The sequence below is a fragment of the Limanda limanda genome, chromosome 13 (assembly GCF_963576545.1).
Source record: "Limanda limanda chromosome 13, fLimLim1.1, whole genome shotgun sequence".
NCBI classification, from domain to species: domain Eukaryota; kingdom Metazoa; phylum Chordata; class Actinopteri; order Pleuronectiformes; family Pleuronectidae; genus Limanda; species Limanda limanda.
The window spans coordinates 17,988,849-18,053,302 of NC_083648.1; the positions used below are offsets into that span (position 1 = coordinate 17,988,849).

At 41.2% G+C, this 64,454-nt stretch overlaps 6 protein-coding genes and 4 non-coding genes across 15 annotated transcripts; 6 read left to right on the forward strand and 4 right to left on the reverse strand.

Annotated features, from left to right (window-relative positions):
- Positions 1–456: 456 nt before the first annotated feature.
- Positions 457–8,302, reverse strand: ccdc39 (coiled-coil domain containing 39). Its single transcript, XM_061083641.1, has 20 exons — positions 8,216–8,302; positions 7,539–7,658; positions 7,271–7,417; positions 7,024–7,182; positions 6,740–6,832; positions 6,476–6,604; positions 6,128–6,319; positions 5,901–6,004; positions 5,676–5,808; positions 5,247–5,441; positions 4,976–5,140; positions 4,748–4,885; positions 3,747–3,955; positions 3,420–3,543; positions 2,938–3,097; positions 2,748–2,854; positions 1,517–1,657; positions 1,033–1,212; positions 789–877; positions 457–634 (listed from the first exon to the last, which is right to left on the reverse strand). Exons 1-20 carry the CDS (start codon positions 8,300–8,302, stop codon positions 457–459), a joined length of 2,850 nt encoding a protein of 949 aa, XP_060939624.1.
- A 1,053-nt stretch (positions 8,303–9,355) lies between these two features.
- Positions 9,356–13,640, reverse strand: dcun1d1 (DCN1, defective in cullin neddylation 1, domain containing 1 (S. cerevisiae)). Its single transcript, XM_061084166.1, has 7 exons — positions 13,605–13,640; positions 12,751–12,964; positions 11,943–12,111; positions 10,549–10,679; positions 10,379–10,461; positions 10,202–10,298; positions 9,356–9,939 (listed from the first exon to the last, which is right to left on the reverse strand). The coding sequence occupies exons 1-7, from the start codon at positions 13,605–13,607 to the stop codon at positions 9,863–9,865; spliced, it is 774 nt and encodes a 257-aa protein (XP_060940149.1). The 5' UTR covers positions 13,608–13,640; the 3' UTR covers positions 9,356–9,862.
- A 120-nt stretch (positions 13,641–13,760) lies between these two features.
- On the forward strand, positions 13,761–14,919 carry setd9 (SET domain containing 9). The gene is made up of 2 exons (XM_061083642.1): positions 13,761–13,789; positions 13,899–14,919. The coding sequence occupies exons 1-2, from the start codon at positions 13,761–13,763 to the stop codon at positions 14,830–14,832; spliced, it is 963 nt and encodes a 320-aa protein (XP_060939625.1). The 3' UTR covers positions 14,833–14,919.
- A 2,519-nt stretch (positions 14,920–17,438) lies between these two features.
- Positions 17,439–22,117, forward strand: eif4a2 (eukaryotic translation initiation factor 4A2). The gene is made up of 11 exons (XM_061084032.1): positions 17,439–17,508; positions 18,365–18,416; positions 18,498–18,630; positions 18,921–19,060; positions 19,436–19,604; positions 19,682–19,791; positions 20,111–20,254; positions 20,591–20,728; positions 20,821–20,910; positions 21,181–21,260; positions 21,341–22,117. The coding sequence occupies exons 1-11, from the start codon at positions 17,480–17,482 to the stop codon at positions 21,483–21,485; spliced, it is 1,230 nt and encodes a 409-aa protein (XP_060940015.1). The 5' UTR covers positions 17,439–17,479; the 3' UTR covers positions 21,486–22,117.
- LOC133018802 (small nucleolar RNA SNORD2) lies at positions 18,692–18,762 on the forward strand. Its single transcript, XR_009682858.1, has one exon. It is a non-coding gene; the product is annotated as a small nucleolar RNA SNORD2 (small nucleolar RNA).
- On the forward strand, positions 19,268–19,336 carry LOC133018803 (small nucleolar RNA SNORD2). Its single transcript, XR_009682859.1, has one exon. It is a non-coding gene; the product is annotated as a small nucleolar RNA SNORD2 (small nucleolar RNA).
- LOC133018801 (small nucleolar RNA SNORA81) lies at positions 19,834–20,016 on the forward strand. Its single transcript, XR_009682857.1, has one exon. It is a non-coding gene; the product is annotated as a small nucleolar RNA SNORA81 (small nucleolar RNA).
- Positions 20,321–20,500, forward strand: LOC133018800 (small nucleolar RNA SNORA81). The gene has a single exon (XR_009682856.1). It is a non-coding gene; the product is annotated as a small nucleolar RNA SNORA81 (small nucleolar RNA).
- A 1,960-nt stretch (positions 22,118–24,077) lies between the features above and the next one.
- On the reverse strand, positions 24,078–31,591 carry b3gnt5b (UDP-GlcNAc:betaGal beta-1,3-N-acetylglucosaminyltransferase 5b). 2 transcript variants are annotated; one of them, XM_061084629.1, is made up of 3 exons: positions 31,521–31,591; positions 31,335–31,424; positions 24,078–27,237 (listed from the first exon to the last, which is right to left on the reverse strand). In XM_061084629.1, exon 3 carries the CDS (start codon positions 27,020–27,022, stop codon positions 25,859–25,861), a length of 1,164 nt encoding a protein of 387 aa, XP_060940612.1. In that variant the 5' UTR covers positions 27,023–27,237; positions 31,335–31,424; positions 31,521–31,591; the 3' UTR covers positions 24,078–25,858. The 2 variants fall into 2 exon arrangements, with proteins under 2 accessions (XP_060940612.1, XP_060940614.1); XM_061084631.1 differs by lacking the exon at positions 31,521–31,591 and having other exon boundaries at positions 31,335–31,434.
- Positions 31,592–38,109: 6,518 nt separating this feature from the next.
- On the reverse strand, positions 38,110–56,609 carry tbl1xr1b (TBL1X/Y related 1b). Of its 5 annotated transcripts, none has more exons than XM_061085002.1 (17): positions 56,405–56,609; positions 54,314–54,390; positions 54,105–54,228; positions 51,194–51,297; positions 50,722–50,867; positions 50,294–50,513; positions 49,047–49,179; positions 47,482–47,623; positions 47,010–47,073; positions 46,822–46,919; positions 44,793–44,853; positions 44,275–44,396; positions 43,724–43,798; positions 43,459–43,586; positions 41,990–42,155; positions 41,785–41,886; positions 38,110–40,729 (listed from the first exon to the last, which is right to left on the reverse strand). In XM_061085002.1, exons 4-17 carry the CDS (start codon positions 51,249–51,251, stop codon positions 40,703–40,705), a joined length of 1,542 nt encoding a protein of 513 aa, XP_060940985.1. In that variant the 5' UTR covers positions 51,252–51,297; positions 54,105–54,228; positions 54,314–54,390; positions 56,405–56,609; the 3' UTR covers positions 38,110–40,702. The 5 variants fall into 5 exon arrangements, with proteins under 5 accessions (XP_060940985.1, XP_060940983.1, XP_060940984.1 ...); XM_061085000.1 differs by lacking the exon at positions 56,405–56,609 and adding an exon at positions 56,007–56,171; XM_061085001.1 differs by lacking the exon at positions 56,405–56,609 and adding an exon at positions 56,003–56,171.
- Between the last annotated feature and the right edge of the window lie 7,845 nt (positions 56,610–64,454).

Genomic DNA, 64,454 nt, shown 5'->3' on the forward strand with positions numbered 1-64,454 from the left:
TGTGTGTGTGTGTGTGTGTGTGTGTGTGTATGTGCGTGTGTGTGTGTTTGTGTGTTTGTGGGTGTGTGTGTCTCCAGGCAGAGAGGCAAAGGGCAACGGGGAAGCCAGGAGAGTTTCAGTACAGACACACATTTAGTTTTTGTGGTTCAACCGGGACGGAGAAGATCACTACCCAGACATTTTTTTTCCTATTCTAGCAAATATTTCCAGGAACCGGTTTCTCTTTACAATGATCTCCTCTTCGGTTCTCTTCAAAGCTGCCTTTATTTGCATTTCCCTACTTCTGGCTCACAGGTGTGTCGAACTTATCTTCTCCGTTTCCCCGCCTTCTTTTCCTGATGAGGTGTAAAGGGCCCTTCTGTCTATTTAATTTCCTCCTTACTGCTTCAACTAAAAAAGGCCAAACATTTCACAGTCTGTGTCCATTGAGTGATGTGACACAGATATTCTATGCATCTAGGAGTTCTTCAACTTCCTGCTGCTGCTGGTGCTGCTACTTGCAGAGCTGGAGCGTCTGGAGGGGGTGGGAGGAGGGGAGGTCACAGTCATGTCTAAGCCCAGTTCCACAGTCTTCAACACGGGAGAATGAAGTGCAGAGGCCCTGGGGCTGCTGCTGGCTGAAGATGCAGGAGACCTTCAATACAGAGAGAGAACAGCAACGTGAAGGTACAGAGGAGGAGTAGAACTGGGAAATCTTCAATTCTTCGTATGACAAAAAAGAAAACAAGATCTTTAATAGTATTAAATACATTTATTAAGTGTTATGTCTGTTGAGGAGAGAGTCTGACCTGAGGGAGGCAGAGCTGCGGGCGGAGTTTGTCTTGGAGCTGCGATGGCTGGTGGGCGTGGAGGAAGGAGCTGGAAAAGACAGATTGGCCTGAAAGAAAAAGCAGAAACAAAAAAGAAAAGGAACTCGGATTTTGTCACTAAAATCTCTACACAATTCAAGTTGAACCCCATTCCTGACACTAAAGCAAAGCGCTTAATAAATCATCTTAATATAAAAATAATGCACCGCTCTTTGTTTTATACCTGCAGGAAGTATTTCTCCAGCACTGGTCTGAGATCAGGCTTGTCCTCCACGGCCTCATTTAGCATCTTACCGATGCTCTTGTTGAATTCTTCTAGTTCCCTCAGTTTAATGTCTTTTTCCTCTAAAGTCTCAGACTTGGTGTTATTTGCTGCACGGATCTCTTTGGTCAGCTTGGAACACTGGCAAAGCACAAGAAAAGTACAAAATGTATTAATGATTAAAAGGTTACACACACACAGCATTCCTCCTTTATTTACTTATCATTACCAGAGTATAATCTACCCTGTTTATACTAGGCTGAGCCAAACTAGAGAAAAACAAAAACAATTTGTTTCAGATTAAAAATGTTCAAGTGCGTTAGTCTGACTTATTAACTGAAAATAAAAATAAGATAGTAGGGATAAGGGGTTAAGATATTTCAATTTTAATAATATAAAACATATAAAGTTAGGTTAGCCAAACAATTACAGGTGGACATCAAACCTGTTTGGTTGCCCTGTCAATCTTCTCTTGCTGGGAGGTGATTTCTTTGATCAGTTTGCTGATGAGTGATTGTTTGTACTCCATCTTATCTTTCTCAACCTGCTCTTCTTGCAGCAGACTCTCAAAGGTATTGTTCATGTCCTGGAAACAGAGAGCGGTAAACAAAAACACACACTTCACCACACAATAGCAGCCATCGAGAAAATCATTGAAAAAGTGCAAAGGACTAGAATAGTTTTTAAGAAACAATGAAGCATGAAGCCATATCAAATATATAGGAACATTAACAATATATCATGGACATGCGCTAAAGCAAAACAACTGAAAACTCCCTGTAATCAACCACTTTATGCAACAAGAAGAAAACCATTGTGATTCTCCAGAGGAAACAATACTTGGACTTTTGCTGGAAATTAAAAAGAGCTTTAACGGCATTGGAGACCTAACTAACCCCTGGGTACAGCTTGTGATGCTATAAGGACCTAATGTGTATATAGTAGGGCTGTGTATTGGACATATTGCCAAATATTTTTAATCCACGTTTTGTAAAGCTGTCATGGAATAAAAAAAGAACCCACCACAGCATGCATGAAATATGTAGGTATTTAAAAGTGGAAGAGTCAATTGGCTGACGATAGATTACAGCCCTGCTGTGTAGCACAGAAACACAAAATAAACTGTGGGATACAAATCTTTTAATGTTAACTATTGATAAAAAAAATCTATAAGATATTTGTTCGAATTGAAACAGCATTAAACTAGATGTGATAAACTTTTTTTTCCTAAAGACTGAGGAAGGACTTAACATGTATTTAAAAATGGATTTACAAATAGCTCTTGCTCCCTTATCTAATACAAAAAAGTATGAATTCTAGGTCATGGATACACACACGTCAATTAAGATTTGTGTTTACTTATTACTACAACTACAAGGATCTGTAGTGGAAAAGTAACTAAGTGTGGTTGAAACCTATTTTGTAGTTGAAAAATAAGTTTTTGCAGATTTCCATAACAGAACATAGATGCTAATTATTGACAACAAATGTTATGTAAAATTGTTGATAATGTGAGCCAATTTTCTGAGAATGTATTGCACATGTAATTCCTGTAGATATTTTCTGTGAGACTTGTGATGTTATGACTCAGGTTGAGTTATTTATTCAGGGGTCATGGACTAAATGTTACATCTTTCTAGGTCATCTGATCAACACCGGCTACAAACGGGACTAACCTGTAAGTCCTGTTGCAGCTCCTGGACGTGTCTCTTCTTGAACTTGAATGTATCCTCAGCTGCACTTAACTCTTCCTCTAACTTCAGTTTTTCCTGGTATTCTGGACCTTGAACAAAAAATCTGAATTACTTTGTGTGTTGTTTTTGATTTGTTGCTCTGAAGTTGTTCTTTCAACCCTGTCACACGTACTTGATTCATTGACTTTGTTGAGAGATTTGCGAAACATTGAGTTACTGTTGTTGAACAGCTGGATTGTGTTCTCCAGAGCGCTGTTCTCCAGCTCCATCTTGTGTATTTTAGCATCTAGAGCGTCTCCCGTTTGCTTGAGCTCCTCTTTCTCTTGTGCAGCCTGGTGAAAACCACAAAACCACAGTCGATCAGAGAGCTGGTGGGCACTGAGGGACAATCTGATCCCGGTTAGCTTCGGCAGACCCTGCATGTGACACGATGGTGTGTGTGTGTCTGTGTGTGTGTGTGTGTGTGTGTGTGTGTGTGTGTGTGTGTGTGTGTGTGTGTGTGTGTGTGTGTGTGTGTGTGTGTGTGTGTGTGTGTGTGTGTGTGTGTGTGTGTGTGTGTGTGTGTGTGTGTGTGTGTGTGTGTGTGTGTGTGTGTGTGTGTGTGTGTGTGTGTGTGTGTGTGTGTGTGTGTGTCTGTGTGTGTAGACCTCAGACCTTTGTGATATAGTAGGCCTGTGACTTCTCCTCTTCCCCCTCAGGAACTGCCATCGAAAGGGTCACAACCTCAAAACGGCTCTTTATCATGACGATCTTGGACAGTTTGTCATTCAGCTCGGCACTGAAACAGAATCAGTCACAAAATTTAGCGATTTTCTTTGTGAAACAGTTAACGAAAGGAGAAGTGACTTAAAAACCAGGTGAAACATTTGTACACGAGGCTCCAGAGATCCAACACCACAAATTCACCTGGGTGGGGGAGTGATCTCAGACTATTGGACTTAGTTAGTATATGAGATTTGAGATAATTGCTGTTGTTCCCACCTCAGCCTCTGTCTCTCCTGCTCACTGATCTTGAGCTTCTGGCCGAGCATCTCCCTGTAGACCTTGATCTCAGCCTCCCTCTCCTTTAAGGCTGTCTGCAGACCCAGCTTCCTCCTCTCCAACGACAGCACAGTGTCCGTCTTGTCGTACAGCAGATCTCTAATGCGCTTGACCTCCACCTTCAAGATGTTAAGCTCCACCAGGTCGTCCTGCAGAGGAACATGAGGTCAAAAACAAAGTATCATCAGCATACATTCTTTGGGTTATATTATATAAAACCTGTTGTGTTTTGGCATAAAATGTATCAAACACTGTCAGTTGTTTAATCGTTTAAACATTATTTCTAACAAATATTGTTCATATTGTCACAGTAAGCAACTTGCGAATGTATGACCACAGACCAATTACTGCTAAGTTTTTTTAAACTAGAATTAGAATTGAAGCTGCAAAAAATGATTATTGTCATTATCAAATTGTCTGTTTTTTTTTATTAATGAAAATAAAAAAAGTATGTGTACCCCTGGTAATGAAACGAATAGTAGATTAATGGAGTAATCAACTCACAATCATAACAACAATCAGTTTGAATGTCGTGTTTTTAAACTAAAGAATTGAATGTCACTTTTGGCATTGAGAGGTCTTACTAACATTTTATACAATTTGATAACGTTTAAAATTACCAACCAGTTGATTTATCAAAAAATTAATCAATGAAAAAGATAATCATAGGATGTTGAAATACCTAATTTTGTCTGGCCAACAGTCTACATATGAAAAGCTATTCAATATACAATGATACTGTCACTTTTAAAAATCTAAATAATCTTTAATTGAATTCCTGTCAATCAAATAGAACTAAGCGAAAATGGGGAATGTCTGCCAAAGTGACAGAACCTCCGATCAAAGTATTTAAATCTGATTTCCTGCACACAGTTTGAATACAGGACGTCCTGAGGTGGTAACTAAATGTCAACAATTCAGGTGAATTCATGACCTGTTACCTGTTTCCTGAGCCGGAGTGTCTTCAGCTCCTTCTCACTGGTAACACGGAGCAGCATTAGCTCCTCTACCTTCTCGGTCACATCTCTCTTTTGAGCTTCTGACTTTCTCATTTCTTTCTTCAATAAGCGAATATCTTCCTGTCAGAGGGAGAGAGAGGCAGAGAGGGATATGTGAGATATACTGATTTCATTTAGTAGAACAGAGAGAGAACGAGCAGTGAGACTGACCTCAGACTCCTTGAGAATGCTGGGTAGCATGGTGGCTGACATCTTCTTCCCTTCCAGGGCTTTGGTCAGCTCAGCGATATTCATGTCCAGCGCTTGTTTTTCATCGAGCTGGACGTCTCCTTGCAGCCGTGCCAGTTTTCTATCCAGGTTGATGACCTTGGAGTCCTATGATGCAGGAAAGCGAGAGGGAAATAAGAAGCTATTTGTTGATGTTGCACAGTCTCGCACAAGACTGGATAAAACAGGTTTAAGTTTTTTTGTGTAAACTTACCTGCTCATTAATGATCATCTGCTGTCTTAATAAGTCTTTCTCCTGTTTTCTCAGCTGGCTGTCCAGGCCGGTGATGGTGGATTTGCTCCTGGAAACATAGGCGACAGAATCCTTCCCCTTGGTCTTTAGAGCCTGCAAATGCTCTTTACGACGGAACAGCTCATGTCTGCAGTCACGCAGCTGCACATCCAGCTCCTACAGCGAAGCACAGGTGCAGTTTGAAATTCACTTAAACTCAACACTAACATACAATAGTTGTTATTTTGATTGTGTCCCAAAGCTACCAGCAAAAATAATAATCAAACAGAGTCTTAAGATGGGAAAGTCCTGAAATGAAAAACTGAAAAAGATGCTCTAGCGTAAATAACCACTCTCTCCAGCCTGACCCCACAGCAGTTTATCAGTTTGAGTTTGTATTAGGCTGCTCACCTTGATTTCCTCGTCCTCATCCCTGAGAAACTGGTCCATCTGAGCAGCTCTCTCCTCCTCACTCAGGGCAGTCTGAGTCACTTCTTTAAGCTTCTGCTCCAGCGCAGTGTTATACGCCCTGGCCTCCTTGAGTCTACAACACACACATACACAGACAGAGCTTGCTTATGAAGTTCTACAGTGAATATATATATCGACAGAGACATGTTGTTATATATCACTCACTTCTCGTCATTATCCTGGAAGTCTTTCTTCATTCTGGATATGTTGCTTGTCACAGACTTCACACTGGAGGTGGCTTTGTCTCGTGCGCCCTTGCAACTATCCAGCTGCAATTAGCAAGCATTAGAATGAGTCTCAACAATACAAAGTTAAAAAACAGATTTGATTAGCTGTAACATTCCTTGAGCATGTATTCCTTATCATTGGCTGAATTTCTTTGAGTAGCTGACCTCATCCTTCAGCGCTCTGCAGTTATTCTCCTGCTGCTTCAGATCCAGCCGCAGCTTCACAGCCTGCCGCTGGGCTCCAGACATCTTCCTCTCAGTTTCCTTGTTGTTGTTCCTCTGATCATCCAGCAAGTGCTTCCTCTCTTTACTGGTGGCATTCCTTTCCCTGATAGTCTGGTTAGCTTCGGCAAGTTGCTGATTGAATGGAGTAACAAAACCGGAGTTCAAACACAGGGTGTTAGTCAAGTGCTGTTCAGTGAGCGTTCACATTCTGATGGCTTCTACTGTTCAGAGGTTAATATCTATTGGTTTGTCTTTTATCAGCAAAAGTGCAACGGTTAAAGACCTTACCAGTGCACACTGCTGCATCTCAGCATCACGTTGATTCATCTGCTTGACAGTCATTTCCCACTGGTGGATCAGCTGCTGTGTCTCCAGGTGAGTCTGCTGCAAATTATCTGTCATCTTATCCAAAGCAAGCTGTAAGAAGAGCAGATGATTTTCTTTATAGGAATAATCTAAATGATTCACAGAAACACCCCACCCACCCCATCCCCTGAATCCATGCCACTGACTCTTACAGGATATCATTGTCTGAGGTATTTTGTCTTGTACCTGTGCAGATATTGTCTCAGTCAACTCCTTGTCAACTGTCTTTCGCTTTTCACCGGCTTCCAGTGTCTTCTTCTCTATAGCCAGAGTGAGTGACTGCAACAGGGGAAGCATCACAGCTGTTAGCTCAAGAGGAGTAAGACTTGTAAAGGGCAGTTTAGCTACAACAGCCCATCAGCAACAACATTAAAACAGGTTACTGGTGTTAATGTTGCGGCTGATTGGTGCAACTTCTCCTGAAACCAGAATGAACAGCTTGTAGATACTTCTAGGTCTTTTTACTTCACCTTTATCTTATGCTCATCTTGCTTGGCGTACTTCATGATGGCCATTGCGTCCTCATCTTGACGTGCTGACTCCTCCAAAAAGTTCTCCATGGTCTGCTGGTCCCAGTCCATCTGGTTCCTAAACTCCTCCAGCTTCTGGTTGGTCTTGAAGATGTGATTCTGAGGATATGGACAAAGGTCAGTACATTGGGAGGACAGGATGGAACCATCAGCTAAAGGTATTTCTTATATTCTGAATGGTACAGACCTCCAGCATGTTTCTCCTCTCTGCTAAAGATCGACGCTCATTCTCCATCTTTGTCGTATCCTGCTCCAGGCGTCCTGTCTCCCTCTCTGCGAGGGCTTTGAGGTGCTTCTCCAACGCTTCTTCTCTTTCCTTGGCCTTACATAAAGCCTGGGTGCATACAAAACAAGAGAACAAAGCATTATACAGTGGCCCGGTTACTTTAACCCAATCATGAGATACACACCTGACACGTAATACATGTATATGTATTGTATTCTGATAAACTTACCACAGTGTTCTCCAGCTCTTGTTGACCATTTTTGAGGAACTCGGTCATTAACTGCTTTTGATCCTTGTTGCTCTCGAGCTTGTTTTCCAGTTGCACCAGCTTTGCTTCTTTTTTACGAATCTGTTGTCATGAGAAAACGTCATAAGATTACAAGCAAATATACGTATTATAAATATCACTCTTTTTTTATTGTTTTCTTACTTTACGTTTTTTTTGCCCTTTTCTTTCCAATTGTTTCTTAGAATCTTTTGTCTTCTTATTTTGGATTACATTTTAACATGTTTTTATTTTCATTTATATTGTATGTTAAGCACTTTGAGCTGCATTTCTTGAATTTACTATATATATATACAGTGTATATAAAGTTTATTATTAGTAGAAGATAGAATGGATGGATGGATAGATAACTTTATTGATCCACGTAGGGAAATTAACTAATAGTAATGGTAGTAGTAATAGCAGTAATAGTAGTAATAGTAATGGTATTAGTAGCAGTAATAGTAGTAATAGTAGTATCGTCTGGTTTCATGAAATGCATTGAGTGATTTTTGAGATAGTTAGAGAGTATAGTTTGGAGACTCTGTATTTAAATGTCTACTGTTCACCAGTTGTTTGATCAGTGTTGTCATGATGCTCAGTGAGCTACATGCTAACCTGATGCTAGCCCTGTCACTCACCTCCGCTGTCACCGCCTGGTTCTCAGCGTTAACTTCGGGGAAAGCGAAGCGCTCGTCCCAGCTCTCGTCCGATAACACGGAGTTCATGATGCTCCACGTCTTCTGCTACAACAGAGCCAATAAGAGAACCGATAACAGGCGGATGATTCACAGTGAGATCTGCCGCTGCTGCTGCTGTCTGATATCTGTCTGATGTTTGTTGTCTGTCTCCCGTAGCAACGGCACGAGCCCCTCAACTGTGTGGCCACCATAGACTGTATATGGTTACCACTGGGAGGCAACGCGGCACCAGCGCCTCACACTGTCCGTCCGTGGTACTGCAGTCATCATTTCTACACCTCGGTTTATACACCGGTCTGACATCAAAACATTTAAACAGGAGTTTCTGCATAGAAAGTAATACAGAGGTCACATCTCAATTTATACACACTGTGTCTGTCTGAAGGCAAATTATCATCTAGGATAATATTTATGTGAATTGATCCATTTAATACAACCAAAGACACCTTTGCTTTAAGTTGATAGCACTCAAAACAGGATTATAATAATGTATTTCAAAATGATCAACAAAATTAGTAAAAATAAAACAAGTTTTATTACCATTATTATGATTGTTAGGGATATGAACTTATCAAGTAGTATTTGTTAGGATGATGCTATTGATTAATTAAGTTGATTTGTGAAAGGGAAATCAAAAAAGGAATGGCTAACTGTATTTAGGTTGTGTTATATTATGAAAGGGGGTAATATACCATTTGTCCTCTTTATGCACCTTTTTCGTTCATGAATGTTTTGTTCAAATGTTTTGGATAACACTGAAATAAATCAATGTGGATTTGAGAAAATGCTCTTTAAAAAAAGCTATTATTATTATTGCATGTTATTATTATCACTGTATGTTATTACTATCCAGTCCCATAAATTACTTTTTTTGTTTCTTGAAAGAAAACTGTTCCAATCAACTTTAAATTACCTGCTGCTCATAAACCTTGACGGTCCTCTAAACAATGAGCTAAACAGCATCTGTATTTCACCGACATGAATCATTCTTCAGATTTATCATAGAACTTCTGTGGGCCCTAAACAACCTACAGCTATCCTTATCCAGGCTACTGAGAATGACCGGCCGCTTTAAAGATACCAAATTGAAACATTTATTTTATATTTATACATTTGTGTTTAAACAAACAGCATTATGCTTAAAAAATTACAATCAATGTTTTATACTGACTTGTCACACAAATGTATTATAAAACAAAAGCAAAATCATGAATGCACACAAGAGTGTTAAAATTCAATATTTAAAGACTGATATCCCCTCACGAACCCTCGTATTAACGTTGCAATTCAAAAGTGTGTCTATCTACCTGCTTTTCAGGGGAGTCCAACCACGTGGGCGAAGGTGGTGACTCCTCTGTAGTTGGCTCGAGCACACACAAAAAAGCCCAATACTTGGAACAACAAAGAGATATGCCTTTTTATATATGTACATACACACACACATATATAAAGTCTCTGCTGTGTAAAATATTTCAGTCCTGAGGGTTGAAAAGGCAACATAGTTCTCAGCTCAGTGTGGTCCCCTGGTGCTCCGTTCACTGCGCTCGCTGTTTTTGTGGAAACCTCACATGGACGTTCCTTCGGCGATTAAACGGCCGTACTTTTGGTCCCAATATGCGGCCGTGCAAACTCCACAAAGTCATCGATAAGGACAGGCCACGCTCCTAGTGAACAAATAAACACACAAACAAATTTAACCAACTGAATCATGAGACAATATTAAGAGCAACCATGAGAATGTATTCATTCGTAGACTGCATTCGTAGCTAGGATATTTTACTTTAATTTCTTGATAGTGAGAGGAAGAGAAGACGCATCATCTGTCTTTCTATGCAGTCTATGGTGTACACTATCCCTAAAGGTTGTGAGAGAACGACTGTGGCTCAAAGATGTTTTCACACATCAGATTGCGAGCACTGTACAAACCTTCCTCGTCATAATTCGACATGTCATCTGTGATCATTGTGCTGAAGTCTAGTAAGAGGTTCCAAGTGTCCTTGGGAATTGATCTTTTGTGGTGCTCCTGCAAAAGGTGTAGAGTAAAGTTGAAGCAACACAAGGCAAAATAAAGTGAATGACTTACATCTGCGATTATGAACTTACAACTAAAAATGTGTTCCACAAGTCCAGGAACTTGAATCTTCCAGCCAGTACTAAATTCCAATATGCAATTGCCATCTCTAAATCTGTAAGAAAACCAGCAGTAGGTTAATAAAGATTAAAAAAAAAAGAAAAAAAAAAAGAATATATGTTGAACTTTAAGAGACTCTTACCCAAACCTTTCTGGCCAGGATTTTTCGCAAAATTAAATGTAAACTGATAAAAATCCTTGAACTTCCCATGGTCTTTTAACTCCTGCTCCATCTTTGGCAGCTGCGCTTTTAACTTCTCTATAGTGTCACACCTGAAGGAACAGGAAGCAAAGTGTTAGCTTCACTAGACAAAGACATTTCAGAGCATTACACAGATCTTTGTTTTAATGTAAGGTATTTATTTAAGTCTTTTTCTGTACATAAATGGCAGTTACTGGGCGTATCATTGGTTCTATGAGTAATGGTGCAACCCTCTAACCGGCTTTGCAACTAGTTAACCCTTCCCAGTCTTGCCTTCAACACCCAGAGACAGATCTTTGCACTGAATGACCTATCAGTGGGGAGCGATCGCACAAAACCCCAGTGCTTTTGCTGCTCGTCTCCCTTTGGAACGCTGCCACGTGAACCCAAAAGGAGGCCAGCCTGGCCTGCAGTTAGAGAGCTGCACGTGAACTCATAGAAGTGGAGTTACAGCCAGTAACTATTTCTTCTAATGTGTTTAAAAAGTCGACATCGAAGGCAATAAGGGATTGAAGTGATCCCAGCTGGACCCCAGTTATGACCAGTTTAAAGGTCAGCAACTGACAGGAATGAACCTGGCAAGTGCTCGACCGGTGGAAGGCTTTGTCAACCCCCGGAGAAAAAGTTTGAAACCAACGCATCCAGCTTGGCAAAGTGTGATTCATTTTGTGATGAGCAAACTATCTTTTAGCTAATTAATAACAGTGTGGCCTTGATCTAACCATTTATAATAATCAAATTATTCATGTCATAAATGCACACAGTATATGCAAACACTTAACAGCACAAACCAAACTTTAAGTTGGCATGGAAATAATAAACACAAATGACATTAATTTCAAGTCCAGCAATTCAAAGTGATTAAGGTCAAAGCCCAGATTATTAGTGTGCACACTTCAGCAACTACACCGAAGACAAATGATTTACTACACATTCCTGGCTAAGCTCTACTGGGGTAGTTTTTTCCAGGCTACTACTAAATCAAATTAGATTTTAAAAATGACAATAAGAACAGAGACTCTTTTCTGTGTTCTGTCATCTCATAACTTTTCCTGATGGTTTAGGTTTTTTCCATCGCATCTTTTCAGTATTGCAATGAAGATATTTAGGGCAAAGGTGTATCAAAGACGTTACACATTTTAGAATCATGTCAACATTCTGTTTGTGACACAGACATATTTTCTACAAAAATCATACTACAATTAAGTTAATGTTTGAAATATAGTAGGGTCAGGGTGCTTCTGGGCGAAGAGGAAATCATGTTAAAGTCTATCTCATAAAGAACGGAGGAGTGATTTCAGAAGAGAATCATGTTTGCAAAAATGTTTTCTCACCCCTGTTCGGCCATGCCATCCATGAACTCCAGTTTCGAGAACTCGCACTGTGTTGCTGCCCTGAACTTCCAAGCGATGAGGAGGACACTTATACTGGCCGGATCCAAACCCAGGTCGTCGCAGAACTGCTGGATCCCGTCGATGCCGATCTTGTTGTCATCATGAGGATCTAAGAGTGACGTGTGGAGAGAGCGAATGGATTATTAATTAAGTCCATAGTAAATGCCTGTTTATTAATCTACTTTCAATAAAAAAAACTTATTCTTATACATCGACCCCATTCATACTAACTTGAGTGATCAGATCTCCAGTGGTCAGCACCAGGTACAGGTGTGAACACACCCGAAGGCACCCTGAGATCCAATCACTCAGATCCCATTCAGATGAGGTCTGGTGCGCACGTGGCCACTTTGTTTTTGCAAATCCGTCCTGGGCCACATGATGTCGTCTGACACAGTTTAAATGTAATTTTATGCTGCTCAGCGTAAACATTTCTGTTGCACCATCACAATTTCATCAGTGACCACCTCATAATGACTGATACTTTACTTAAAATCTTAAAATCGTTCTTTATAGCTACGTTCGTTTATTAATTAAGTCCCTCCTCTCTCTGCTCGCCCTCTTGCTGACACTCATACAAACATTGTCATCAAACGCATCTGTAAACTTAGACTGGGTCTACATCATTTGATCTTTGCTCACACAAACACAGGTCATGATTAGTTGCATATTGAGTGAGGAAGTGGAATCATTCAGTACGGATGTTGATACCAGGTCTGAAGAGGGTCAGGTCCAAGTCTTTCCATACCTCTGTATCTGTGGTACAGGTGATCGAGCCTCTTCTTGTCTAAAGCTGCCTTTAGATTTGGAACGTAGAGCTCTGGACTTTGGAAGAACTTGTCCGTGGCAACGTCTAATTTCCAGTCATTCTGTGACAAACAGGTCAGCGCGGTCTTCTCATTGGATTGAGTGAATATCATGAACTGGCGAACTTTATCCTTCTGTGAGGACTTCAGCTTGTTCTGCACAAAGAAAAATAGGCACAACACACAAGCTCAATAAAACAGCAATGATCAGACTGAGTCATATAGATAATGACGTTTCTAGAGGAATGGGCATATTTATTTATGATTTGTAAAAGACTAGATATTTCAACAACAAGCTGCATGTGGCTGCAGGATGCTTACAATCCAAACTGGCACTTATTAAACACGAAGTTTGGTTTGTTTTTGGCACCCAAACATCAAACCAGTGGTGGCAGCAGTAAGACAATCTGTAATAACATGCGACCCTGACAGCAGGGACCGGTTTTAAATGTGTCCACGAGCTTGTTTCCAGATTTAAACTACACCAAACCAACAATCTGGTCTTAAACCCTGTGGACAACAACTCACAGCTAACGTTGGTGCAGAGTGTGTGGTGTTATTTGTCCGTTGGCTTAAATGCTAGCAAGCTTAGCTGGCTAACTGGGCTAGTCTCACCGTGAGCTAGTAGGCTAATGCTAACGAGGAGAGGTTTGTTTTCATTGTGCAAAAGGAACTAAATGGGAGATTGGCACGGCTTCCGGTCTGTGTCGATGTCCAGAAGGTGCCCGTTCATGTGTGTGAGGGGTAATAACACTAGAAACGTGGCACCAGGGTAAAATAATGGCTCATTTCTCACCATGTTTGTCTTCGCCCGACTCCCTCTCCTCCCATCCAGCTGGCTAATGACTGTAAAGTTATAATAGTCATATAAAATGATTTCTTTTTTCCGGTTGGGGCTTCTCTTCTTCAAAATAAAAGCGCTAAAATAAAAAAAAAACTCCTGGGTGATGCCATGCCTTCAAAGGATAGTTTGTTCGCTTTGTATTAATTAAATCATATATTAATATTTCTTAGTGCAACGCCTTATTGACTTTCTTAAGTTGGTTGGCGAAATTGGAAATATTACCACGTGATTAATTCTATTTTGAAGCACCTTGCCGGAAGTAGTTGCGGAAGTAGTGCAACTAAGCCAGCTCGCCTGTTCCGGAGCTGTCAGAAGTCTCTGGATGTTCAAACCTGCTTTCCAGAGATTTCGGGACATATGGAGGTCGTACAGACACAGGTTTGTGCCCTGGGTTGCTCTCAACCTGTCTAAGAATGAGAAAACTCTGCGGAAGGTGACGGAGCGCTGCAGGGACAAGGTGGTGCCAGACGAGGAGGTGTTGCGGAGCCTGTGGAAGCTCTTCTCCGCCCTGATCAGGAGCCATGGGGCCGATCACAGGGAACTGCGAGCTGCTCACGTTACCAAAGAGGTGCCATGTATAGAAGAAGAGCAGCCTGCAGAAAAGCCCGAGTGCAGACATGATGCCATGTTACGGTGTCTGGGATTCTGCATTGATCGTCAGCCCAGCACTCTGCCCTCTGCAGGAACCGGTGTGTTCGTCACCAAAGGGTTTGTGCCAGGAGGAGCCACAGTGGCCATGTACCCCGGTACAGTGTATCAGGCCTACGAGCCTATCCTCCTCCAGTCCATCAGTAACCCCTTCGTGTTCAGGTGCATCGACGGGGTCTTGGTCGATGGAAACGACAAAGGAATCTCCAGAATGGTGTTCAGGTCCTGCAGCGGCAGGGACAGACTGGGGCCCTTCATGATGAGTGACACCAGCTGGCTGACAGCCACTCCACACAACCCACTGGCTGTGGGTCAGTATGTGAACAACTGCTCCAACGAGCGTCCTGCCAACGTGTGCTACCAGGAGTTTGATGTGCCAGACAAGTTTCCCCTTGAGCTCTACCAGTACCTCCCCAATGTCAACTACAGCCAGGACGCACGGAGGCCCCTGCGCTGTGTTGTCCTTGTGTCACTCAGGGACATTGCAGCAGGGGAGGAACTCTTCTCCAACTACTTCACGATTGTGAATTAGAACTTAAACATACTCCGCCTGCTATTGTCAGAACTGAAGATAAATTATATTTTTGAAAATCAATAAACATTGCTTTCATTATTTCTATTTCAGTTTCAGCAACACTCTTTGTAAACTCTGAAATACTCATTACGGATTATAGATCAAATACATCTCACACTCCAAGAAAATGTTGTTTGTATTACATAATATGTAACTTTGTAACTTTTTCACATAAATTCAGTTTTGAAATGTAATGTAGGAGTATAAAGAAGGGATCCAACTTTATTGTGTGGATGTGCAATGTTACACTTGGAATTTATTCCACTTCTGTCCTTCCTGGGAGGACTTGCAACTCTTTCCAAGGTTTCTGTGTTTTATTCTCCCTGTTAGAGGGGGTGGTGCTTGAGGAGGGTTTTTTGGCAATGGTTGAGGACAAAGGATGCCACACCTTGAAGAGATTGTTTAAATACTATGAAATAAAAACTGATTTGTGAATACTGGCTATATTATTTATATCTTATACTGAAAAAAAATTATATCAATACTTTGATTTAAATTCATTCCATTGAGGATTTGCACTCAAAATATTAAATCAGCAAAATTTTAAATGGGCCAAAATACACCTAAATATCCAGAAATAAAAATAGCCATTATCAGAAGTCTGTACTAACCAAAATCTTAATGTTATTGTGATTGCTGGTGTATTTCTGTAGACAATATGTTAGAGTTTGAGTTTGGTATAGTTTGTTAACAGTGTATCAAAGTGTTCCTGTGTTACAGTTGAGTACTTTTGACGTTTTGAAGTTTTAAAGAAACTGGTAACTAAGTACCTCAAAATTGCACACTTCTTAAATAACAGTGCTGAGATTCACCACAGTAATGGAAACTTGGAAAAGCAGCAAAGGAGTGATTATAAACTGAGCTTTGCTGAGGGGGAGGGACCAAGAGCTCAGTTACAAGCAATTTTAGGAGGTTTAAAAGCTATAATCACTGCACGAAGATTCATGCACATTATTTGTCCATTAGGGATCAAAGTGAAGTTCATTCACATAGCCACAGTAAGGGGACATTCCTTAAACACAGCCACAGTTCAATGGACTCAAAAGAAGTCAACTCTTTCTTATGGAGCAACGGCCAAATTATGGCAAGGGTGACACAGATGATTGGAACCTGGAAAACAGAAAGAAATAAAGTGGCAGTGGTAGAGGAAGTACTCAATTATTTTACTTAAGTGAAAGTACAAATAAAGCGACAAATGTTAAGTAAAGTAAAAGTAGCATAGAAAGTTTCTACTTGATCAAATAAGTACTTGTTTTTAAATATAATTTAAGTAAAGGTAAAAGTACTTGATGAGTGTAGCCTGTTTCCTAATGCAACAATCTACTATATCTTTACGGCTGAATGAATGAATGAATAAATGAATGAAAACATTTAAGGTGTTTCTTCACCATGCTTCTGCTGTAGATGAACTCTGGTCTCATTAGAGGCAGAGTTTAATGAAGCCTGCATGCTCTGATTGGATCAGTGGAACAATTCCCCTGTTTGTAATGATCACCTTTAAAAATATAAAAACAATCACAAGGTATAACACTATGCACTGTAAAAATATAGTGTGATATAAACATAAAGTCAAAATACAGTTTTATTTATAAATACTTGTTGACATATGTAGTGGAGTAAATGTACCCCATATTGACTCTACAATAAGTACAGATACATGAAAAATGTACTTTATTACACAATATTTGGTCACAGTGAAAATAATTGCACTTTTTAACATCACTGAGAAACACGGGAAGACTCTGACAGACACAAAACATCATGTTTGATGTAACAGTGTAATGTAGAACCATGTGAAAAACAAGATGCTGGATTTTCTATCTTAGGTTTAGAGTGACTCAAGTGGGAACCTCACCTGTATATTATTTCTCACATCATGTTTAACATAAACAAAACTTGATTGTTAAGACCGGTTTGTTTGCTTTAGCAGGTTTCTTCATTGTAGTCTGTAGAGTACACTCTGTACGGTGTATTCCGTCTGCTCCAGTATACACACAAAGTATAAATGACAGGCATTGTGTACATATTGAATACTGAAAGGATATATTGAACAGTCTATAGTAGCTGTGGTGAACTCACTGCTATCCGATATATCACTATAATACATCTTTATGAATGCAGGACCAAAGGTAGTATGATGACAAACACTGCAGACTAGACTTCATCCTAATTAAAAATGATCTCATGACGCTGAGTCCGTTTTGTTCTTTGTTCTTCACGTCTCTTTATTTTTCCATTTCTCCCACGTGTTCGGCCTCAAACCAACCGAATCGCCTAAATTGTTGCGCAACCTTGTCAGGAGGAATTTTGACCTGTGAGGGACACTGTACCGGCCCTAGCACCAACTATTACTGCAATATCCTTCCGATGATAAATATAGTCTGGAACAATTTCCTCATTATATCGTTGATTGGCACATATGTATTTATATAGCAGATGTAGATTAAAACACAGTGTTCTCCAAAATGTGTGTCCGTCAACTGGGACGGAACTGTGGGTGGAAGTGAGCATGACGTTTCTGGGGGAAAATAGTCCGGCTCTATAAAGCCACGCGGTGTCGTCACTAGCGATCTTTCCAGTCGCATGCTGAAGTTGGAAACAGATCATGTCTTCTGAACCTACTGAATACAACAGGTAGAAACTCATATTCTGTCCTCCGTTTTCTAACAATACTCGATGTAAAGATGTAATAACCGTGTAACGGCAACGTTTACTTCTTGTTTGGTCGAATTAGTGATAAAATCGGTGTTTTAAGTGGCGGTGCGCTTTGATGCTAACGCGTTAGCTTTGTGAATTAAGCTAACAAGCTAGCTTTGTGAATTAAGCTAACACCGCAGCTCTGAATAATCACCCGCCACGCAAGCATGATCGGTTTATAGTATATACTGAAGAATTATAATAAGTGAAACATGGTTTTTATTGATGGTGGCCGGCGGTAGTGAGAGGATCCGTCGGGACAGGCTGCAGAGCGGCCTCTTCCAGGCAGCGCAGGCCCCGCGGGCCGACGTATTGGTTAACAGGCAGCGAGGCGCAGCACCATGTTGAGATCCGCCTAATGCGACTCTAGTCCCCCCTGAAAATGCAGTAAGCAGAGTGGGCGTGTGATCCGAACTGGAAGCATGTCAAGGTTACTTTAGTGCAGAAAGTCGAGCCCCCCTTGTAGAATGCCACACGTGCACCAGGCGAAGGGCCGGGCTGTAACGAGATTCTTTGGGCGTAACCCGAAATACCGGGACTCTGCTCATTACTCATCGTACGTGGCCTTTATGAATTCAATGCGTCAAAGTGCAACTTGGAGGTCTGTGCGACCGGCCTGACGAGTCTAATGGCGGCCGCCACACAACCACACACGTGGTGGGAACGACTGCTCGCTGTACATCTGTTAACTAGCATAGCTTTAAGAGCTTTTGTAACTTATCTGTGATCAAGTTAATGTTACAATTAAACACTTGAGTCAGTTAATTTAACATGTGTCTCTTGTATTCCCCAGCTCTAGAGAGAATGCCGGGCCGGATTCCATGGAGCCTGATGGCGTCATCGAGGTAACTACACAATGAAGTGACAGATTTTAATGCTCCGTCATTGTGTACTTTCATTCACACGACATCCCTTGTGTTTTCCAGAGCAACTGGACCGAGATTACGGACAACTTCGATGATATGAGCCTGAAAGAGACTCTTCTAAGGGGAATCTATGCGTACGGTTTTGAAAAACCATCTGCCATTCAACAGAGGGCGATCATCCCTTGCATCAAAGGTACAGAAACAGAATTTACCCATAAATTAGTTGTTTAGAATTAAGTGAGTAGTTAACAATTGAGTGAAATGATGTTTACCATCTTTCGGGACTTACCCAATAATGGGGATAACTTTTTTTCACTGATCACTCAATATTATAAACCTGTCTCAGCTGAAGCATCAGAAATATCCTGTGTTATATGCATTGAGGCAGTGTTGACTTGACTATCACTTTTCTTAATTACATGTTACACTTTTTCTTGCACTGTTAGGATTGAGTCTTTTGACTTTTTGTCCTCTTGCCATTAGGCTTCGATGTCATTGCCCAAGCCCAGTCCGGTACTGGCAAGACGGCCACGTTTGCCATCTCTATCCTGCAGCATTTGGACATTGAGCAGAAGGAGACACAGGCTCTGGTGTTGGCTCCCACTAGAGAGCTGGCTCAGCAGGTATGCTGTTCCTGAGGTCATGGTAGCCTAAGTCTCTCAGACCTAGGCAGCATATTGGGGACACTGATTCAAATAATAAGGTAATATTTTTTCAAAATTTACAACGTGCCCTCTGAGGATTGGTGTAGTCTCTGTCCATGGCTACATTGGTCTCAAAGGTGATCTGGCTCCATTGATTTGATTGTACCTGTGTTGCTGTAGAAAACGAGGTGATATGATGCTTTTCATCTTTCGGGACTGACAAAAATGCTGAGTTCTTTATTACACTGATCACCGTGAACATTTCTACACTTTTGAGTTGGCATGTTCTGCCGTGCTCCGTGTACCACATTATCCTGAAGTGGTCTTTTGTTTTTATTACTGTTTCCTCATTAGATTCAGAAAGTAATTCTGGCTCTGGGTGACTACTTGGGGGCATCCTGCCATGCTTGCATCGGAGGGACCAATGTCCGTACCGAGATACAGAAGCTCGAGTCTGAGGCCCCTCACATAGTGGTGGGCACACCAGGGCGTGTGTTCGACATGCTTAACAGGAGACATCTTTGTAAGTATCACATGTCCTGTTTAGCAGAAAAACTTTGATTGAACTCTGCAACTTCTAATAACAAATGTCTTGCGCAGCCCCAAAATATATCAAGATGTTTGTTTTGGATGAGGCTGATGAGATGTTGAGCCGAGGGTTCAAAGACCAGATCTATGAGATCTTCCAGAAACTGAGCACAAACATTCAGGTAAGGATCATTCATGTACAGGTGCAACAGACAACTATGAAACCCTTCTGCATTAACAGAAGTCTGCTATAATTGTGTGATCCAGATTTGATCTGTTTCATGCAATAATGCTAGCAAACTATTGCGTGGAAGGAGATCCATATGCACTGCACCGAAAATGAGATGTGGTCGAACCTCTTTCTTAATGTTCGTTGGCTACTTTTCTCGAGGTGCAGTGCCACAATTGATTCTGCACTTTAGCAAATAACTATTGTAACACTGCATTTCATTTGACCTTGTGATCAACAGTCTTATAAAACTCATTATTCTCTTCCTTCAGGTGGTTCTGCTCTCTGCCACGATGCCATTAGATGTGTTGGAGGTGACAAAGAAGTTCATGCGAGAACCCATTCGCATCTTGGTGAAGAAAGAAGAGCTTACCCTCGAGGGTATCAAGCAATTCTACATAAATGTGGAGCGAGAGGTGAGTTAGCTGATCATTGTCACCCAGTTTGTTGTGTTTTCACTAGTCTTTGAACATCATGGATTAGTCTTCTCTTAAAGCACCCTGCTAAAACTGCGGGAGCCAAACCTCGGTTTAGCTCATGTGGCCATGTAAGCATGGGTACACCAGGGAAGGAAATTAAAGGCACAGTATCAGAAATGAGGCTTGGAGGGACCTCTTTCTTAATGTCCAATGTCCTTTGTCTCACGATCCTGTGTTACATCTCGGCTGCATTTATCAAGGAGTTAAATGGCTGTTAGCCCCCCCCCCCTTTGACAGTGCATGACTTGTGTTTTTTTCCGTTGATGTCTGCAGGAGTGGAAGCTGGACACCCTGTGTGATCTGTACGAGACTCTCACCATCACTCAGGCTGTCATTTTCCTCAACACAAGGAGAAAAGTCGACTGGTTGACTGAGAAGATGCACGCTAGAGACTTCACTGTCTCCGCCCTGGTAAGACCTGTTCTACATCAGAATACTCCTATTTTGCTTGTTTGTATTGCTGTTGCACATTTTCTCTTTTAATAATAAAATTATTTTCACAGCATGGTGACATGGACCAAAAGGAGCGTGACGTCATTATGAGGGAGTTCAGATCTGGCTCAAGCAGAGTGCTGATCACAACTGATCTTCTGGTTAGTATGAGAGACAATACGGAGGGGGTGTAGTAATGTATGAGTAACACAACTGATCAATTCAGTTAAAACCAAAAGTTTTTTAATCTTGCAACAGTCCAAAAATGACCAAGCAATCTCAACTTTTGGGAGATTAGGGCTCGCGCTCCACAATGAATTCTTCTAAAGTAGGAATCTGTTACTTTTTCGCGAGCGACAATACCATATGCACAAATAATCTTATCTGTCTTCGCTTGAATGTCATTCAAATACATAGTTTCTTTTTGTCAGGCTCGTGGGATTGATGTCCAGCAGGTTTCCTTGGTCATTAACTATGACCTTCCTACAAACCGAGAGAACTACATTCATAGGTAAGACAAAATCTCATACACATCCAAATTTGCACTCTGTCTTCTGTGCCAGTATAACACGTCTCAACTTGTCTCTCCAGAATTGGTCGTGGCGGCCGTTTTGGCAGAAAAGGAGTTGCTATCAACTTCGTCACTGAGGAAGACAAGAGGATTCTTCGGGACATCGAGACGTTTTACAATACAACCGTGGAGGAGATGCCAATGAATGTGGCCGACCTGATTTGAGCCCCGAGATCTTCCGTTTTGTTTTTTTAACGCGGGGATAGCGGTCGTTCCACTTGCATTGTGCTTATATTATTCCAGGGGGAAAACTTGTTGATGCTAAACCTTGGGATCAGAATTGTGGTGTGTGTTAAAAGCGAGTTGACTTCTATGGTGGATCTTCTCTGACAGTTGTAGATTCTAACCTTGACGGATGGCTGGTTGGAGCGACAAAGCTATGGGGTCTGAAAACATTATGGTTCTTTTGAGGTATTTCTTTCCATGTTCATTTAAGATGCGTGTTATAGATGTTCTCCACCATTTAGTAACTTACTTGTGGACTAAAAGGTATAAGTGCTGCATAAAGTCAGCAAATTATCTTATGCTAACTTATATGCGGTGTATCATAGGCCTGCTTAAACAGAGGCACTTGTTATAGTATAGATTCCCTTGCTTTTTGTTATCTTTTGTGACTGCTAATTTTAATGTTTGTTTTTTTTGTTCAACTTCACAATTCCTCACTGGTTAGCCATATTTTGCTGACTCGGTTTTACCCTTTCCAGAGTATATTGCTTCAGCTCCTTGACTACTTTTCAGATTTCCTTCTCCCTAGAAGTTTAGGAATGTCTTAATAAACTGAAATTGCTATAAAGAAACTTCCTTTGTCTTGGTGTTCATACGTGTCCAAGGTTAAAAATGCTATCTTTAGGTACCAGTTGAAATTTGGAAAGCTACTTATTAACATGGCAGTGACGAGGTAGGAGGGGATTAGCAGAGGAAGATTTAAGTTGCAGTACCACCTACTGGCAAGTCAGCTGTAAGACCTTGAATAAGCATGTTGATTCACAGTAAAAAGGGAAATAGTAAACATGTAAAAATCACTCCACAGCTAACATATCTAATGTAGCTGTTTTTTTAGACTGCACTGTTACTGTACTGATGGATTTTCATTACATAGTTTAACAAATTATGCAAGGTTAGTTAATGCAAAATACTCAATTCTACCCATATTTTGTATCTGTTGTGTCATGCACTGATAAGTTTAGATTAATCTGAGTAATTTACTAAACCTCAGACTTGATTTTTTTTTTTTTTTTAAATTAGTTTCTGTTTATTTAGAGGATACAAGCTTGAGCTATGCTGTCATGACTGGAATGAATTTGTAACACCGGATTCCTCCAATACTTCCTGCAGTGTTAACCCTTAAACTTAAAACGTTTGAATATAATACTCAAAATTTTAGTTAAAAAACAAACAACTCTTGTTTATGACAACTCGCAAAATAAATAAACAAAATTGTAGCTATCATGTATTGACATGGAGTGTTCTATATTGTGTCTTCTGATAATCCAGCTGTATACGTGGAACTGTTCGATAAACCTCGTTCTTTCAATAGTTATTGGAAAATACTTATATTTGCCTTGTGTTAGATAAGAGGCAATCACTCATGTCTGAACTGTAAATGGGAAATTACCTGACCTAAGCATAAATAATGGAAACTAGTCCAAGGGTAGCAAAAGAACATCCCACTGGTTTGACACTGTTTGTTCGGCAAATGTCATGTTTCATGTTAGTATTAATTAGTGAGCTTTAAAGGTGCAGGAGAGTTTGGTAACCTTTGGATCGAATCTTGCTATTTTCCTAATTTACGGTCTCCGTGATAAGATAAACACCTTCTGGCTGCAGTTTTATATTCAGCATGCAGGCATGAGTGGGCTTTAAATTTTCAAATTCTCAGCAAGAAACGTGTAAGAAATCAGTTTCCTAAAATGCCACAAAAATCTAATCTGATTAATCCACACCGTTTAACCAATCCAGTTTTAGACTGGACGCGTGGACGCGGAAATAAATACACAAAGAATACAATAGCCTTTTTTATCACAAACTATTTGGTTTCTAATGACTTATTTATTTATTAAAACATTTTGTGGCCACAACTATAAGAACTATGATAACCGAGAGAAATGGGCTGATTTACGGTCCTCTAGTGTCACCATGTGGTAAATCCTGTGAGATGCTGGTTACAACCACCCTCATGTGACATTTGTTTTCAACGAGCGACAGTATTTCAAATGTTCCATAGTTAAACCTCACCTGTGGGCCTCAGGTGGAACAATAATTATATTTATCATGCCAACTTTCATGAACGCTATTATTTTCCTTAGCCACCTAGAGGAGATTAAAGAAGAGCTTCATTGATTGAGTTACTGATTAGTTACCTGTAAGACAGCGGCTGATTCTCAGTAATGATCCCTCGAGTAAATCTAAAAAGAACCCACCACAGATCACATGTCCTACATGGTATGATCACATTTTCTAAATTAAATCTAAATATAACTGCATGTTCATCATATTTGAGGTAGTTTCTTAAAAATCCACCAACAGACAGTTTTTGCAGTTTTTGTAAACGGTTGTCGGCAGCTGGTTGTGTTTTTAGTCTTGTCTAAATCCATTGTTTGAATTATTCCTCTATGTGTTCCCATGGAAATAGGGCAGCTGTTTGGAGCACAGCTAATCCGGACCACATCAAATTTCAGGAAGAGGTGCCATAAATAAACATATAGACAAATCCCAGCGAGGAGAGGACAACACTTGTGACCTTTAACTTGTACACACTGACATTTTAATTCATGTACCGATACTACACATCAGTCAGATGAGGTTAACTATAACATGGAATAATCTGAATGAGGAAACATATCTGTGTCTGCAGCAGAAAAGAGTATATACACGACACAGCAGCAGGATGTTAATTGTGGTTTATGCCAAGCTGAGCTTACTAGGTGATGGTACAGATGGAAAAGTGGTTATAGTGTCAGTGTAAAAAAAAACCAGTGTCCTATGTTATGTTCATGTCCCACTGTAGACAAATATACTCAGTATCAACACATTTGCAATTTTCAAAATAAATAAACAATGTATTCTAATTATGTTCTAATTATGTAAATAGAAAACGAATCAGAAAAACCTACTTTTTTCCTTCAAAATGTATTTGCTGTTGCAAATTAGTAGCATAAAAACATAATTTGTTGAAAGCAGGGTTGTACCAAAACAACAGGGTGTAGTTAAAAAAAGGGGACACCCGCTTGTTCACCATGAGGTTCAACAGTAACTAGCAGAAAGTGGTGCCTGGCAGAAGACTAAGTGCATTGCATAACTCCTGTGTTACATGTCTGACATGTTTTGTTTTGAGTTTGCATTTTGGACTCATTAAACGACTGAGATAACATATTATTAATTAATCAGCTTTAAAAGTAGTGGCAGGCACATGCCCAGGTTTCCAGTTTTTGCTCTTGGCTAAGCAAACTGTCAGAAAGTCATAAGAGGCGTGTCGATCCTCAGCAAGAATGTAAACTGGTGTTCTATTGGATTGACCTTTGACCTTTGATTCCTTTTACAGGAAGTTTTACTAAACTTTCAATCTGTGTGTCATGCTCCTGTTGCCCAAGGAAGGAATCTCCTGCAATCTCTTCACAGAAAGAGCAGGTCAAACTATTTTACCGCTCTACTGATCCAAAGTGCCCCTAGGAATCTATGTTGTTAAACACTGCCCATTTCCTGAGAATGTTTGGAGAATTTACTTCATTGGACAATAATTCGAAAAACAGAGTGTTTTATATATCTGGGACAGATTGTTTTGAGATACTGTTTCAATCCTCAACTGGTTTAGCTTCCTCATACTAAGAGGTTTCCTGAGCTCATGTTTCCTGGGCAACAAACTGACACAATTTATTACTACATGAAAAAATAAATTTGACACCTCTTTTGTCACTTGAAACAAGAGTGTTGATTTTATTTCATTAAAAAAAGCACTAATGCCATTACAAAAAAAAGAAAACCTCCTATAACATATTTAACTTTGTAGCTTGTCATTACTGCACAGGAAGTCTTCTCTGCCGTTACACGTTATGGGGGTTTTCGGTCTGACCGTTTTTCTTACAATAACTCACACGTACACCTCCCGAATGTTTCGCTTCTGCTTTGCACCATCAGAAAAACACATCTCCTTATCGGGCCATCAGGGGTTAAAAAAACTTTTAGAAAAATGTTATTATTTCACAGTCAATGTAATAAAGCAGGTAAATGAGAGGAAGTTGCTTTGAGTGCCTTGTTTTTCCTCACATTCTGCAGTCAGTCCAACGGCAGTGTCAGTGCATTGTTGTACCAGTGGTCATTGATATTTTGGTGCTGTCACACTAACAGAGATAAATCATGTGACCTCTTTTCCTCACACACCACAGGTTTCCAGTCTTTCCAGACGCTGGTGTCCGACTGAAAGGACTGAGGTAATATTCGCAGCGATGTTCGTCATTTCATTATGTTGCACAGACCCACTCCATGACACACCCGTTTGCTCTCTGTCACATACTGACACGCACACAAACACCTATTCATCACTACATAAAGGCTGCTTTGCAGGGGTATGTGTTGACATAGTAAGGTTTACAAAGAAGAGCCATTTTCACGGCCGTGCAGTACAGCCTGCCTAAGACTCCAGAGGTCCCCCGTTTCACCTGTGGGCGTGTCGAGGCCTTCCACAAGTCATAGATATTCTCCACGTGACCATGTGAGGTCATCATCTGGTCATAGATACACACGTGGTAGGGCGCCGTGCCCTCCCCCGAGAAATAGACATGCTCTTGTGGGGACACACCGACGGCGTTGGCGCAGATGCCCATGAACACATCGTCTATGTAAAGAGAGGCGTTCAGGGTCAGTGTGGCCTGATAGATTTTGTCTGCTACGTCGCTGGAGACGACATACCCGGCCCCTGCCGTGTAGTCAGGATACGACATCCACGGGTACATCTCGTAGGGCACGTAGTACTTGCTGGTTTTCCTGCGGATGGGGGGCGCCCCTCTGTGCACTCGACCGATCCAGAACTTTGTGACGCGTCTCCTGCTCATGTCCAGCAGGTGGCTCACCAGGTTGGGCATGTGGACGAAGATGTCGTCGTCGGCCGTCATGAGGAAGCGGGCGTGTGCACAGCGGCTGTGCATCCAGTGGAACTGTAGGATCAGCTTCAGGGTCAGGTTGTGGAAAGTGTCTAAGAAGTCCTGCTGGATCAAATCACCATGGAGACGGTCCTCATGGATGAGCTGCTCCTGGGGGCCCACCCTACTCCTCTTCCTCCATGAAGGCCCTTCCGTCTTGGTCCGAGGCGATCCTAAGGCAAACACCACCCTGACAGTCACTCCCAAGGTGTTCTGGATGTAGGTCTCATTACCCCAGGTGGATCTGATGGCTTTACGCCTCTCAGTGTTCCCTGGGGACGTTTTGACAAAGAGCAGGAGGAGGACGTCCTTGTTAGCACACTTGTCCGGGTGATCCAGCAGGTAGCGGAAGTTGCTGAAACTTGTGGCCTGCTCGCGTGGGATGGTGAAGCTCTTGTTGATGTAGGAGAAGCCATTGACCAGGTAGCGGTAGGAGTAGGACTTGACGTGACTGACCACATTGTTGTCCAGCTGCTCCCAGCAGACCATCACCACCGACAGCACCAGGCAGGTGGTCATCAGCTGCACACATTGGCATCTCCGTAATCGGCGGAACCTGAAAAACATCCTGGAATCTCGTCACGCCGCGGTGGTGGTCTGACAAGCGACGGCGGCGAAGCAGCCAGTTGTGTCGGCGTACGAGAAGGACACAAGATGACCAAAGTTGGGGGGGTGGAGCGTGTAGTGTTGCAGTGCCTCAGAGCAGCTTGTGGTGGGTCTTCCATCCTAGGCTGTCCACATCCAGCAGGAGGCACGGGCGCTGATGGGAGTCACTGGGTCTGCTGGGATGCGAGAGGAGAGAGCACATGGTGACATGAGCTTCGTTGAAACACGAGGGTTAAAAAGTCGGTTTCTTTTTCTTTCAACAGCAGGAAGCGGAAATCCAAACTTACCACAATTACTCAATATCTGCTTTCATTTAGAAACAGACTTAAATTCATCAACTAACCTTCAATATTTAAAAAATACAGAAAATGTATTCATTCAATGAGTTTAGTTTAATCAATTCAACACGTCTCACTAGGTTTGCACTGGGTTTTAATGCAGCAGCACAATGTCAACTACATTAAACTGATTTTTTCCCCCTTCTTTTTCTTTAGTTTTGCGATCAAACAACATATATAATATAAAATAATATACTTTATATTATAAATCACCTCCCACCCATGTTCCCTCACCCCTAACAGCATGAGGAGGAAGGGAAAAAGAAAAGAAAAAGGAAATGAGGCAAAACTTAAACAGAGAATAAAGATGAGCGCGTATCACATACAGAACCTTTGGTGTGATCTGTTCAAAATTAATTTTGACATCATCAGGAAAAAGATGAATGACATGTACTGAGTCCAGATTAGAGGCAGGTACTCATTGAGCTTCAAACCACAACACAAAATTGGGACAGTAAAGTACCAGGTGATGATATGAATAAATATAAAACAACAGTGAGAAAAAGGCCATAAAACACTATATGTATAAATGTGTGAATTGGAAAGATTACTTTAGTTATCCGCATCTGCTGAAACAAGTGCAAGGGCCTTTACATGGTCCAGATATGGTAACAACCGTTTGTCAATGAGCCTTTCAATGAAAATTGAATCTTCTCAAATTTGATATATGGATTACATCCTGATCAATCTGCTGTGGGTAGTAGGAAATAAGAAATATATCTAAAAGAGAGGTAAACAAGTGTTATCATTGGTCCTTTTAGTTTTTTTATTTTATTTGCGTACGTCTCTTGATGGATTTAAATCATTCAAGAACTTTATACTATGGAAACGATGACTTTGTTTTGCGATACACTCCTAAAAATTAAGAAACATTTCAACTGGATATGTTGACTGAAACTAAAGGAATGGTCTTTATACACACCTCCCTATATTCTTTCCCTCTCTTTTTTATGGTGTGTTTGAAAATGTACCTAAGGAACTCAATCACGAACAACAAAACACTCACAGATCTTGATAACGCAATGTGACCTATCTTCGCCCCTTTTATTTTACGTCTAATTTAACCTTTGATGACCCTGTCTGTTGTCTCTTTGTCTTTGTTATATTTTCATTTGGCTGCACCAACTTAACACTCGCCGTTTCTGTGAAGGCGTAGAAACGTTCGCTGAAAAGTCAAAACGTTGGTGGGTGGGTTGGGGGTTAGGGGATCGGGATGGCCACTGAATGCAAAAGCCTACACAGCAAATGCTGCGACGCAAGCTCTTCCATAATAGAAGGGTTTAAGGCGCGGACCCAGTGAAATCGCTGAGAGTCATGGAAAGCGTTCGGACACAATGGAGCGGTGTCAGAACCAGCTCTGCGGCACAATGCGCTACAATAACAGCGTGCTTCCGCCCCGGGGCCTGGGCTCAAACCGAGTGGGGACTCTCATCGCACCCCAGGAGCTTTTCAACTCTTTGATAAACAACATGGGTAAAAAGTGACCCGGCTCAGTTCTTATTTTCTATATCTTTGCAGTGAATGAATTTCCTCATTCAGTATTTCAGTTATTCCCAAATTAACTTGTTTTTGCTCATCACAAATCCTTATTTAAATTTTTCCTTTGTTACTTTTTGAATGGAAATCGTTTTTGTATTACTACCCTTCTAATGCACAACACCGGTTAAAAAATGACCCGTATTCACTTCCTGCGTTATTTCATGCATGGATGAGTGTTTCTTTGCTATATTTTTGAAATAAATATATTTCATCATTTGATATTCAGAGTAGGGCTGGGCAAGTTAACTCGTTTCAATCGAGTTAACTCAAGTGATGAGTTAACTCGATTAATTATTTTATCTCGCATAAACTCAGGTTTGATTATTTATTGTTTTATTGTGAAAGTCAGGCTTTTATTTTGTGAAAGTCTGTTGCTGACTGCTGCAGAACAGGAAAAAAGAAAATAATTAGCGGATAAACAATCGAGTTAACTCATCACTTGAGTTAACTCGATTAAAACGAGTTAACTTGCCCAGCCCTAATTCAGAGTATTCATGACATATCTTGTTTGTGATTACCACAAGTCATCATTTTCCTTTTCCTTCCTTATTTTATAAACAAAGTACATTTTGTATTTATACATCACTTTTACACCAATGGGTCAAAAAGGACCCAAACAGTATGTATTCACTATGGAACACCTACCACTCATTTCACACACCTGCTCTTGCACATCTGATGCATGCAAGTCTTATTTTACAATCCATTACTAGTGAGAAAGAGAAATATGTCCAACACATCTTTACTGGCTAACCATAGCTACCTTAACAAAATAAAACTCAAAATATAACAGTATCTACTAAATAGACTGATTGATAAGCATTTGAAAAGATGCTTTTGATTTTCTTTCTCCAGAGTGTTAGTATGGCTGGTCGCAATCATCTCAGACTTATGGTTGCCATGTTCATAAAGATGCTGCAAGATGAACAGTAGGAGGGGGCAATTCTAAATTCTGATGCTGAGGACCTTAGGTTTTACAGGATCAAGCTTGAGTTCATTCAGTCCGAATACTCACTCACCAACTTTTAAGGCCATTTCCAATCAAAGAAGAAAAGGATTTCCTGAATTAAATGAAAGCCAAGTTTGTCCCGACATAAATAAAGAGAAGGAAGAGCCTCAGGAGTTGAAAGTAGGGTGTGTAGGAAAGGAATAAAGGTCATTTGCGACCCATGTAACGCATAACATGGGTCTAACGGTTAGACTAGAGGATTGACTTGCTTGTGCATCAAAGGGTTAAACATCATAGGATGGCCTGTACCTAATGAGGTCACCAGCAAATAAATGGCTTTTTCTTGCTGCCTGTTAATGAGAAACTCTGCCTCATCTCTGCTCTCACACTGGAAAGAAACCCTGCACTATTACACCCATGTGTGGGTTTCATAGTGCACATAACTAGGCTGGGCCTAGCATCTGACTTTACAGCCTGCCATAAAGCTTTTTTCAGCCGTATATATGCTCACTCTTGTCAGCAACTTGACAGACGGTGATGAATGTTCAGTGGCTGGCATGGAGATAATAACACATAACAATTAGACTGTGGGCAACACATGTATCATATGAGTGAGAGAGTATCAGGAAAATGAAAACCAATCCACAGCTCGTGACAGAAACATTGTTTCCAGAAAAAGGTTGCTTTTCAAAATGTATTTTCACATTAAATATAATTCTTATTTAGCAACAAAAGTTTCATTCAGCTCCACAGTGTAGGAGTGTAAGAATTGATTTGAAATAAAAAGCATCATTGTCTGCTTAGATCAAAATGTAGTCCAATGTTTTTTCTTAGGTGGGTGAGCTGCAATGTAAATATGTTTTTTGTCTCCGTGTCCAGCCTGAAAATATATTTACGCCGCTCCTACTGGTAATACAAATATTTTCCGCCTCATAAAATACTGCCACACATGACTTCAGGTAGGAGGACATACTCAGTTCCAGGAACACGTCACCACACTATCTGAGTAATAGTGATCGTAACTGAATTGTGTGGTTATGATGTCCACGGAGACAGAGCTCACGTTACAGGTGTCCGGTGTCCTCTGTCAACACTGGGACGGTGTTCAATTCATATGGCCTTGTTCCAGTCTAAACTTGATTGATAGTTGATTTTCATAATTAACTGTTATTTGATCGCTTTTCTGTGGTGTCCCATTGTCTGGTGCCTATTCACCTCCTTTTTATTTTTACGCACTGAGGGTGTGTGTCATTGTCACGTAAACACGCTGAGCTGCTGCGCGCTGATCCACACGCTCACACTGGATCTAAAACAAGCCCTGGGAAAGTGAACCACCTCGACCACATATTTCCAAAGTCACCATTCACATAAATAGACATGAAACACACTGGAGAGAGAGAGCGGGGAGCACGGCAGAAACTCAACGGATCACTGCTAAACAACTCACCGGCCAAACGAGATGAGTGGATCCGGCACGGAGTCCTCCTCTTTCCCTCCTTGGAGTTTCCCCTCAGATGACAGGCGGTGACAGATCAATCTGCAGGAGTCAGTCCTTCAGTTTCACAGTGTGGAATGAGGTGTGTGTGTGTGTGTGTGTGTGTGTGTGTGTGTGTGTGTGTGTGCGTGAGAATACCTGCTAAGATCTGTGTGTGTTATCCTAGGATCTGTCCTCCTCTAGCAACAGTGGGTGGACTCTAACTTCCCTCTGCCTGCAAACAACCCAGCTGCCGTCTCGCCCTGGGTCCCTATTTCAGAGTGGGGGTTAAACCACGCCCAGTCGGAGCAGGTGTCGTGTAAAAACATCAGACAGGAAGTGGAACTTCTACCTTCTCATCGCCACAGGGTCACCATGTAAATTCAACTCAGCGTGTTTATTCTAATACCTCTAACGTAAGTCAATAAAAACCATGACTCAAAAGCTTGACACCCAGGTTGACACAAAACTCACATGGGTTAGAGATGAGAGCAGGCACATGCAAAATCGACCACACACCCTTAGAGGTGATAACTATGGTGGTCGAGAGAGCTCAACGCACTGAAAAATCAAGTAAACACATGCAATTCAAAAAACGTGCAATTTTCATTCGACTACATATGCGCTGCAGAAGGTCACACGGATGTTCATTTTGCATATGCAAATCAAAAAACTTCTCAAACATCACTTTTTGGGTTCCCAGGAAACGTTTCAGTTTTTTTTTGCATTTTTGCAGCGCGTTTCTGTATTTGCATATGTGTCGTCTTGTTTTCTTAATTTGCATTTGTTTTTTTTTGTGTGCATGTCTTTTCTTCATTTGCAGTGCATTGAGCTCTCTCGGAAATTGAACACACAACTTGCACTGGTAGCTGCTATGACACTTTCTTTTTTTACATCAAATTATAATAATAAAAACAGTCGTTCCTTGCTTCCCCAAAGATAAAAGGAAGGCAAAATAATTGATCTGGGCCTAGCTCATCTATACCTATAACAAGTAGCATTCAGAGGCTCGTTTTGGGCCAAGCAAATAACCAGGCACGTCCTGCTGACCCTTCCCCCAAAATGCGATACAGCCCAAACTTTTATGTGATACCTTCAAATATCAGCATTAAAGGGACTCTTACCTTTGTTGCATTTTTACACTTTTTTTGGATAAGGTTAAATTGGTATTAATAAGGTAATGACACTCTAAAATGCAAGACAGACCCACCAGGAGTAAAAACAAACAATTATTTCACTCTCATAATATTTAGTGAAAACTTCAACCAATAAAATTCTTCGGACCGAAGGACCTTATTGGCCGACAGACCTGTCTGTTTGCTGCACGGACATGCAGGTTTTCCGTCTGCTTCTTGTGGCGCATTCGGGCCCGCGTCATCAAGGCATGTGAATGTAAATGTATATAACTTACCGAATCCATTGCTTTGGTAAACAAAAACTCACGTGGGTGCGCGGAGGCAGTAGCTTGTTAGTCTGCTTGTAAATAAAGTTTCTTCAAAAAAACACCGCGGATGGGAACGAGGGGGTGGGGCATTGGAGGAAGGCGGGATGATTTGAATGTGCTGTAATTCTCAAATGCAACAAAGGTAAGAGTCCCTTTAAACCATTGTCTCCATTTAGGTGCCTGCAACGAGAGAGGCAAAAAGTGGGGGGCCTCCATGAAGCAGGAAAGATGCAGATGTCGCAGCATGCAGCAGCTGCTAATTGGTGTTTGCACCAATTGAAAATGTTGGGGGCAACTATTCCAGGGGTTGCCAAAGCAAAGACTGCAATATTTTGTAAGATAAGAATGATAGCAGGTCAGTCAGGCAGACATTCCAGTCCATACACACAGGTGTGGGCTGCAATGCATGTGATGTCATTCTTCTTTCAATCATGTAATCTAAATTAGCTATATAATGAAGGTAAATAGTGAATTAAATCCTCACCCTAGCTCACTGTGGGAACCTTTGTGAGTTGCCTTCACTGTGACTCCCACAAAATGTCTTACAGGCTGCAGGAGGACATGAGGAAGTGTTGCATGTGGTACAGAGAACTGACCCTTTACCAAAGAGGAAATCAAACTGTGAGATCATTTCTCATATTCGGTTTACTCAGATTTACATTTTTAAAACTCGTTAGGTGACTTCAATTGAACCATTTAAACTGAACCTAAACCAAACCAGGGGAAGTTATTACTTGTTCACTTTATTTTAAACTGAGCAAAATGTAATATAATATACAGTGTGAATGCAACAGAGAGAGGAAGAATTAATAAGAGGAAGGTCTGCTCTGAGCCTCATGAATGTGCTCTGTGTGAGTGACACGCAAAACATTGAATGACGCAGACTTTTTAAAAATATGTATGTGCAGGATTTTATGGCACATCAGACACATTATTGTTGCACAGACGCAAAGTTATTCAAATTCTCCTCCACTTCTCTGCTGTTTATGTTAAGGTTTGTGGTGGAATATCCTCTCAAGCTCTCTCTGAGTGAATCATATACCACATCCTGCATTCAAACTGTCAGGAAATAAACTAGCAGCAATCCCATCATCCTCGACTCTACTGTGCTTACTTCTCTTACAAAATGTGAGCATGTCAACACACTAAATTAACCTGCTGAATATCAACATATTAGCAACATCATTGTCAGCATGCTCCCCGAAAGTGAAGCCAAGTGCTCTGCGCAGACTCTGGCGTTCATATCTGGGATATTTGAGCTTCATTTCTTACAGTGGGAGGGTGTGGACAACGATCATCTATGTCTATATACAGAGTACTCTCTATGGAATAGATTCATCTTATGTATTATTATGTATTTGTATGTTGATGGGTTGTGATGTAAGTTGTCTGGAAGCTGGTGAAAAGAGAACTCAGCAGCAGCTGATGTCTTATGCAGAAGAGTTTACCGTAGACTTGATGCATCAAGGAGACCAGAAGTTGGAACAATATACAAACGCTAATAGAGTAACATGAGCAATTGTCACCAACAGGTCTGAAGATATCTCCCACAGCAACCCAGTATATCTCACTCTATTTCCGTCACCCATTCTAACAGCGCATCCATGAAAGCATACATACCAAAACTTTACGTCTAGCTGCTGAAGAAATAAGCAAAAGAGTTGGAGTTGGTGCCTCAGTGTGGGCATCTGAATTAGATATAAAAAGTCCATGAGGGTAGACACTACAATGTACTGCTACTTGCTCCTTTGTCTATAACCTGACCTTGGGTACTGCTTGCAGAGAAGGGAGTATCTGTGGAGTCAGTCTGGCTGTAGTCTCTTCTTGGTAAACAGATTTACTGTATGGGGATGGTCAAAAGTTCTCTCACAGGGTGGGGTTGATAAAAGAGTGGATCATGGAATCTGGTTTAGCTGCCTCTCACATGGGAAGATAGGGCGTTAGTCTGTGCAGAGTCATGCGTTTTCTTAGTGCCCTACTTATGGAGGTGCAGCTCTGTAAATTTGTAATTAAAACTTCAGGACATTTTGTTTCTATCCTCCTACCAGGTTTACACAGAAATCAGGCCCAGAATTACACCGAAGTGTACCGGGGTACATTACTGGAATTGCGGTGCATGGCCGTTCTAGATTTGAAAATATATTTCTGTATTTCCGCAATATACCCTAAATTTTGGCCTGAAAAGAAAGAAAACCAGAAAAATGTATTCCTTGCAATAACCCACAAAGCAAAATTATTTTGCCCCAGATTTGGCTGACACATGGAGTGATGGCACTGCCACATGTCAACCCCAGGTGGCCCGAATTTGTTGCGTGATATTTGGGCCATATTCACCATTTACCACATGGGCCACTTCAAGTTCACATCCAGATTACATCTTGCACCAAATGTTTGCCAAAAAACACTTGTGTGAGGATATTTGGACCACACTAGTTATTTTACAAGTGGGCAACTTTAGGATCACGTCCAATCCAGGGTCACAAGAAGGCCCGAAGTGATGCATCTGTGTATCATTGATATAACTCCATACATTCAAACATTTGTTTTGCTGTGAAGTATCAGTTGGTAGTATAGTTTTGAATATCTGATGGTTTTGATATTGTTATAGATGTATCCTCTTTTATGTAGTAAACCTGAAGTAGCTGATACGTGTATGGAACCATAAAACACGCTAAAAATAAACACAGTAAATATGACCATACAGGAATATCATTGGCTTTGTACTTTTATTGCCCTAACCAGACATTGAGTTATTATTCAGTTATTCAGACAAACTGACTCAGTTAAGAAGTTTTATCATCATCTCCACTTATTGTCTATTTAGTTCAGACTGATGCTAACAAAGTCCAAACTGTCAGACCTCATTTAGTGGAGCTCAGAGTTTCACCTGAGAGTTTAGCGAGGGACCGGTACAGTCGGCCGAGGTCTAAAAATAAACTGAATGACCTGATTAACAGAGATGTTTGTCAGGAGGTCGCGGATTTAGATGAGAACAGGATTTATATATACACGTGTCCATTTCTTCCAAAGTTAGAAAGATACACATAAATAATCAATTTAAAAGAAATGTCCTAGCGAACAGAGCAAAAATGAAAATAACCTCCACTTCCTCCCAGCTCACTTATTTCAGCTAACATCATTTACATGCACTCTCCTGATGGGTCAAGATCGAGGAGGCTTGACCGGCAACTTGGACGATAACAAAGAACAAACAGTTTGAATGAATGAAATCACCTCACAATAACAGGCCAGCAGGAGTTAGCATTGTTGAGAAGGTTAGAAGGTACTTGGTTTGAATCCGGGTTTGGCCGGGCTCTCTCTGTGTGGAGTTTGCATGTTCTCTACATATTTGTGTGGGTTTTTGTCTGTGTACCTCAGCTTCCTCCCACAGCCCAAAGACACGAAGACTGGAGATGAGTTATATCTGAAGACTCTAAATTGTCTGTACGTTTTAATATGAGAGTGAACTGAGGCTGCCTGCTCCTGTTTGCCAGATCTGGGCCACTGGTAAACCACAGAAACACCGCATGTCAAGGTTGGCGCCAAACACAAACACATCCAATTTGTCCGAGCAACTTTAGTGGCGGAAGTGGCCCATATCCGTTTCTGTGCAATTGCATTTGTATTTTCTTTCTTTCCATCTGCACAGTCGACTGAATTTTATTTAACTGCTGCTGGGAAAACGGTTATAATTATTCTTATTTTAAGATAAGTCATTACACTTCCACATTTTAAAATCATTAATACGTTATTTATGATTTTAATTTGTTCCTCTTTATATTTCCACATTAACCAGCGTTGGCAGATTTTTATGGAACTCCATATTTTACTTGGCACTGATGCAATCTCTTACAGGGAGAAGAGTTATTTTGGTAACCACTAAACATGATGACAGTCACACTGTGTTGATTGACAGCGTTTGGCGTTTTGTTACAAGGAGGTTTGTTTTCACTATTTATCCGTCATGTAGCAGGATTTTGCAAATAACGCTGACGTGACATTAGGGCATTTTGGTGAAAGGATGGGCCATGGGTTATGTCCCATGCAGGAAATACCAAAAACAGATTTTGTCACTTTATCAAAACCACATCACGAATAATATGCAAAGACTGAGTCGTAACGCTTGAAAAATTCATTCCGGTAAAGGGGCTTTCACTTCTCGTCTCTCAATGAGGAAATGAAACAAGGTGTCTGATGAGTTCTAAAGTTCTCACAGCAGAGGAGGATGTTCGAGAATCTCAGAGTTGAAAGTCAGATCAGAGCGAGATAGACAGTCAGAGCACTGCATTGGAGGAGTTCAGAGGTTTGGCGGTTTTCTAAAGGCCTGATTTTGTCTGAGACCATGCAGCTGCATATTTGTTTGACATCCATCCATCCATTATCTATACAGCTTATCCTTTGTGGGCTGTGGGGGCAGGGGGAAGCTGTGGCCAATCACAGCGGACATGTGGCGAGAAGCGGTGTGTACCCTGAGGTCGCCAACAGATCACCGGGCAACCATTCACACCTAGTTAATTTAGAGTCTACAATTACTCTTTCCTGCATGTGTTTGGATTGTGGGAGGAGGCGGAAGAACCTGGCGAAAACCCACAGACACAGAGAAAACATGGATCCTTTGTGCAATACCGAATTGTTTCAGCTGATTTATTCAGTGTATCCTTTGAATTAGGTCTAAATGCTCTGGATGCTTTTCAACACATCCGTCACTCTCTGCTCATAAAGAAGAGTTTAAAGCATAACCTTCACACAGAGGGAAAAATCTGTCTTTTGAATAAAAAGAAATAATGTGACTTTTATCATGAATTGTTTTTATCTTAGGACTAAAAATATCTCTGAATTCAGTAACTAAGGCTGAGCTTTAGACCCCGCTGACTTTGTTTACATGGATCCAAATTATTTTATTCTGAATAATGCATTAATTTGATTATGTTTACCTTAGTAGCTAATATATAATATTCCATTCATATTCACACTTGAACGGTCATATGTTGCTGTCGCCATATGCTGTGAAAGCTCCAATAGAATGTTACAATGTCATTCAGACATACATGTGTCTATATAATGCACATTGAATCTGAATAATCCACATTTTAATTAGATTAATCTGAGTACGTTATTCGGGTTGAATCAGAAAACACTGCTTACTCAAGAGTATTATTCTGGGTAATCCAACCGGTATGTGTTTTGTGTGCATACATGACCTTCAGCTTGGTGTATACTGGTGTGTCCTTCCCATGCACAGGTCGACTCCCTGAGTAAAGACAGTTAGTGCAGCAGAGTGAACCCAACGAGTGAACACGCTGATATTATCAAAATAGATTTTATTCTAGACCTTGAGATCTGAGTGATATTACAACAGTCAGATCAGGAGGCTGCAGACAGCAACCATGTGAGTGAGAGAGAAGAGTACAACGTAAGTGAGAGCAAAGACAACACAAAAAAAAAAAAAATGTAAATTGGTATTTACAGGTTCTGTGTTACACATCAACAATTAAATCCAAATTTTTTGTTCATTTTCAGTACATAGCTACAAATAAATCAGAATTACAAAAGTTTTGAGAAGTACAAAACCTGCAAGGGCTTTCCGACATAGCAAAGATAGAATTGACATTAGTACTTTCGGTAAGAAAAAAAAAAATAGCAAACACACTTGAATGCAGTGTAAAAAACGTATCATCTAAAAACTAACCGTTATAAAATACCATTCCACTGTCATAGACATCATTTGAAATAGTCTTTGTGTTACAGTCCAATCACTGCTGACTGTATTAAAGCAAACTTCAAGATATTCTTTAGCTTCAGTACAATGTTTTTGTTTCTAACAAGTAACATTCTAAAGAATGCGTCTGACGATGTATGTTTTGTGTATTTCGAGCCGTTTGACGTTTTCCATGGCTACGGGATGAGACCTGGAATGCCATGAAGTCGGCCGGGTAGGACCTAATCCCCGAGGAGTCAGACAGGACACTAGCTACCCTCGTTTCCCCGCTGTCGCTGCAACACTTTCAGCTGATTCGTCTTTAAGAGCATTACAAACATTAGATGCGTCCATGATGGCTTGAATAAACACATCTCCCTGTTTTCTCAATTTTTAGCCTAAAGTGCAGAGGAAGAAAAAAAATAGACCCTTTAAAAGGGGCTGTTCTTTTGTTTCGCTATGACTGTTTAATGGTATTTTATAAAAAAACAAAACCTCATGATCACGACCTCGGGTGATGCACAGCAACATCACATACTGTATTTCAAGCGTCTTCAAAAAGTTACTTTAAAATCCACCCTCAGCACACGGGTGGCATACAAAAGAATCCCGTGATAGCACAGATATATATATTTATATATATATATATTATATGCAGATACCATGTTACATCAAGTCATATGCTGCAAGTCTGCTTTTTAACAAGCACAGAACTGCCTCAAAACGGCAACTCTGAACACTACAAACAAAAGCACTGTCTATCTGTGCATAGGCCTGAACACAGCCCGTCTCCAGAATGTGTGTGTGTTTTTGTGTGTGTGTGTGTGTATATAGTAATGCTGGGCAAAAACTGCCTGACAACAGCAAACCAAGGACTGTAGTGTGTACTCGACACTGAGTATGAAAAGCTGCACACGTTACAGAGTGAGAGTGTGACGAAGACTCCAAGTTGACAACGAACACTCGACACGACAAACTTGTTTGAAATCCAGAGTCGTCAAATCGCTCACGTCATGTGAGCAAATGTTGAGTCGTGGTTTTTATGAAGGTGCGATCAAAAGATCCTGTGCCGCCAGAAGAAGTGATACTGCAGATGATGCTGTGTTGTTTTAATGACTAGGCAGAGGAAATGGGACACAACTAGACCAACTTATTCTGATTATCTTCCAGCACTGGATAGCAACAAGCTATTAACTGAAGAAACACGCACAATTATGACTAATAATTATTTCACGTCAGATGAATTCATGCCGTTATGGACTTGTTTTCCTGCATCTCTCTCCCTCCCTCTTTTTTTACACAGCCCAGAGACTAGACAGATGCCAGAAAATAAACCATTACTGTGTCACATTACCTCACTGATGACACGAAAAGCACGGCCATGTTTTTACGAGCTCTATTTCAATGATGTAAACCTCAAGCGGTCCACACATTCAGCACACTGTTAGAACATGATATCAACATGAAGTTACAGCCGCAGAGGTTTTGAATTCTTTAGAGATTCATATTAACCTGATGAATTAACACCTGAAAACCATTTTTGAGGATTAAAGTTGCAAAAACAAAGGACAGTTCACTGTTTGACAGACTGCTTGACACTTTGTAAAAACAGTCGGGAAAATTGTCAATGCTTTCGTCTTCGGAGCTTGACAGAGTGCCAGGAACGAGACGAGCGGATCGCCCAATGAACAGCTTCGAACACCCACTGTAAAGACATACCGCTCCCACACCCCAGCCCCTCCCTTCTCTCCCAACCCACTCGTCATATAAAACCTACAGAGATCAGTAAAATCCAAATTCAACACAACAGTGTCCACAGGACACCAGGCGCAGACATGTGCAATATGCACAGGCCAGCAGAAAACAAGCATCTTTATAAACCTGGTACAAAGGATCTAAAGAGCAAAGCAAGAAGAATCCTGGTGTTTTGGTTTGTGTACGATGGGTCCGACATGGTTATCCTCAGGGATCACACGTTTCTTCTTGTAAGTGTCCACAGAGACCTGTGCATAACAACTTTGTTTTGGTCCTTGTGTGTACATGATAAAGAGAGAGAGAGAGAGAGGCGGGGGGTGGGGCTGTAATGGCAGGCCATCGCATCTGATGGGACTACAGCAGTGTGCCGGACAGGCAGGGACAGTCAGTCAGTTTGGCTATGTACACATTCGTAGTCGGTCCACGGCTCCCCCCAGGCGAGTGTCATTTCCTCAGGTCCAATACACAAACCTGGAAAAACAGGAAGGAGGAGAGTTACACACAAAGGATACAAACTCCCCAACTTTTGGTGATGACGCCTGATGCTGGTGTTGATTGACAAATACACAGGATTTGCCTCCTGCCTGCTCTACCCAGGTGCCGGCCCTTGCCAGAATATTCTGGACAATTTCCTGTTGTTGTGTCTAACCCGAACAATCTCCTGCTGTGTTGTTTGTAAAAGGCAAAGTCCAGAAAATGCTCCACACCAAATGATTGTGTAGAATAAGAGTGGAATATCTAAACAACACCTTTGTCTTGTCCATAAATATAGAAATTGGACACTGATGCACATTCAGAAGCTTTATTGGACGAATTTCATTCATTTTTCCACAACAAATGTTCGGCTGAGTTGAAGACCGGATTTTGGACCAACAGCTTATTGACATTCAGATACTTGTTCTAAAACCACCTCAAAGTGTGTCTTAGCTATGAGCTATTGTGCTGCAGTGTGAACCGTGATGCAGGTTTTCTTTAAGGGCCCCTCTATACTATTCTCCTACCCTGGCTAGTTCTCAAGTACCTGCTGCCAACAGCATGTCAAAGAGTTTGTGCCAAAATTGACAATTACATTTTGAAATGATATCCCTCAGTGTTACTTGGCAAACAATGGAATGGCTTCAAAGTTGAATTTTGCAGAGGCATCTGTCCTCCAACTCAAGCAGAGACATCTGACTGATAAAGTGTCTTCAGTCCCCTCCCTGGTCACAGGCGTCCTGCCAAGCTGCTGTGCTTGCCTCACATTTTGATTTGATAAGCTTGGACGAGTCAAATCTCGTGTGACTGTTGATTTAGCCATCTGTGTGTGTTTCATTTTACTGAAACAAGGAAGCCCTGTGTCATGAGTCAACCGCTAAACTTCTCTGTACGAGTTTGGCCACACACCATCATCACAGTTTGTAGCGTCCATTTGCCTGAGTCAAACTTTGTATTCACAGATCTGACCTACAAAGATCATATTTCCGTAGGCAGGTGCTAGTGCTGTACACAGAGATACTAATGGCCGCTACGTGTGTGACGCAACTCACCGATCCGTCTGACGCGCTGGCTCCTACTTTATCCCCGGTGGCGTTCCAGCACACCTCGAAGATCCCTCCTGTTCCCCGGTAGCTGTGAACTAAAGAACCCGTCTGAGGAAACAAAAACACATGTGAGCAATTGCAAGCTTTTGTAAAGCCTTTTGTTTGGTAAAGCTTTAGAGCTGTATTAGTTTATCTGCTATGATTCCCCCACCTGAGTGTTCCAGATGTGGACACACTTGTCGAAAGAGCCGCTGGCGAGATGCCGGCCATCAGGGCTGAAGGCGACGCTGTAGACGGGCTCCTGGTGGCGGGTCAGCGTGTGGATACACACTCCGCGCTCCACGTCCCACAGACGCACTGTGGAGTCAAATGATGCGCTGGAGAGAGGTGAAGAGAAAGGGAAACTGAAGTGGGCTCTGTGTCGAGTGGAATGAAAATAAGGTGCCATGTAGCCAGTTGTAAAGTAAAGCATGTAAACAGGACATGAAAGCTACAAATAAATTAAAATGATATACGAGTCGCTTCATCACGGGAGAGTGATTAAATATAAATGATTGATTCACTGTTGTGTCGACTATCTCATAATTCAGAAAGAAAATCCACACAAGCAAATAAAAATTTTCGATATTGATATTACGGTATTAGAATTTTTTATGTGGTCCTAAAAGTATTAGAAATACTTAATTATCATTCATAAGATGACTTTATCAAACCCTAATGTATGAATAATAATATTAGCTTGAATTTATATAACTACTTTCAAGAGACCCGAGGACGCTTTACATGTGTCCGTGGAGACATAAGAAAAAACAAAGTAATTGGCACAAAACAGGACAGAAATAAACACCACTAATGGCCGGTTGGAGAATTAAACGGGTGGCGTTTGAGGAGTGTTTTCAAAAAATGTTTTTTATTGAGGCTTGACATTTAACTGTTTGCCCATAAGCTTTACTTTCAAACATAAACATAAATGCACATTTTGTCTGCATTGTCTGTAAAACAAAGGTTTTAATAACTGCAAAAATCAACACTGATTTTTACCAGTTGACTGAAACACTGATCAGGCTCTATTTAACAAAAGACAAATAAATCCAGGCAGAGACAATGTATGACTTCAGAGGTGTGTTTCATGATGCATTTGAAGTTTACTGAAGGTGGCTGCGTGCTTAAAGCAAGACTCTGGCTCCTGAGACGTCTCCTCAGATGAATCCAGGTCAAACTTAGTATGACAGTCCAAACCTACAAACTATATCAATCACAACCCTAAAACAATTGTCAGGTATTTTATTGATGAGGTATTTTATGGAACAGTACTTTGACTGATCTGATCAGAGGGCAGCAAATAAAAAGAAGGTATTGCATTTCCCACATGTTCTGCCCCCTGAAAAAAAGATAAAAGATTGGTGGCAAGGTTGCGTTGTTGTATTAACCACTCACCAGAGTGAGGCAGTAAAGAACCTGTTTTAACACAGAACACCTGAATTTATCAAGCAAAGAAAACGAGTTATTATTAGCTTCTTTTTTTCTTCTAAATTTAAGATTGTAGGATTTCATATTGTTGGTTTCATCTTGTATCTATAAACTATAAACAGAAAACTACCCTGTAACTGTTCAGTCAAATGACACAAGTAGAAGAAAAGTGAAACTGGTGCTCATCTGCTGCTGCTGTTGTTTTCTTACCTGGCCAACATGAGGTTCGCACTGGGGTTGTTGGTCCCGGGGCCTGTGGGGCTCCACTTGATTGTGTAGATTTCTTTATTGTGAGCCTGGAGGTCGTGTACACACGAGTCCTGTTTCATACTCCAGATCTGGGTGAGGTGATGATAAAGAAGCAACTGTTAAGTTTACAAAACGCTTTCCTTCAAACTATGTCTGATTGAGGCTGATTTCTAACTTTTCTCTGCCATTTGTGGACATTCACTTGTTGTGCATTGTGTGAACTGACCTTGAGCGTCATGTCATCAGAGCAGGAGGCCAGCAAGCTGCCAGTGGGATCCCACTTGATGGCGTTGACCTCATTCTGGCGCGAGTGAGAAGGGGGTAAGAAACAAAACACAGAGGTGTGGTGGTGAGGACAGGCCGCAGCTAATTTAGAAACATTATACAGTAGTTCCATGAATCCTGATAATTAACTTCTATAACTATGTCTCAAGTTGGACATGGTTTTACGAGTGAAAGCCAAGCACTATTTTAGAATAAAGTCAAAATATAGAGAAAAGTCGAACTTATTATGTTGTGTTTTTAATTTTCATATCAACAATAAACCAATTTTAGGATTAAAATTGAACTTTTAAGAAAACATGAGACAATATATGTTGGCAGGTCTTTACAAAATGACTTGTGTGGATGAATAAGTCAAATTGTTTTTCAGAATCAGTTTTATTTCAGCTCATAAACACTATGTGATAATCAGTTTAAAGAGATTTCACAAAACTGCAACTCTGGTCTTTCTTTTCATTTCCCCTCCTCATCACACACAGAACACTCATGTCTTACCGTGTGTCCCTGGAAGGTCTTGACAGGTCTGTCCTGACCCAGCTTACACACATGGATACACATGTCTGTGCTGCAGGAGGCAAACGTGTTGTTGCTCTGCCAGTCTACGTCCAGAGCAGGTGCTGTTGGGAGACAGAGACAGAGCTAAGGGCTGCAGCAGCGCTGACAAGTACAAGCAGGACACGAGAAAGCGCGACATGCGTATAGGATTGACTGAAAGAAGATTTCTTATGCCACAATTGATCTGTAACAATACTATAAGTGCAGGTCGTTGGTTTAAAACCTTAAAATACAATTTGTAAACACATTAGAGGGTCAGGTTTGTTACTGTCACACTCCAACAAGCTAAACATTGTCACAGAGAAAGAGCTGCTGTTCCCAATGTGTTCAGAATCGTGAATATGACAGAGGCAAAGGTATCAGTCACTATGTGTTGAAAGATTTGATGGCAGAAAAAAATAGAGCTGTGGCAGAAGGTCTGAAAACAGAAACCGTTGAATGAAAGTCTTGTTACTCACCAGAGTGGAAAGGAAACTGTTGCTTTGCCTCTCCCGTGTGTGCGTCCCAAATAATTGTGGTCTATGCGGGGGGAAGGATATTTGCATTATTTTTCATTACTTAAACACAGTTTACATTACCCACACACAATCATATATGTATATGTTTATAGACACACCTCAGGCCTTTTTATACCTGCAAGACAACTGCGCTTGAGTATTAATGTGCAGCCTATCCTGTTGGTGACATGTGGTGTTATTAGATTTTAGTACACTAGATGGCAATGTTGCACAATGTCCATGAATGTTTTTTTGTGGCAACTTCGAGAGAGATAGATCTCTGTTTGATGGAAATGCATCACACCTTACCATAACTGATGCGCATAGATCATTATTTGCTAACTCTGTCTGTAATTTTGTCTCTCTTCCATTATCGATTATTGTCTGGCTGAATTTTTCAGTGCTAACTTCAACCTAAAATCCACAGCGTCATTTCAGAATACAGCTCTCAAGTGAACATTAGCTATTTAAGACTTTTTCCAACTCTCTAATCCTCGAGAGCAAATACTGACCCAACATAATAGAATTTGAAATACCCATGAAAAGTTGCCTTTAACATCTTAGGAAAGTTGTATCTTGGAAAACCGTTCATCTTCGACAAGTGCTTTAGTAGACATAAAGAAAAAACACCAACCTATTAAACCATTACACATTTCTGTACAATTTCAACCCTCCAATGCAGCTGATCGACTAATATCCTATCCTAAATAAACCTGTGACCTCTCTGTGTAACGCCTTGTTTGACCTAAAGAAATTATAGAAAAGTACAGCCCCATGCAGACTGGACATATTTCTCTAAGGGAGGTGGAGGGGATTCAGTCAGTCATCTTTATTAGTTGCGACTTTTTCTGTGAACTACTCTTTCGTCTGTCCGTCTACCTTCCAAATTTACTATCAAATATACCCTTGTAGTGTCAGCTACAAGTTTGTATTGGTATTTCATGCGAGAGCCCTTTTTATAGCATATATTTGTTAATTTTTTGAAAATAATCTTACAGCTAAACATACGCAGAATCAACCATTAGCAGTTCTGGTTTGCAATTTACCCATGGATGACATTGATGAGTACCACTCAATTGCTTATGATACTGAAGAAAACTTAGGTTGAATTAAATAATTATCAGTTAAAATCAGAAGTGAATTATTCTATCATTTGTGGACGTTTATTCGTATTTGTATTGATGAAGATTGGATATAATATTATTCAAGGTTAGTGTACATGCCCTGGTATTTTCATGGTATTTCAATGCATATATGCCTGTTGTTGTTGCAGATGAGAATTGTACTGAAAACAACCAATAAATTCCAGTCAGGCATTTTGAAACGTCTGCATACAACTGGTAGTTGTCAACTACCAGTCTCCATAGCAGGTATTAGAGCGCAATATCAAGCTGAAGAAATCAAAATAAGCAGTCACTTCTTAGAACTAACCGCAGAAGAAAGCAACAGATAAGGAAGAGATGTATAAACCACAATCCACAGTGTCTGCAGCCAACCAACACAGACCACACTACATTGCTAGGCGACACATTTGCTGATGCTCTTCTCTGTAGAGACACTGAAACATTCAAGTAAGTCTGATGGTGCTCTTACTCTGTAAGGATTTACTCTGTAAATTAAGCGAAGTACGCAAAAGTACAAATACACAGAAACAATAGTAAATTTACATTATTTCCACCCCTGCATATATGAATCTTTGTCTGAAAATCAAAGATCATATTTTCTGCTGGAGGCAAAGATGAGTTAGTTGGGAAACGATGTGATCTTCATGACAACAGCGGCAACGTTCAAACCAGTAGGAAATGCTGCTTTCATGCTGTCTAAAGGAGGTTAAGATTAGATGGAAGTATTTCAGGGAGGGGGGTCCACGAGACAATAACAACATGACGTTTCAAGAAACTTTCATATTTTGGAAAAGCAGCACTGCTACCAAACCCAGGGGTACTCAACCAGCTTATTCAAAACCACAGTTAAAATCAACAGGCCTTACCTTGTCAACACCAGCACTGAGGATGAAGTTTCCTTTCTTATTCCACTTGAGTGCAAATATAGGACCTTTGTGTTGACCCAGAGTACTGGCCAGGTTACCTGAAAACATAAAAGAACCCAATGCTACTTAGAAAGAAAACAAAAACATTTGACCACACAATCATCGCTGTAATATATGCAAAGTCTTACCATCTTTTGTCCATATTCTAGCAAAGCCGTCATATGAACCTGTTGCTAGCAACGTTCCCTCACTCTGAAAGAGACAAAAAGGTTTTTTTATTCATCTGCAGTCAGTCGCATTTAATCTTTTTCACTTTAATTTGCATATTTTGGTTCAGAACTGTTCCATATTGCACAGATAAATTCCACCATCTATATTCATGAGGCTCTTCTGATTAATACATATTTTATGAAAGGTAAGATATTAGTGCTGATGTGGTGTTGTGCATTGACTTGCACTACTCAGGCTGAACAGCATAAAATGCCTGCTCCCCTGTGGGAGTGACTCTCGCCCATAGATCTGGTTAGAAGGAATGTCTTGAGCAGAAGAAGGGCCACAGGCATGCACACACGGCACTAGATTAGATTACTACAAATCTGCACTCAGTTGAGCAGACACACACAATCTTACTGTACTACACACACACACACACACACTCACATTCCAGTCTAGTGAGGTGACGTCCTTGTTGCTGGGTACATCCTGGCCCCCTTCCCGAATGCAGTGCCTCAGGACCAGCTGGGTGGATCCACCTGTGCTGTTCTCACTCAGGTTCCAGATCCGTGCCGTCGAGTCTCCGGACCTGACCGAGACAAAAAAAACAAAACATTTGGTCTTTGCAACCAGCAATGATATGTGTGTTTAATTGCATAGGGAGATAAGATCACAAGTGCTCACTTGAGAGGCATGTGGACAGACACACACATTCTAAAGCCAGGTGTCAACTGACATACAGCTGTGCACTTGTGATAGGATCTCTTCAGCGATATAGTGTGAGGTTTAAACAGGGCCAAACACAGTGGGGAGAAGTGGTAAGAGATGTAAATGCACGTTATCCTCTCGGGAGGAAACTTATTCGGTGAGATGATTTGTTTTGGACAGACATGTGCATTTAAACCACTAAGATCTGATGCAACATGCGTTTTTTATGATGTCATTGTTTTCAAGACACAAGACCAATGACATACATTGAAATTCACTTAAGAATTTTCTCAGAAGGAGAAATGCATGATGGCAGTTTCAGACAACGGTTGTTAAAGAAGCTGGTTACAAAGAGGTGGAGGAACGTGGCCGGTAAGTTTCAACCACACCAGCTGTAAAGATTGACCTGTCTAACAGTACAACGCCATTACAGGGTCACTAAGTCAATGTACTGTAGTTGACTTTATGGTCACTAAAACTCGAATTTCTCAGGATCTGAAGCAGATAAAAACTGTCGATAAAACAGTTGGCAGCGGAAAGTTGGAACGCTCAAAAAGACTTTGATTGTTAATCATTGCCTTTGTCCGGAAAACTGGACATGACTGGAAACCACAAGCCCTTCTGTCAACATACTCAACACAGGTTTATTGGTTTTCTTTTTTAAATGTCAATATATAATAGAGCAAAGTCAATGATTTTGTTTCAGACCCTTAGAAGTAAAAGGTTTTTCAGGAAGCCCTCAGGTTGTAAGCCATTAGGTTTTAGAATTTTTTTGTGGGTGGCGTCTTAATGTGTATAACAAGAACACAATAAAATGCTAAATGAGGTTTGGCCTGATCAGCTATAGAGTAAGTAGCGGTAACGAAGCCCTTGCTTCAAAATCAATGTATCAGGACAATTCTCTACAATACAGATAATTATGGTTTGCTGATATTGGATAAATGTGAATGAGACTATGTCTATGATGGTGTCTGGCTGTCACTGTTAAACTGCAGTTCCAAGGTGAAAATAATCAGAGATGGCATTTACTGTGTATTTCAGCAATTTGTCTTAAGAAACACCAAAGGGAAATAAGAATAAAACTTGATTTTCATCAGAGGGTTTTTTAAGTTAAACAACTCAATCTAATCTGGGTAAAAGGACTTTGATTAGGAATGCATTGATAACAAATAACAAACATTTCTTAAAATAATCGAATGCATTACATGTCTTAAGTGTCCTGGAGGAGCGACACTTTTCATGGCTATTTTTAACGCAGCATGAGAAACCATGTGAACTGTGAGGCATGACGTGTTGATACTGACCCAGAGGCCAGGAGGTCGTTGACTGGGTTCCAGGCACAGATGAACACTTCCGACTCGTGGCCCCTCAGGACCATGGCTTTACTCTGGGGGATCTCCACATCTTGATCAACCTCCATCATCTCTGAGTGGTGATCTACGGGAAGGAGTGAGACGCACAAACAAAACATTTATCCAAAGGTTTGTACAAGAGTAATCATAAACAACAGTGCCACTGTTCTGAAGACCAACGCATAATATTTGAACAAATTTAGGACTTTTTAAGGCTTAAAGTGAGAATATGAAAATATAGGGTTTTTAGTCCCCACGAAAACCTTAACGTAATGAATAACGTTTCCAGTTAAATGGTCTTAACTTTTTGAAATGAATAACCAACTTTCCCACGTTAATGCTTTGTAATCAGGAAAATATACTAACAAGCAAACTGGATTATTTTTTAACACAGTTGACATCATCTAATTTCCTAGGAAGCTTCAGTCCCACAGCAGCGCATTTACTTTGTCTAATGTTGTTAATCCAAACAGACTAGCGACGCTAGTGTTTCTTGAGGAGTCAAGTAAACAGTGCTGCACTGAGGGAATACCAGCCTGAACAGATGACAGCTGTGGCATTACAGTGCAGACTATGCTACTGTTGAAAGGCCAAGAGTGCATATTCAAAACATAGTGGGCCTGAGGTGGGCACTGAGTGTAACATAAGATTTATCAAGCCAATGTTAGATGCTATCAATTCATGCTATAAGCCTGTGAGTACCCCTCAGCAACATTTAATTCTGAGGCCCAGTGTATTATTGTGATTAAAACATGCTAAGAAAAGAAGTGAACCACTTGCTCATACATTCACTCACACACATTAACGAACTGGTTATAAAAAGGGGTTGGATTTAACTTTACGAAATAAAATGTGACTTACAATCTTTTATAGCATTTTAGTCTCAATTACACACAGGATCAGTTAAATTTTTTTCTCCATCATATAATATAATTTCATACATTATCTTTTTCAGTATTTTATAAATAAATCTGCCAACTTCCTGCTGCGGTATAATCCTACATTACATGATTTATATAACTGTCAGTGACAGACTATCCCAGACAGCTTGCATAGTTCCACATAAACTTTTATCGTTAATTCCAAAATAAAATCCTGCATAAGATCATCAAGACCATTTCTTCCCACCCAAACACAAGAAAACACAGATCTTTGCTAAGGAGCTGATTCAGAGGCAGAACAACCATGAGCTAGCTTACTTGCTAAGGCGTGGGATCCGTTTTCCTCCCCATTGGGGGCTCCCTCTCCGTTCTTCGTGCTTCCCTGGAGTCCTGTGCCGCTGCAACTGCCTGCTGCCGCCTGCTGCTGCTGGGCCAGCTTCTCCCTGTAGGCCTGCTGTCTGGTCTGCACAACATCTGGCATCACAGCATCGATCAGGGACAGCGACTCGATGGGCCGCCCGTCAAATAGGGTTCCGTCCTACACACAAAACATGCAGCTTTATATAACCAGACTTTGCTCATGTAAGAAGAGATTTATTGCTAATTGACATTATAAGTCAGCAAAGTAACATTTTGGCATACAGGCACACTTGAGTCAAAACATAATGATGATAGTGGACTTTTTCTTGCCAGTGTTTTGTAAATGACACTTATTAGTAGCTTATGGCGTAAAGATGATGCCTGACCTCATTGATGCTGACTTCAGCCTCCACATACTGCAGGCCCTTCTGGATGATGGAGATGAGGGCAGCAGGGGGCACCAGGGCTCCATTGATGTTGGACTGACTGATGTGGCTCTCTATGCCAAAGGTGAATGCCGAGTGGGAGAAGCCTGGTGGAAGCAGGATCATTTAGAAAGTAGAAACAAGGACTAAACTAACATCAGTGTGATAAGATTGTATTTAACGTGTACTTTGACTTTTGGGTGGGACATGTCCCAACTGTTTACACAGAGGAGGTGGGATTTATGACCTATATGGCAGCCAGCCACTAGGTGGCGATCAAAAAGCTTTGGCTGTACTTTTGGGGGGCAGTCGTGTCATCCATCTTTATATAAATATCAATGAGAAGAATGGATTTCAAGTTCAACACCAGGGATCACTAGTATAAAATATTTAATTTAAAATAATTGAATGTACTAAAGCTAGTGCAACTCACCCGACTCCTGCAGGTATCTGTAAACCAGGAAATTGACCTCATCACTGCTTATGCTCATTTTTAGTCCTGGTGATCAAACCATTGGGTCAGCACAGCATAGGAGCCTGTAAAAACAAAAAGAGCATGACGTGGTGTTACACATGACAGAAATTAGCTGAAAATAACTTTGAGTTGTATCTTCAGAGTATCTTCGTTACCTATGAGCATTCACATCTCACCGAAACATAACATTGATACTCCAAAGTAAGAGGACATGCAGTGGCATTGAGCCAGGTGAAAAAGAGAAGTGTAACACACACAGACTGAGGATGGTGTTACACTACAAGCCAACTCCCAAATTGGCACACATGATGAAAACAGAGAAGAGGAAGAGAGAATAAACGCGTCATCTAGCCTTACCTACATCTTTCAACTTCAGACTAGGGGAATAGAATAATGATAAATAATAGTAATAATATATTGTTTGTCTCTCTGTTTGGTGGATGCAGGAACCTCCTGGCTCTAGGCAGGGTAAGATTTTCCATTCATTAACCTACAACTGGGAATAATTACCTCGGCGGGATATTTGGGACCAAACATGTCTAGAACAGACCGGCTTTAAACCTCAGCAAAAACAGATTGTACAGCTCTCGTGTCCAGCCTCCACATTTATTCATGCAGAACCCGCACTGTTTGAACGGGACTGTGGAAATAAACAAGGGGTCTGGATGAGGGACAGAACCTCTACTGTTTCCATCGTGCCGGCCCACTGAAAAAGTCAACATGTCTCCTACCGCATCCCAGAGGCTGAAATCCAAGACCAACTAAACCAAGAGGCCTGGAATCTAATAGAAGCCCTTCAGCAATCCCCAACAAGGTGGTCACAAAGTCCTGAAGGCGAATGTTTCCCACAGCGAAGCACAACCAGCAGAATACAGCACATGGCTCGGAACAACCAGAAAATCTTACATAGCAACAGTAAATGACAAAACACAACCTGGCTTCAACAACCATGTTTGCTATTGTTAAGGTGCACCCTAATCATGTTGATATAACACTCGGGCTTATCTAATGCTAGACCGCTTTCATAGGGTGCCAGCAAAATGTCATAACCATGCAAGTGACGCAGCAGCGGTGGACAGGGTCAGAGCTTACTCACACGAATAGTTCGACCAATTCATCATGCTGACATCTCGTCCGATACGTTTGAATGTTTTATGAACCTCGACACTGATCGTTAGCTCTATCGAGAACACTGACACACAATTATTGACACATAATTCATTTATTCAGAAAAGACAAACAGCTTATTTCTCCAAGGGAGTATTTTAGCTGCTAACTCGACTCAGGAGGAACATGACCCGTCCTCACCTCACGGACTGAATCTTGTCAAGTTACATTATTTCCAGCTGTAGGCGTGACAAGATAGGATTGGACAGCCTCATTAGCAGCTCGCTCGGCCGAAGATGGGTTTAAACAACGAGCCATTTCAGGGTCCCTCGGTTAACATTAAAGATTACGGTGTCATGTTTTAAAGTGGATCAAACAAAAGCCTCAACCTCCAGATTCACAGCTGCAAATCACACACACTGAAGGATATATGGTGGATATCTGTTCAAACTATTACTTCAGACCCACACAGTGATGGAGTTTAAACATGTCAGGGGTCTATATCAATGGGTATGTGAATATGGGTCTGACAGCCCTGGTTTAGTAGGTTGGCTTCATTTTAGTGAATGGCCCACAGAGGAGAGAGAGAGCACATGTGGGCGATCAGGAGAGGGAGCATGCAGGTGGACAGGCGCTAATTTACATGTAATGCAGCGTAGTTCTCCACACTGCTGACTGGAGTCTCTGCTGACAGCGAGACGCAGAGAAGCAGGGTGACAGCTCTCTGCATGAAAGCGTATTCCAGTGTTAAACTCACTGACATAAACCAGTCACACATTACCAGACATCCAGTAATTTGAACTGTGCCAAAGTAGGACTCATGCTGAGTGTTGACCAAGTTATACGCACACAGGAACAGCTGCGGACAGCACTGACGCATAACTGTTCTTATACGAGTATCACACAGAGCTGTGCACAACCTCAAAATTCATAGAGCAGGCATGATGTTTCTAACACATCCTCAGCAAGTTATACCGATGGACCTCGAGTTACAACCAAACAAATCTAATCCGTTTATACAGGTGTACATCGCGACGTATAGGTAAATCAAATGTATAGACAAAGAAGTCCACTGAAGACACTCCCACACTATGGACCTGGGTATGTTGTTTATCTTTATCTTCACCTGAGGCCACAACAAGAATGTCTCCAACACTTCAGCTCAGTGTTTAAACAAAATGACAAGATATCCATTACACTAACATGTCGACAGATGTAGTGGTAACCTATCACCCCTCTTGCTTACAGGAACACTTTTGTAAACAAGTGGGATGTTTATTTTTTGAGACATGCTTAAGACTGATGGTTTTGTGTGAGGCATTTGTGTAAACCATTCTCCCACGCGTTGAATATAAACCTAAATTCCCTTCTGAACCTGATCCCTGACACTGTGTCACAATGAAGTGATCCTCCAAGTGTCAATATGCCGCCATTGAAAGAGGCAAAACTGTAAATGCAACAAAATGCTACAAAACTTGGATATGTATCAGTGACTGCAAAATCTTCAGCTATTGACCTTATACTGAATATGACATTATTTTGATTATGACGTTTACTTAATTGCTAATAGAATATTCAATTCAAATTCCAGTTTATTTGTTACAGAGCATAGTCTGATTATGATGACCAGATCAACATTGTTTACCAATGCATGGCATGCATCATCAAGCAAGGGGAATGACTTAATATTGAAGTCCCAAAAAGCTGTGAAAGGTCCAATAGGAGATTATAATGTGATTAGGATGCATACATGTGTACATACTGTTATTATGCTGATGTTCGGAGTTACACGTGGCATCTATTGCACTTCTGTCACTCCTGGGAGAGGGATCCCTCACATGTGACTCTCTCTGAGGTTTCTAGGTTTTCCCCCTGTTTGTTAAGCCCTATGAGACAAATTGTGTTTGTGAATATGGGCTATACGAATAACATTTGATTGACTGAATATTGGTGTTTAGTGAGGTTCCCTACCCATGTGATCACAACGTCTTCCAAAGGCGTATCATAGCTCCCTTGTCCTCAGCAAGAACTTGCAGAACCTGCAGAACCTGAGAAACACGGGAGAGAAAATGAATGAATTTCCTCCGACACATGCATTAAACTGAAGAAACATCAAAGGTGGACATCATATCTATAGATTACAGTATTCCTCTCTCTCTGGACTGAAACCACATACTCACAAATGTAACGAGAATAATAAAATATTCTGCATGTAGAATAACTTGGCAAACAAGAAACAGAAATGATCTGCTTGGGATGCTTTTCCCACTTCGGACCATTTCCCAACACATACTGTGGTTTTGCTCCTATTTTTTCCAATAGAAAAATATACACTTTCACATGCAAGAACAGCAGGCCTTGCCAAGTAGTCATGGGAGACGGTATCTGTCTATCAACACTGAGGGAGATTGCCCCAATTAGAGGGGACATTTAAGCAGCAATGTGTCAGTGGGTGAGAAGGCGGCACAGACAAAGTGTTATTGCACGAAGGGGCGTGTCACAAAAACAATGCGAGAAACTGGGTCAGCAAAAAAATAAAAAGAAGCCAACCCAGTCTGAAGATATTGTAGCAGTGCATGATTGAACCATCCCTGAAGGGCTGCAGTCAGAGGTGAAGTGCGTTTCCTTGTTGTATTGTATAAAGAGAATAAAACACACACCTGCCACTGTCAGTTTAACTTATTGAAAAGGTGTATGATTAAGGAGGTGATCGCTAACTGCAGCGCACTTGTGCTGATGGATCACACACACACTGGTGCCAAGGATCGCAGCGTTTTGGCTTGTGTCGTCATTGGCGGTCTACGACCTCGGACAGATATAGTGCATGTTAATTCCAAAGCAAGGTATCTCCCCATGCTAATCTTCCGGTAGCTAAATTAGCAAGATAGCACGGTAAGCTACCAGGGAAACACGTTGCCCATCCCCCCACACGCCGGGGCCAGTGGACCTCAGTGAGCCCGCTGACCCTCCCGCTGCTGGAGGAAGGCAGACCTGTGGCTCACGTTGTGCTAATGGAGGAGTCAAAGTGCGCTTTAATACCGTAATACAAGCCCGAATCAAACACCCCCTTCTTATATGAATGCACACATGCTCCATATATTAAGTGTAGCAAAGGCTCCATTCAACGCATTGCCATTACAGTGTACTGCTGGCTGAGGATTGCCCACATGTCATGGGTCAGAGAGTGGATGTGCGCGGGGACCTGGGAACAGGCTTTGTCGGCCACCGTAACTTATTCGAGGCGCCTGTCAAGTGAACGCGTTTTTCTCTTTTTGTTTACCTCGCTAACTTGTGTGATTGGCTTCCTCTGCTCTCCAGCCCATTCATGTGCTTAATGCCACAAGCTAGCTAGTGTTAGCTCCTCCCGGCTAGCATTAGTTGTGTAGCCGTCACCTCGCATGCCACTCGGGCACAGAGATTCCGTCCGACTGAACTGAGTTAGCTACCAAGCTAATGTGCTGCACCCCACGTGTGTTAGCAGACGTACTTATTACTCACAACATATCCGTAAAACGTTGTTAGCTCATTTTAAATAGCATCTTTGACGAGGTCGTAAACCCGTCGCTGCCACTCTACACCCCACTCAAAAGAACCAGCGAGCTAGCTAGCTAGTTAGCACTAGCATGCTATGCTAATGACAGTGTTGCTGTAATCTCGTACCTACTTGGATAAAACTGTTCGCCTGGCGATATCTTCCGCAGATCGTGTGTTCACATCAGACCATGCTATGTGTTCGGATCACTTAGTTTTCGCACATACAGTGAAACTATCGCCGGGTTATGATATTGAAGCTAACGCCAGGCGGTGAGGAGCCAGCTACGGCTTCACATATTCGACACAGTGGGGGTGACCCGACATGCGGAAATGAGCCGCCTGTAACCACTGTTATTTCAAAGCGCCACTCGCCCAGGCTCAATATAATGATTAACCCGTGACGACTGAGGAGGAGGAGGAGGCAGCCATCATCGTGTCCCCCCTACCGACCACGGCACAGTGAGCTGGGCCACCTCGAGCCCGGCAACACCCTCGTCCCGCCGAGCAGCCCCGGGACACAGGACTAACCTATTCTCCAGACACGATCAGAAACCCAGCCCGTCCTGCTTCCCTCCTGCGGTTCACAACCCTCCGTCCTCCTGCGACGATCGGATCCCAGCCGCTGCTCCGTCACACCAGCTCGGGGACGTGTTTCTCCACTGGAACCGACCCATGAGATGGAAAAAGACAAAGCTAGAACACACACACACACACCGAGGCCTCCTTCTGGAAGTTTGTCCCACAGCCAAGCACCAGTCATAACAAGAGCTCGCCCATCCCCCACTACACCTCCTTTCCGCCTGTCTGGTCACCACTAGCTCTGGATTAATGACACCCCCCCCCTCCTCTGCTCAGTCATTCAGACTGGGAAAGTCAACAACAAGCTTACATCATCAGTACAATCTGTGTTGTACACTGATTCTGTTTTATACAGCTCTATACGTAACACACTGGATTATTCATTTCCTCCCTCGTTGTCGACTCCCCCAGCTTCCAGTTCAGTGGCTGCATCACCTCAGGCTCTTGCGATGTGGGATGATGACATGACGTGAAAGGCTGAATTGAGGATTGTTGGATGATCAGTTCTTACAGCAGCAACAAGCATATTCGGTGCATCGTTTTGTGACCCTGGTGGTTTCTTGCTGTCATAAATGCATCTGGGATGACCCTCTGTAGTGGATACATCTGCCCATCAGTCCCTTTATGAAACCTCATCTCAATTCACTGTCCAGATTTTTATTTGGATCTGCCCAAAAATATACACACTCATAGATACAAACACCTTAACTGTGTTTGATGTATCTTATCAAAATCAACAAACACGTGAAATAATGCACTATTTCACGATGTTAAAAAAAGTGAACAAAAACAAATCTCATCCAGATCCACAACAACATGTTATGGGTCCTTTCCTGGACCAGTCTGCATCCGTCCCCCCAGAATCTCTGGTAATTCGTGCAGTACTTTTTGAGTAATCCTGTTAAATAACCAACAAGCACAGATGGAAACATAACCCCAACGGTGGAGGTAAGTCTCTGCTGTGTACAAACATGAACTCACAACAACCCTCTTTTATTCCTCACAATCCGCATCCTCACAAAAACACAAGAAATCCAAAGCCCTACCATCGCCTCAGAATCATACGTTTGATTTTTTGAGACAAATCATGTAGGGTAAGGGTTAGGGTACTGGTCAGGGGTTTGAGCCTTTAATCTTCAATCAGAGTCACACAGACATTAAAGCCAAATTACATCATTAGCATTCAATCTGATAGTAAACGTCTAAAAGGTTAGCATGTATTTCTATAGCTGGGGTCCTGAGTGAGGGATTTGTCTGTTTCAGATCATTTATGCTCTTGCAGTCCACTGATTAAAAAAAAAGAAAATCCTTTGCCACCTCCCAGTCTCTGAGCCACTGTATTTGATCCTCCCACTCAGTTATATCAGCGCTCATCTGACCCCTTGTCAGCAACTCATCCACCCCAGACCTCCCGGTCTAGTATCCTGTGCCACACATTCACAATCATGCATGGGTGATTGGATGTTACACGGCGATGTAACATCTCTACATGGAGCAAAAGTCACAGGATTAAAGGCCCCAGGATTGAGGTTGAGCTTTATACACACCACCAAAAAATTGCAGGCCTTTTTCTGAGAATCTGATTTTCTTTTCAGTGCTGTTTGGTCCATTCAGAGGCATGATTTCCCAAATGCTCCCTCTTCTTCCCTTCTTCTCCAGCCAGAATAAACAGAAAGAATGTGCTCCATCACTCCCACTGCTGTGTGAGGGTGTTTTTAGCTGCCAGTGAAGAAAACGCAGAGCAAATTCCTCCTCCTCTCCAGTGCCAGGGTTTACGCAATACGTGATTCACTCCAGGGGCAGATATTGTGAACTGACTCACCTCTTCTCTGTGACTATAATCCTGCTCACCCACTTTCAAATACAACACATGCACATATTGTTTACTTTATGTTTATAGGTATAAAAGATACACAACAGTTTACATCGGAGGAAATCATTAAATGTAAATTATGTTGGCACATTGTAGTCCCTAAAATGAGATTAGTTGAAATGTGAGGCTGGGAGGGGAGACAGCAGTGTGGTATCTGTGTGTGTGGAGCCAGGGAGCTAATCTTCAGGACAATAACACAAGGTTGCTAGGCATGTGAGCACAGCCGCAACACTGATAAATATGTGCTGAACATGTTGGCATTGTGTAATTGCTTGGATACAGCCACACAAACTTTATCCACGGCCTTACCAACAGCAGTTTTGCCTTTTCACGGGCATGTGTGCACATTTCCCTTTTAAGAAGACAGAAAAATAATCTCAGGTTAAGACGAGTCTCAGACTTTCATGTAAAAAAAAAAAGGAAAGATGTCATGATATATAGATGACAACTGGAAAACAGTATACTTCTTAAAAATACAAAGACTAATTCTAATTTAGAAAGGCACTGTCCTCAAATTCAATCAGGCTGCTCCAAATTGCACACACTTTTTTCCGAAACATACCAGAGTTTTTCATCAAGATCCATGAATCATGGTTCTGCCCTGACCCATTCCACATTCTTCGACCATAGTAATATATCCAGTAGTATTTGTGTAAACTTGTTAAGGAACCAAGCAACAAACAAACAAACAAACAAACAAATAGAGGTGAAAATGAAAACTCCTTGGAGGTATAAACACATTGTTGGGACCTTTGGGTTCAAGTGCACACGCACACAACAAAAACTCTAACAAGGGATGCATTGTATTGTCCTTATTTGCATAGATGTTTTTTTTTCACAATCAAAGCATCCATCATAAAGATGCGAAAACTGATTAGAAATATCTACAGTAGAAGTTAAATCTTTGTATCCATCAGCACAGTGATACACAACAGCACTGCAGGCGACACCCCACCACTGTAGAAATATCATTAACACTTTCTGTACCTAAGATGATAGCAACTGTATTCTACAGCTGATGTGAAAGTCTCCTCACGTGCACTATCAACATGATGCACTAGAGTCTACGTGCTAAAGGCAGCGAGCGACAGAAAAAGGAGGAAAAGGGAGCAGGAGCAGGGACTGCAGCTCAGCTCCTCTGCCTGCTCAGCAAGAGCTATTTTTAGTTGCTGAGAGACAAAGGAGCAGAATCGTCTTTCATCCCCTCTCTCTGGGTTGTTTTGCGTCCAAATGTGGCACAAGACAGCATGCACGTTTTTGCAGCTATGTTTAGGCCTAACCTCAAATAAATGCGAATGCCTCTCAATCTGCCCTTGAGTCTTTTTTCCCCTCATACTGCTATTTGTGCACATTTTCTCTGCTGTCCTATACCGCTTGCAGAAGGAGTGCTATTTTTTTTTCCAAGGCTGAAGGCCAAGGTATAATTACCTCAGAAAGGCATTTGAGCTAAAGAGTAAGGAAGCAGCTGTGGAGGTTTTCTTTTAAACTGCACTCTTTGTACTGTCCTCACTGGATGTGTCTTAAAGGAGACAGAAAGTGTTACAAAGTGGTAATAAGTGTGCACTTCCAGTAGAATATGACCTGACGGTGCTGGTGTGAAGGACAAACCAGCTCATAGCTGAAGACTGCAAGGGGAAATCCTCCATCTGTTCAGAACAACACTGTCATCACTGGTCAAATGCTTTGGATTATTATTCATTCATTCAACCTTTATTTGAACTAGAGACCCTATTTATAGTATGCAGTGTTTCATAGAATAGACAAAACATTCCAAGACACAAATAAGAAACAGTACAGTTGAATAGAATTTAATCTAAAGCAAATTAATCAATTAAACAAATGAATAAACTAAAAATAAGAAGAGATTGAAAAGTAAATAGATAAATAGAAAACCTATATTACCTATATTAGACAAAATAGGTAGTAACGCTTTACTTGTGACTGGCACGTCCATATCAAAATGAAAAAAAAGTAAATAAATTAAGAAATACAGTGAATTCAATCATCACACTTTAAAAAGGGATTAAATACACATCAGACTTTTGTTCCAGTGTTTCCAAAAACAAGATGAGTAGTGTTTTGTCGGTTAAGGCCCCTATGATCAAATTTTTTTTTACTTAATTGGAAAACAAAAGTATGCATAAACACACCTATACAATATACAATAATACAGTCTGTACATCTTAAGATACCTTATAAATTAAGGTATACTGTTCTGAAGGATGAAATAAGTCAGGGGCAGTAATGTTGGTTACAAAGCAAATATAAAAAGCATTATTTATTTCACAAATTTCCATATTGATTAATGATATGCTTATAGCATGAAACAAAACGAAATACAGACATAAATAACTACAATAATCTTTAACTGTTTTACTCACTCAACACAGATCATTTTTTTTGTCTTTCCTAATGTGCATCTTTTTGGGTAAATAAGGGAGCTGTGTGTTATACATGCATTATAAAGATATAGCTCTATAGATCTATAACCAACAAACTAACACTAACATAGTTTCCCATTTCATCTGATCAGCTGCTGGTTAAATCAGACAAAGAGGAATCAAAGAGGAATCTCCCCAGACCACTCTTTCTCCTGTATCTGAGGTTGCAGAGACACCTAGTGGCCGTAAGTGTTCTTGTCTCAGTGTCTCACTTTGAAGTTGCCTATACATACTCTACATGTGTAACACTGAAAGGCGGATGTGTTTGAAATAACTGCTCCTGAATTCCTTCGTGGAAGTGTCTGCAATAATGACAGCGACGGGCCCCCAGCGGAGCCCCTTCAGAGCCACAGTACAGTGGAGATTCATTGTGCCGGACCATTTTAACCACAGCAGCATTGTGCTGAGAACTCATATTACCCACACAGGTATGGCAGGCATCCTGTCCACTTGGGTTAAGAGTTTAAATAAGAGGTCACAGCTGATGTCCCTCGGAGCCCACACCATGCTAGAGAGTCACTGCTGACAGTTGTAGCCCAGTGTCTGGATTATCATAACAACCCAGCGACAACAGGTAGGAGCTCACAGATTGGACATATTACCACCACTATTGTAACCCAGCACACACAGGAGCCGGGGATTATTGTAATTTGAATGTTCAAAGAACTAGATCATTTTCAGTTAGAAGTAGAAACATAGAGACTGAACACACACAGCCCTGTGTGTCTAAAGATGTTCCAGCTCACAATAGAGGGTTAACTCACAGCACATAGCAATGGCACTAAAGATGTTCACATGTCTAATCCATCTGATGTGTATTTAGAAGGTTTATGGATTTTATGAATGACTGGATGAAGATTTTTCTTCTTCAGGTCCTGCATGAATCACAATTAAATTGACTTAATGGGCACATTCACTCCACAATAAATAATAATAATAATAAATGTATGTACAATATACCTTAGACGTGTAGATTAGTAGGCTATCCTTTGTTCACATCACTCAGTTGTCAGTGTGTGCTCCTCAGGTAACTGTTTGCTGCTTTAGTGCTGTCTCAGTGGAGCGTGCAACTTTTTTTTTTAACGCACCGATCAGAGCATTGGACACCTGACAGCGAAGCAGTTATCACTGGAAGGACGTGGCAAAAAATACATCCTGGGACATTCGTCATCAGAGAGTGCGATGATAGCAGGTCAGGCTTTAAATTCCAACGTGCTGCTTAGCGTGCATGCAGAGTACACATGTACTAAAGCAAAATGTGCAGCAGTAAACCTCAGAGTCCTCACGTGTCAGGTTTGTATGTTGTACAAGCCTCTATATGGTAATACGAGCTCAATAAAATCCACAGAAAGTAAAAAATAATTGGATGAATTATGAGGCACAGACACATGGCTGTTGTGTGTCCCTTTGTTTTCTTTTGGCTCTTTTTGTAGTTGTTTTGAGTCTTTTTGTAGTTTTTTTTTTTTTTTTGTATCTAAGTTGTGTTGTGTCTTTTCTATTTACATCTGCCAAGGAGGTTAGGTTTATGTTTGTCTGATATTTAGTAGGATTACACAAAAACTACTTGATGTATCACCATGAAACTCGGTGAAAGGAAGAAGTCTGAAACAGGGGAGAAACCATTACATGGGGGCAGAACCTTTTCTTCCCTCTTACTTTCTTGTAAATGTTTGATTTCTCAGAGAATAATTCATGTATCTTGAGGAAAAAAAATCAAACATGTTTATGGGATTGATAGTAATTATATACAATTTGGAGCAGTTCCCCCCAAAATGTGGATAAATTAAATGATTGATCCTGTTAAATGATGTTTAGTAAGAGGACTGTTGGGCCTTTGTAGTTACCTCCTCAATTTAGTCACTTTTTGTTTGTTTATTTTACTCTTTAATTGTCTTTGCTGTTTTTTGGTCTTTCTTTGTAGTTTGTGTTATTATCTGTCTACCATGTGCCATTTAGATTTTGTTCCTCATTCAATCAGGCCTTCAGTGTCACAATATGTGAGAGGGGCAGATGGAAGAAACACAAACCAAGGACACACCCGTAAATATTACACAGTGAGGTCAGCTGATCCCATCGGCCCTTGGCTCAGGATATGTACTTCATTAAACTGATAATAGGCAAATGTGAACAATGCGTTCCTGCTAGGATAAGCAGTTTCACACCAGCGCTGTGAGCTGAAGCAGCTCCTCAGATTGTCCCCCTCCACTGCTTCATGCAGGGACACTGCAGACTCAGTAGCTTTTTTAATAGGCATAGATATGAGGAAGGATTTATTTTAAATCTAATTTTCAAGTCAGTGGCTGTCGGTCAGATCCCCTCCTTCACCCGATGGCTATGATACTGTATCCACTTCAGTTCAGTTTTAGCCATTTCACTTCAATCATTTCAGATTTTTCACGGGTTTTTCACGGGTCTGATAAACTACACGAAAACAGAGTTTTCATGTAAAGTATTAATCTCAAATGTGGACAATATGTACTTTAATTTTGAACACTATATTTTCATGGCATAAATGTGTTTCCTTCCCTGTAGCTGACACAGAAGGCCATGCAAGGTCAAGCTCTAAACCCGAGTGAGGCGGCCTGTCCAACCTGTCATTAAGGACACCAGTTATTCCTTATAAGTTATTAGGTAGGAAGTCACCTGGCACTTTTTTTTCTGGACTGCAATGCAAGGGGTGAAGTGACATCTCTGACCGTGTGCCTCTCCATGTTTAGCTGAAATCAATACAGGTATGTGTGGAACTTGAGGCAGTAGAGGGCCAACGGTCAGCGTGCCTTTACAGAGGAGAAAAGTTGGGAGGTTGTAATAAGCAAGCAGAAAAAAAATACATGTAAGTGTAAACCTGTTTGTTGTGCACAAACGCAGCATGCAGCCTCGCATGGAATGTTTCGAGGAAACTTTTACGGGCTCCTTCAGATGTGTAATGTCACTCTGGGGTTGTCTCTCAGCAACATTTCCCGAACGCAGCTGGGAATGTAATACAATAAGGAAATTACTCATCTAAAAGGAACTTGTTGGCTTGTTTTGGAGCTTTGCTGCTCCCTCTGGTCGGGTTGTTATCCTCTGCAAAAATGAAAATGTTAGAGGCTACAAAAATACCCAGCAATATAAAAACCTAATCCATTCCATAATGACTGTTCTGCATCTGAAGGAGAGTAAATAAATAATGTGACTTGATTGTTGACTCCTACTTGATTTATTGCTACTTCCTCTGGGTCATGATGCAGCTCACTATTGATTTAGACAGGGCCATGACATCACAGATTTGATGTGAGCAAATGACCGCACACGCTTCACAACACGGTCACGTAAAGACATGTCATAAATCCTGTTTGTGAATAAATACCTGGCAATTTCATGAGTGGGTTTGCATTGACCCTCACCTTGACGCTAACGCTCGGCAGACCCAAAACTAATAACTCATAATGTCTCAGCCGCCCATTCTTTTGCCTCTGAATCAAGGCTAATGTGGTTTATGGGGCTGAAAGCCTCATGTGGAGCGCTGAATACTGTGTTTTCTGCAAATGCTATAGGAGCTGCAGGGAGCAGGAGGAGGCACATCCAAGGTGTTGTTGTTGTGTCAAGAGAGGAGCCAATGACTTTGTGTTGACAGCTGAAGTGTACAGGATACAGCAGGTAAGTTTTTTTTTTCACGGAGCGCCTCATCAGCATTAACATCTAT

Bases quoted from the DNA above. Each gene is read 5' to 3' on its own strand.
- tbl1xr1b (XM_061085002.1), bottom strand. From the start codon at position 51,251: ATGAGCATAAGCAGTGATGAGGTCAATTTCCTGGTTTACAGATACCTG. The intron at 50,868-51,193 runs GTGAGTTGCACT...TGCTTCCACCAG, and splicing joins CAGATACCTGCAGGAGTCGG to GCTTCTCCCACTCGGCATTC. The intron at 43,799-44,274 runs GTAAGACATGAG...CACTCGCGCCAG, and splicing joins AGACCTTCCAGGGACACACG to AATGAGGTCAACGCCATCAA.
- setd9 (XM_061083642.1), top strand. From the start codon at position 13,761: ATGCCTTCAAAGGATAGTTTGTTCGCTTT. The intron at 13,790-13,898 runs GTATTAATTAAA...TCTATTTTGAAG, and splicing joins AAGGATAGTTTGTTCGCTTT to CACCTTGCCGGAAGTAGTTG.
- eif4a2 (XM_061084032.1), top strand. From the start codon at position 17,480: ATGTCTTCTGAACCTACTGAATACAACAG. The intron at 18,631-18,920 runs GTACAGAAACAG...TCTTGCCATTAG, and splicing joins GATCATCCCTTGCATCAAAG to GCTTCGATGTCATTGCCCAA. The intron at 19,605-19,681 runs GTAAGTATCACA...TGTCTTGCGCAG, and splicing joins GCTTAACAGGAGACATCTTT to CCCCAAAATATATCAAGATG.
- dcun1d1 (XM_061084166.1), bottom strand. The intron at 12,112-12,750 runs GTATGGAAAGAC...CGTCACTCTTAG, and splicing joins CCTGTACCACAGATACAGAG to ATCCTCATGATGACAACAAG. The intron at 10,462-10,548 runs GTAAGAGTCTCT...GTTTTCTTACAG, and splicing joins TCCTGGCCAGAAAGGTTTGG to ATTTAGAGATGGCAATTGCA.
- b3gnt5b (XM_061084629.1), bottom strand. From the start codon at position 27,022: ATGTTTTTCAGGTTCCGCCGATTACGGAGATGCCAATGTGTGCAGCTG.
- ccdc39 (XM_061083641.1), bottom strand. From the start codon at position 8,302: ATGAACTCCGTGTTATCGGACGAGAGCTGGGACGAGCGCTTCGCTTTC. The intron at 7,659-8,215 runs GTGAGTGACAGG...TCATGACAACAG, and splicing joins ACCAGGCGGTGACAGCGGAG to ATTCGTAAAAAAGAAGCAAA. The intron at 635-788 runs GTCAGACTCTCT...TCTGTATTGAAG, and splicing joins CGCAGCTCTGCCTCCCTCAG to GTCTCCTGCATCTTCAGCCA.